Raw genomic sequence first — 72,089 nt, forward strand, 5'->3', positions numbered from 1 at the left:
TGAAATATCTGCTTCATTGGCAAATGCTTGCTAGTCAGTGTGCTAGAGAAGTGTACCAGCAAAAAAAAAGAAATTTCATGTGGGATGGACCAATTTCTACACTTGTATCACTTTCTTACACAAAGATATGAAATTACTACCTTGATCTGTTTGTTGATGTGAAGCATTGTTTATTAGTTTAAAGAAGAGACCTTAACCTGACATGCTTATTAACCCTCAGACTTTCCACTTTAACAGACCACTCTGGTATTGAGCCTCCCTGCTAAAGCAGGATCACCTAGGGTAAATCATCCAGTTTTGAATGCCTTCAGGAATGGAGGCTTCACAACCTCTCAGGACAGTCTGTAGCAATGTTCTTTAACTCTCGAAGTAAAGAACATTTTCCTTATGTTTATGTGTCTATTGGCCCTTGTCTTGTCACTGGACACCATGGAGAAGAGTCTAGCTTCACCTTCCTGACACTCTTTAGATATTTATAAGCATTAACAAAATCTTCCCTCTGTCTCCTACAGGCTAAACAGATCCAGCCTTTCCTCTGTTTGGCCATCTTCTAATAGCCCCTTCTAAGTCAACATCTAGCTCACTCTGGTGGCCTAAGAGTTCATTTGGGGGACCCAGAAGCAATAGTTTCCAAAGGAAATGCTTTTTGTTTGTTCTCAAGACAGCTTTCTACTGTTGTTTGCCAGACTTTATATCATCATTTATCTCCAAATGGACTGGTGCTACTTTTCCAGGCGGACAGTGCATATATCCTTGATGTCATGATCTAAGTAAGCTGCTGCACAGTGCGATAGTAAGAGCATCTAGTAAGCTTTGTTTAAACACAAGAGAAACTGTCAGCTGCATGCAGACATTCTGGACAGTGGAATTTTGGGCCTTTCATCACTAGTAAAGCAAATTCTGTCATTTTCTGAGGTAAACCCAAAAGGAGTTCCTCCTAAACCTGAGAACTGTCAGGCAGTTAAATTAGCTGCAGACCAGTAGGTGTGTGCAGCTAGCCAGACCTCATTCCTGTGTCTTTCTTTCTGACAATAGCAGAGGTGATGGCATTTGCTTGGTGTGAGAGAGTTGTGCTTAAAAGTTATACCTTGATATTTCTTATATACTTTATATGAAGTGAAGAATCCTGTGAAAATAATTTGCTAGATAAGATTACTCAACTCTACTGTTACTTCATTTATGGATCCCTATGAACTTTAAATAAAGGATTTAGGGTAGCTAATTGGGTGGGGCTTTGACATTCCTCAGAGGCTTCTAATTCTTGTCCTGTTGCAGAAGTCTCTAGGGAACCCCTTCTGCTGAGCTCCCTCTTCCTATTACCTCTGCTAATGGGAGTGAGACTTGTGCAAAACCACGTATGATGAACACTGGCAGGCTCCTTCAAGATGAGAGCTTTAAATTCCACATTCTATTCCTTTCGCACAGACTTCTGTCACTGGAAACCTGTTCTCACCAAGATGAAAGATGAAGAACTGCAGATAGTCTTTTCCTCCCATGCTATAGATGTTCTTTAATGATTAGCAGTAATAGTGATGTCACAGTAAACAATACTTAGAATCAGGCAGTCTTTATGACACCATTTTAGATTATTTTGAATAAAGGAATGCTGGGCTTTTTAAAAAGTATAATTTTATTGTATTTATTTATTTTATTTATTTAAAATGCTGTCTTATGGTAAGTAAATAAAATGTTGGAATTAACTCAGTGTATAGGTTCACCTGGCTGAACCAAGCAGGGAAAGTTTTACCTGCAGAAACAGTATCAGAGTATCTCTGAAATACACAAAACTGTACCCTGGGCCAAGATTCAGAGTGTGAGGCCAACATTCGAGCATGGCAGTGGAGAGGCAGGATACAAGACCCTCAAAACCCACGTGTAATGGCCAGGTAACGTTGCTCAAGAAAACTGGAATGAAACTGGAATGTTGACAATGCAGGCAATCACCTGAAGTAAAACTTTTACCACCTCCCACCTTCAAATTATTTTAAGGTTATTAATTGACTCAAGGAGATTCCAGAAACTTTAGTGCTGTCACCCTCATTTTAAAAATGAGATAAGAGAATTAGGAAAGGTAATGGCTTTCTGTATGTGATTAGTAGTGAAAAGGAGAAAAGCCAGCCCCCAAATGATAACGCAGGAGTTCTGGTCCTTCATGAGCATCATTAATTTTGTAACTATTGCTGAAAGTAAGTGTGCTATTATTATCTTTCCTCAGAAGTGCATTGTTGTTATTCTAATTAAACTAATTAATTAATTAATGATTAACTAACATAAGCATTCTTGAAATTCAAAATTTCTCATCCTTTGTGGACTTCACAGTTTGTATTACAAAATTGCTTTTCTGACACAATCAAAGCTGATAAAAATGTTACTTAATTTTATCCTACAATTTTTGTTTTTCCCTCTACAGCTTCTGCCCTAAGTAGTTTCAAGTAAAAAAGATGGTATTTCCTCCAAAACACTCACAAGACAGCTGATACTGCTCCTTTTCTTGCTAAGTAGAAACAAATCTTCTGTTTAGGGTATTAAATTTGGGTCAGGTTTGGATGCAGCACAGCCCCATCCTGCTCTGGAACAGCATGTGCCTTCCAAGTCTGGTCAGATGCACGTTGTACAACTACGCCTGAAGGCAAGTGGCAGTGGTTTACATTAAGAGCCGAACTCGGCTTAGGGCAGCAAGTTCAACAACTATGAGAATAAAGTTTCTTTCTTTAGCCATCTACACACTCCACCCTGCTTCTCAAAATTGCTGAACTATTTACAAATGTTTAAGAGAACCTTTTTGTTATTAGAAGAATGTTTACACTGCCATGCATTTCAAATGCTGGCAGAACTATACAATCAAGGCCAACCCCAAAGACAAGAGCTATGCTATATCATCAAAATATGTACTGGTTCTACTCTCCATTACCATACAAGGCAGCTCTACATTCCTGATGAGATTTTACTTTGTTACTTCCTAAGTTTTTCAGATCACTGCCAGATTTCTTGAACTTCATGGAATGATAACATGTCTTATAAATATAAACTTCAGATTATGTTTGGCAGTTTTGTATGGGAATGCCAAAATTAAGAAAACAAAAAGTACTTTGGAAAAGACTATTAAGATCATTTGCCTGTCATAATGGCTGCAATTAAAGAGTATACAGTCTCAATAAACTTCACCAGTTAGAGTGAACCAAGCCTCAAAATATTGCCATAATGTTGCTGTTACATCCACCTTACATAGGATGCTAGCTGAGGAATAGAATGCCCAAAGAATTTAGACAATGTTCCCTGACAGAGGACTGGAATTACGACGTCAGATGTTTCTGCTTTGCAGTTATAGTCTGCAGTCTACTAAACTATCTGACTCCTTGTGCCTTTAAACGGGAAGAAAATATTACATAAAAAGGATTCCAAACAGCTTATATTAATACTCTCAATGCATTATGATTAAAATGCAAGAGACCAAGAGAGTCCATTTGCTGTAAATAAGAAATTTGTAGTGGAATCTTCAGTTTTGGAGATAATTTCCCCAACATATTAAAAAAAGGAAGAAAAAAAAAGAAAGGAAAAAAAAAGAAAGAAAGAAGTGATGGAATAGATGTGAATGAATATCATATAAAGAGTTTTTGAGTGGAAAAATGTGCATTGAATTCCTGGAATGAGAGAGATGTTGTTTGTATTCTGCCCACAGTGTTCTGGCTTTCTATTCTGGAAGGTCATTAAATGTTTTCTAAGAACTGGTGAACTGTTTACCAATTTTATTGTGACTGATTATTCCTAATTTCTGTCCCAAACACACTTTCAAGTTATTGACTAAAAATACCTCCCATCTTGTTTCTAGTGAAACTTTAAGCTGTGGTGTTGTTTTTGTCCAAATTTTCTTTGATGAAGATCTGTGTCCAAATGAGACAAGTTGAGCCCCAATAATAGCTCCACTGAGTCAAATTCCTACACAATCTATATAAATGACCATAAAATGTGTCAGTACCTATAATAGCTATGAAGAAAATTTCATTTTTAGGTCCAGAATTTGAAATGTGGAATTGGTTAGAGCCCAAACAGCCAGTATGCTGAACAGAGGGTCACCCCACCAAAACATACTAGTAGGAAATGCTGAAAATGCTGAACAGGGATTTTTCAGTGTATTCTGAAGCTTGCTAGTGTCAGACAGAACTGGGAGCAGACCACACTAAACTGTTAGTTAAGGTTCTTTTGGAAAGACTCCTCAGAGTGAGTCATGTGTGGATGTGTTTTCCAAGTAGGGGGTGTGTGTGAGAGAGAGACAGAGGAGTCTCTTTTGTTGTAACCTCAGCCAAACTTGGCAGAGGGATGGAGACCTAATACCTACTAAGTTCCTACAACTTTTGAGAAATATGCTGAGCCTCAGCCTCTAAAAGACAAGAGAAATTTCACACGAGCAAATGAGACCTAATGAATTCCCTCACCTTGGGAAATGCTTTAGTCAGAGTTTATATATTAAACAGGAGGAAAACCTCGAACTGGAGTTCTCGCCTGTATGGAGTCTCTGCTGCCTAATAAAATGCAGACAAGGATAGAAGTCATAAATACATTTATAAGCGTGGTTTCCAGTTAGGCTCTCTGAAGTCTGAAAGGGATAAACTTAATATAGTACAATTAGATTGTCAATTAATCACAAAACTACTGGGAGGTAATGGTTCAAGTACTTGGGAATTTTTTTTTCCCCAACCCAGGCTCTAGCTTTACTGAGTGCTTTGGGTTTAATTAGAGAAGATACAATGGAGGAATGATCTCAGCTAGAGGGAGAAAGAGCACATTGTGAGCAGGCCATGAGATAGAACTAAAATACACCTATTGTTGGAACAAGCAGATGGGTAACTATAACTTGGCTGGAGTAGTGAGTGATATACTGATGAAGTCTGGACTAGATGACCATCCCTCAAACCCTGAGTTCATGGTTAAACAAAGTTTGCTATTATTTTGACTATTTTTGTTTAACTGTTACCAATGTATAAACACTTGGCCTGGATGCCCTTAGCTTTTGGAAAATTTAAGTGGACATTAGTGGCCTGCTTCTTTGGAAAGACAGGGATCAGCTTATACTTCTCCAAATTCCTTCTCTAGCTACCCTGCTGTTTCATTACTGATCTGATTCCTCAGAGTCAAATCTTCCTTGGTAGCATCACAAAGTTAACCTCAGGCAGCAGACTTCAGCACAGAACATCAGACCATTATTTTGCTTTTTATATTGAAATGTACAGGCACAACTGATTAGATTGCAGATATATCACAAGCATGCAGCTTCAAGAGCATAGAAAATTGTTGAAAACCAACTTTTCCTCACCACCTGCTCTCTTCTCTTTATCTCCCAACCTTGGTTATTGAAGGCTGTTCTCTTAAGTTCATGGTCTGTTTTCTACCCACAGCAATTAAACAACTTTATCAACTTCCCTTGTTTAGAGCAACTGCCCTTTATCACCTTAAGTTTTCTACCACTTCATCATTATATCCAAATTATTCCAGAGTGCCTCCATGATTCGACATTATCTTCTCTGGCTTATTTGTCTCTTACCCCCCCCCCCCCCCCCCTTACCACTCTGTTTATGTTCATCCTAAAATACCTCCCCTGTACCACCTCCTCCTATCCAAATGCATGATCATGCTGTTTTCCAGTCCAGCACAGCATTGGGCTTACAGCCTCCTCCTCAGGTTATTCCTTTCTTAATACTTTTCTTAAAACTCTTCTCTTTCAGGGCAAACCTTTCTTTTTCTTCCCTTCCCACCCCAACCCCAACACCCCACCCCCCCACCCCCCCACCCCCCTTTCTTTTCCTCCCCTGCAGAGTATTTCCCAGGGTTTCTGCTATGGTTGCAGCACGCGTGCTCAGTGTAGCACAGACGGCATCTGCTGGGTAACTGAAGAACACCACGTAGCTGCTCTAAATAGTTCAGTTATTGGCAATGCAAAAATCAAGGCTTGGTTCATGTAAACAACTCGTCCAGGGAAACCGATAAATACTCCTGATATTTTATTGTGCTGTTACATGCTTCTGACAAATGAAAAGTTAACAAATATATAAAACTCGACTAATTTCTCATAAACTGGACGCAAATCTTTCCTACAACAATGCTAGGCTTGGAGCCAAATCTGAACAATTCTGGGCTTAATCTGTAGCAGAAGCGTCCTCTCATTCAGGCCATTTGTCACTTTTTAAGGGGGGAGGCAATGGGAAAACTGTGATCTGTTTCATGTTGTTGTAATTGCTCAGAGCACCCACAAAATTCAGCATTGCTGCTGTCATGGTGGCACAGTGAAGCATGTATGTGGGCAGCAGGCCTTAGGCCAGCAGCTAGACTTAATTCCTCTCACTTTTGGGATAAAACTAGTACTCCACAGTCCTGAGAGATGAAAAGGTGTGGAGGCTTAGCAAAATATTTACTATTGGCCTATCACATCCTTTTCCACAAAGGCATTCATATATATTGATGTGAATCAGACCAGAATCTTGTAGTGCTTTGCTTGAGCTGGGAAGGAAGACCACATGGGCACTGCTTTTGTGGAGGTGATGTTTATGATGGCCTTCTACTGATGCCACAAGGCATGGGACTCTTCCTTGGTGGCAGAGCACACTCAGGACCTGTGGGTATCACACAGGAATCCTCAAATTTTTGGAGGAAGTTCCTGCCCTGGAACTGCTGCATCTTTATACTAGCTCCCTTCATCCTGTTCTTATATGATGGCTGTTGTGCCCCTCTTCCCTTGTAGAACCTACTGCTAGTTGAATTGTGGACCCTTTCCTGGACTGCCAACATCCCCTTTGCCACCTACTGCTAAACTTAAGAAAGATTGCTGATCCAAGCATTACCATTCTGCCACCTCTACCTCACATGTTTTTTTGGGGAACAGATGGTCTAGAGCTTCCAAGCACCACAAATGACTCCTGAATGCAAATAGTTTTGTGCTAATGGTCATTACTTCAACAAAATCAGATAACTTTACTTCACACCAAACTGTGTTTCATAACACTGAAGGCCTAGAATTCTGCAGGACAGGGGGAAGTTGCTCTGTTGATTGCTCGTTAGCATGTATTTTAGGAGAAACAGATGTTAGGTTTCCAGAAGTAAAGCAAACATATTAAAAGCTGATTAAAGTATGTTTTTCTCTTCTTTCTGGCTTTTCTCTTCTTTCTAGCATATGTATAATTATAATGTTTGAGATGCATCCTTGATCTCAATAAAAGTTAAAGGTTATTCCTGCTACATTTGTTACTAATTCAAAGATTCATTTATCTGTTTTCATTCCTCTAAAACTTCTGCAAAGTCTTTGCCAGCCTGGACTTTATAGACTCACAGGACACCTTTTCATTAAGTTAAAGGCAGTGTTGGATTCTGACCATATAATGTAGCAATCTCATGAAATCCAAAACTATGTCTGTATGCTAATATGTCCTCCAAAAAAACATCCTATACAGAACTGTCTCAGCCTTGACTTTACCTTTTCCCAGAGAAAGGAAGTATTTTGCCTGGAGTTCACATAAAATGTGGTTTTGTAGCAGTAATTAATGAGAAGAAACAAACAAACAAAACCTCATTCCTTGTACTGTAAGAGCTACAATGTCTTTGCCACTCTTTCTTCATCCAGACTGTCAAAACTCTGATTAATACCCAGAAGATTAGTGATGGAGCTCAGGGAGGAGGTAAATAGGTTGAGGGCCATCAGAGAATGCAAGACAAAGACAGATATTTGGACTTGTACCCTGCATCCCAAGAGAGAAATGCAGCAGGTGGGCAGGGCCTCTGCTGCAGAGAACTCTCTGTCCTCTACCTACCTGACTGAATGTGCTGGCTTGGAGGACAGGGGGCAATGACAAGAAGCTCCTGCCCAAGCACAACAGGTGTATCTGCCCAGTAACTACCCCAACTTCCCAGGTGCCCTTGCATAACACATATGACCCGTTGGGAAGAATACAAGAATGCTGTCAGAACACGCAGGGATTAAACAGGACAAGCCAAAGCCTCCTTGTAACTGAATGTGGCAAGGGATGTCAAAATCAACAGGAAAGGTTTCTTCAAGTATATTGGAGGCTAAAGGAAAACTAGAGAAAATGGGGGGCTGCTGTTGAATGAGGCAGCTGCCATGGGGACAGAGGATGCAGGGAAGACAGAGTTACTGAATGCCTTTTTGCTTCAATCTTATCTGCTCAGGTCAGCCCTTGGGAGTCCCAGACTTTGAAGATAACAGAGAAATTCTGCAGGAAGATTTTCCTTTGGCCAAAGAGGATCAAGTTAGAGATCAGTTAAATAAACTGAATATCTGCAAGTCCATGGGACCTGATGTGCTCCTGAGTGCTGAGGAGGCTGATAGAAGTTGTTGCTGGGATACTCCATCACCTTTTAAAGATTCTGGGGAACAGGTGAAGTTCCTGAGGACTGGAGGAAAGCCAGTATCATTCTAGTTTTCAAAAAGGGCAAGAAGGACCCAGGAAACTAGAGGCCAGTCAGTCTCACCTCCATCCCTGGAAAGATGACAGAACTGCTTGATCTAGGAGTCATCTCAAAGCATGTGGAAGAAAATAAGATTATCAGAAATAGTCAGCATGGATACATGAAGGGGAAGTTATGTCTGACTAGTCTGACAGCCTTCTTTGAGGGGGTAACTGGATGGATGGATGAGGGGAGGGCAGTGGACATTGTCTACCTTGACTTCAGCAAGGCTTTAGACACCATCTCCCGCAGCAACTTCATAGGCAAGCTTAGAAAGCGTGGGTTAGATGAACAGACAGAACTGGCTGAAAGAGCTCAGATGGTTGTGGTCAGTGGCACAGCCTAATTGGAGGTCTGGAACAAGTGATGTCCCCCCAGGGGTCAGTACTGGGTTCAGTCTTACTCAATATATTCATCAGTAACCTGGATGAAGGGATAGATTATACCCTTATCAAGTTTGATGATGACACAAAACTGGGAGGGGAGGCTAACATACCAGAAGGCTGTGCTGCCTGGACAGGCTAAAGAGTTGGGCAGAAAGTAACCTTATGACATTCAACAAGGGCAAGTAAGGATACTGCACCCCATGTCTCAGTACAGGCTTTGGGCTGACCTGCTGGAAACAGCTCTGTGGAGAAAGACCAGGGCAGGGAGTATTGGAGAACAGGATGACCATGAGCCAGCAATGTGCCCTTGTGGCAAAGATGACCAATAGCATCCTAGAGTGCAAGAAGAGAGTGACAAGCAGGTCACGGGAGGTTATTCTTCCCCTCTGCCCTAGTGAGGCCTCATCTGGAGTACTGTGTCCAGTTCTGGGCTCCCTGGTTCAAGGAAAGGGAATTGCTTGAGAAGGCCAGTCTTTTTTTAAGTGGTGCCCAGTGACAGGACAAGGGGTAACAGGCACAGTACTGGAACATAGGAAGCTCCATCTAAATGTGAGGAGGAATTTCTTTGAAGGTGATGGATCATTGGAAGAGGCTGCCCAGAGGGATGGTGGAATCTCCATCTCTGAAATTAAAAACCTGTTTGGTAAACCTACTCTGGCAGGGAGGTTGGACTAGGTGATCTCTAGAGGTGCCTTTCACCCCCTATCATTCTGTGAGTCTCCTGTGAAAAGGTTTAGTGCTACTGTCCCATGGCGGGGGGAGGGAACCAACCTTCCCCCCTTGCCAGCTGTCCCAGTTAGATCAGTGACGGGATGGTCTTTTTAGTGTTCTCAACTGCAACTTTGGTGCTTAAGCTGCATCCCCCACTCCTTATGTTTAAACCTTGTTAAGATGTTCAGTTGTTTAACTCTACTTGCTCTTCAGACAGCTAATAAAAACACTGCTCTAAAAATCTCAAACTTTGAGTCATAACACCCTAAATTGTCACAGTAGCCACATAAAATGCAACACAACATAAAGCTATGACAGACATAAAGTTACGTCACCAGGGCAAATTTAGTCTTTTAATCTCATGTGTTGATAGTGATAAGGCCAAACTTGCCTTCTGCTGTGAATCTTTGTCTTACTTTGGTGCTTAACATGAAGAAGTAAAATTAAATGTCACTCCAGCAGTAGCATGATAAATCGAGCTGACTGTGTCTCTTCAGGCTGTTCCTCACAGTAACTATTTCTGAGGAGTATGTTGTTATAACAAGCTTACAAGACTTTTCTACAAGCAAAGTTCCGCTTTTAAGTGTAGAACTTGAATTCTTCATCCTCGGAGTCCAACATTTTATATACAAAATATGTGTTGTTATTACTTGAGTATGCAAAATCTTAATGCTTCCAGCTTGCAGTCTTAGCTTACCAAGACAAATTGATCCAAAGGGGCCTCCATGATAAACCAGCCAAAAGAAAGGAAATACACTCAACACTTAATAGCCAATATCTTTATTATGGCAGTGACAGAATGGAATCTCCTTAGTGCTTATTTTCAAGTTCCACTGTTAACATGTTTCAGCTAACACAAAGTGTTATCTTCAGGAACATAAATTGCTTTCTAGGTCATTACAAGAGCGGTTTAACACTCCTAACCATATCCTCACTATATAGTCACACAGCAGTATCTTTGTCCTCTCTATCACCTGCACATTAACATCAACTTTCTTATGACACAATCCTTTCCAATCACTGCATAGACATAGATTAAAGTTTGGCTGTCCCATAGAGGAAACACCTAGGTGCATCCGGTTTCAGGCAACAGAGCCAAAAGGGATCAAGCAGGCAAGGGAAGAGTCTCAAAAGGCAGCTAAAGTCAAGCAAGTCAACATGCTTCAAAAGACTGTATGGACAAAGGAAGTTTCAGAAGATGGACTATTGAGGGGTTTGGCATTATATGAATTTCCTTAGCAATTCTGGCTTGACGGAATGAGTAATTCTTAACTATAGAACGGTTTGGATCCAGAGAGACCTCCAGAGGTGATCTAGTCCAAACCCCCTGCAGTACGCAGGGATATCCTCCATCAGATCAGGTTGCCCAGAGCCTGTTGAGCCTGTCCAGGGATAGAGCCTCAACTATCTCCCCAGGAAATCTGGTGTTCCATTACCCTCATGGTAAAGAACTTCCTCCTAATGCCCAACCTAAATCTCCTCTTCTCTAATTTAAAACCATTCTCCCTTGTCCTATCACTAGAGTCCTTTGTAAATAGTCCCTTTCCATCCTTCTTGTAAGCCCCCTTCAGGTACTGGAAGGCTGCCATTATACGTATTACATAGCACCTGCTCATCCTTTTAAATGAAGGTTACACAATAATGAAGTTTAACAAACAGAACTGCACCAAATGAGATTTAAGGCAAAAAGAACAACTGCCATTAGTGCAAGCAATCACACTGATGAGAAACAGAGCTATTATGCGGGGTGGCAAGGGAAGTTGTAACAACTTTTCACAATGAATTTTTTAGAAAGATCAGCTGCATCTTCTAGAATAGATGTTAGTGAGCAGGTGAGGACAGATGCATTCAAAATAAGTAAACCTCAGACATTGTTAAGACCATTAAGACATTATAGACCATTAAACAAGCCCTTAACCCACCTCCCTAAGGGCATTCTTATGGCATGTCCTGCTACATATCAATAGACCTTCTAGGAGGATCCATTCCATGATATTCCCAGGCACAGAGGTGAGGCTGAGAGATTGGTAGATGCTGGTGGTCCTCCTTGTAATGTTTCCATTCTTCCAGTCACCAGGGACTTCACCTGTCTGCCAGGACTTTTCACATACTATGGAAGGAACACTTACATGGGAAAAATACAAGTATGTTCTCTTAATGAGGCATCCTGTTTTCCCTTGGCTTGGAACCACAAATCTGGCAAGAATACAGCCCTATTGATACGATCTGAAAGACATACACTTTCCAGTACATCCTGAGGATCCCAGAGAAAATCTGTACAGGCTTTGTATCAGTGTCTTATTTTTGCTGTACTCAAAGGATCACAATGTACTTTCTCACCACATTAGCTCATCTGTGTGAATTGGAAACTTCCCGTGCTAGATCTTACAATAAAATTAGAGTCACAGTTTAGTGAACAAAAAGTAAATTCACTCAATGCTCTTGAGTTGTGTATTTGTTGGAACAAGACCCATTGTTTTGCAAATATAAATGCATCAGCAACACTGCAATATTACACAGGACAGTAAGCACTTCACCCTACAACAGGCCTTAAGATTTTTTGGAAGGAACAAAGCTAAAAAGCAGCATGGAAAAATTTCCTCTTTGCTTCCTGTTGCAGTTTAAGCTTTTTCTGCTAGCCCAAAAGCCCCAAATGTTACAGATTTAGGTTGCCTTTCCTCTCCCCTTTTCCCCAGCAAATTAGGCAGGAGGAGAAAAGAGGCGAAAATTATGAAAGAAAGAGTCTTGAATCAATTTAGAAGTAAAAGGGTAAGTTTAACAAAATATAAAAGGCATTTGAGTAAAAGGAAGGCATAAGGAAAAAATGGTAAATACAAATACATACACAGAAAGACACAGCTGGCAAAGGATTCTCTGGATGCAAGCTGAATTCTCTTTAGATACAGTACCTTAGGAATCTGGAACAGCTTGGAACAGGCCCAACCACATGGCTAACAGCAGCACGATGTCAGAAAGGCGAGGGCAGGAAAAGAGAGCAAGCCAGGCAATGGCTTCCTCTTAAATAGGGTTAGGGACAGGAAGTGAAAGTGGAGTAGACTTTGACCTGGGGACCCCTTCCCCTGGGAGAGGGACCAAGTCCCTCTGCCCACCTGGGTCAGGTTTCTTTGTCCCCTTGGGGCTAGGTTCTTTTCAGCCCACCCCTTCCTGGACTGTGTTTAACCTAGCACACCTTCCTTAATGGCAATTCAACAACAACAGAGTAGACAACTGAAGCGAGCAACGCTGATTTTTTATTTATAAATGTTACAATATAGCTACCATAAAACTTAAGAGTTGAACATAAGACTTGCATAGATTTAGTTTTTGTATTTTTTTTTTTCAGGCCCAAAGACGCTCCATTCATTGTTTTGCACACAGATATCTAACGAGTTTACTGTAGATCTGTAAGTCTTAAGAAGAAAGAACTACACATTTGGTTTATCTAGTAAGTGAAGCTAAAACACAGCTGTGACATTTATTAGACTCAAATACTGGAAGTCTTTGTGCTTTGGTTAAGAACTTGTAAAATCAAAAGCATATTTAAGTTCCTTTTACAGAATGACATTCTTGGAAATGCATGTGGTATTTTGTGCCATGTTCCTCTGATAGAAGGCACAATTTCCAAAAAGAACACTCAGTAAAAAAAACCCCAAACCACCAAGAAACACAGAAGCCAGTCCTGATAAGCGACACCCACTAACACTGGTGGATTTTATTTATTTTATTACTTTTTTTAATCTCAGCAAGACCTTCCCTTATATGACCCCCTCCTCCCCAAAATCTATAAAGTAACTTTGACATTCATAAAAATCAAAACTTTTCCAGGCACAAACAGTTCTAAGAATCATGATCCACCACAGTTTTCTACTGGTGCAACTACGTGAAGAACTAGATGTGAGAGCAGTCACTATCCCTCAAAGACCTGTGTCCATATCACACATATGAGGCAACTTTGTGTTTTTTTTAAAGATTCATTCTCCCTGCGTGCTTGAGGTCTAGCAAACAAAACTGCATGCGGCAGTAAAGCTGATCATTTTGTTTAAAGTGCTTGATGAAAGCAGGGAACCTAAACCTAAGTTAGTGAAACTGGAAGTGGAAGTGTTACATTTATCATACAGACCAAGAAAAATGGGAGCATTTTCACAAAGTCTTTTTCCATTTGTCAAGATAAAGCACGAAGATCCTTCAGAGTGAAGTGCTCCCTTAAAGTGTATATAGCTCACAACACATTTTTTTCTTACATTTCTGGGACATGAAGACACTTGACGTAAGACTCAGGAACAATATTCCAGAAAAGGAAGTTATTATTACAACTAAGAAATTAAGATTATATAGCAAGTTTTAGTAATTAAAACAACTTTGGAAAAAATGCTCATTAATACTTTCAATGATCTTAAATGCCTTTGGAATGAAGCAATGCTTGGTTCTGTGCATGTCTTAAGACATGATTTTTTTCTTACATTCAACGGAGCAAAAGACCATCCCTTCCACTGGCATGAACTTCTGGCCAATTAGACACTTGCTGCAACAGGAGCATATGAAGCATTCCTGTGTAGCATGCCAGTTGAAGCTGTTGTATGTCACACGCTGAACTTCTGGATCTATGGCATTATGACAGCCTTGGCAGATCTGTTAAAAAATGAAGTGACACTTAAATGAAGCATACACATAATTTCAAGTCCAATAAAGGCTGGAATTCTGAAGTATTATGATTGGAGAACAGAAACAGGTGTTAATAGAACCCTCTGCACTAAGCCTCCAGGTTTTGATTTTATTTAAAGCAGTTTCTGCTCAAAGTGTGCCCAAGGACAGAACACAAAATAAAGTGCACATAAGAAATTAGTTGCTAACCTAATTAGACTAAATTTCAAACAGTTATGGTAGTTAGAATTTCCCAAAGCCCAAATAATTATAAAAATTTGTCATGTCAAACAGCATAATTCTTCCTGTATTAACCCATACAATCGAAGAGATCAGTTACAAATCTTCCTGCCCATTGGCAGCTGTAAACCAATGCCAAGATTTGAAGGCTACAAGTCTAGGTTGTAATCAGTTTTAAAATGCAGTCGTCAAAAGTTATAATTTTGACCTCAAAGAAGTTGATGCTTCAGAAGTAGAGAAAAATCATAGAAGATAATTCCTCACACTTACCTCAGAAGATTATTAAATGTTAGCTAGAGATAAGAGTTGTTGCCTCCTTTAATTGTATTAACTGTACAAACAGTTTAGATGTGTGTTGGACTGAACTCCCAACTAATATCTAGTTAATGGGTAGATAAAAATGGACTGCCATCTTAAGACTTCCCAGCATAATTAGGAATCAAGAACTATCCTTTCCCAGACTTCTGTCTTTATCTTGTCAGTCACTCTCCTTTATGACTCCTGGTTAGAGATACAAAGTACTTAGACTGCAGTGGACACTGCAAGCTTTTAGCAGACCAGCTGAAATTTAATCCCACTAGCCACAACGAACTATGATTGACACAAACAAAATATTTAGTAGCATTATTCATCTTCAACTACCTTACTCCTCCTGTTACAAAATCCTGCTTCACCACTGGCAAAGTTAAAGGCACTTTCAGAACAGTCTGTCCTGTCCCCCTGCCCCACCAATGGCTTTTTTTCCAAACTCATGAGTTGCCAAAATAGTTGGCTGCTTTTTAACATTCGTTTGGTTTTTTTTTCCCCCCCCCAAAGAGGAAGATAATGATTGACTCGAGCCTAAGCTTGCACTCAATTTATATTCCTCAGACTCAGTAAGAGTTTTGAGCTCCATGTAAGTAAGTTCTCTTCCTTCATAGCACCAACATGTCTGTGAGAATCTTACCGCAGCATGGTTCTTCACATAGCAGGGTTTGCAGACTGGCTTGTCATTCACCATTACATAGATTTCTCCAGCCAAAACACAATCACAGTCAAAACAGCAGAAGTGTTTCAGATGCCAGTTTTGACCTTCTGCTTGAGTATATTCATTGCTGAATATTAGCTATTTGGAAGACACAACCAAATATTAATACAGTAAAAGAAATGCTATTTAAATGCATAAAGCTAGTCTCAGGACGTTTTGCCATTTCCAAGGAACTCCTGGTGATCCCACCTGTCTCAACAACGAAAACTAATGTCTTCACTTATTTGGCTGCTTCATTAAGAGCCCATAGATGCCAAAGACATTAAGCAGGTTGTTCTCTGCATCCTGTGCAAGGTGTAACTTTGCGAGGTGCTCCCCCTAGTGCCTTTCAGGAGGAAACGGCTGCATAATCTGGACTGCAGAACGCAATCCACGAGTACAAATTCTTCCGTGTCTCTGCAGATTGCTCAAAATACCCACCAAATCCAAAGCAAACTATAGATATTCCTGAATGTGGATCATCCACATCAGTTTAATTTCTCTGCAACTACAAACAGCTAAAACTGTGAAGGCACAAACTCCCCACACCGAAATATTTTGCTAAAAATCATATTCACGTCTCAGGAAAGCAAACTTACATACTAAAACAAAGGACTAGGATGTTTCCTACCTCATCACATCCAGCACAGCGGGGTTTCTCGCTATCACAATAATGTCTTCCACAATACAGATTGCCATTCTTCCAGAAGTAGATCATGTCTACTAAAAGTTCACTGCAGGTGCAACAGACAAAACATGCGGGGTGCCAGAGTTTATCATATCCAGCACGTTCTGCATAGACAGCTGGGTCACCTTCTTTCATGGTCAGTTTGCAGCGATAGCAGGACTGGAAAGAGGTTATTACAAAATTAAATATGACTTTGAAGTACCACCTATTACTGACATACTTAATAAGCTCCACATTATCAGACTGAAACTGAAGCATTAGAACAGAATAGAATTAACCAGGTTGGAAGAGACCTTTGAGATCATCGAGTCCAACCTAACATCCGACACTATCTAATCAACTAAACCATGGCTCTCATGATGAGAGAGTAGTGTGACTTGATTCCACAGTACAGGTTTAAGCAATTCAAGATGATGCACGTTAGCAACACAGCACTTCTGCTACTTAAATAGATTACTGTATATTGTCATACTCACATGCTTGCAACTACAGACGAGTTCTTAAAAGAACAACAAGCAATTAAAACCCAAGTTATGTTCTACATACTCAAGAGGAGAATACAATAAACCTCCCAGGCTAACCAATTAGACTGACTAGAACACACAAGAAAATGGCTATACTTATAGGTGATGAGAAGATTAAGCAGTATCTACATGACTGGTGAGGAAAAAAAACAAAAAGTGTTGTGACTATTTCAAACTCATCCTACTTAAAGTGGTATTCTAGGGATGTTAGTCACTCACAGCTGTTGTCCAGTAATCTGCAATTAATCTTAGTATGGGGATAGTGGTTATGGAAAGGGACCACAGAGACTATGAGCACAGCTACACTACAAATAATTCCAAAAATTTACAGTCAGTCTCCTGGCCTATACCTGCTCACAGAGAGGGTTTTGTGAACAAGTCAAAAAACACAGGTGGTTTATATTACCAAAACAAAAATTGCTATCTAAAGTTTAATCAGCAGTTTGGCATTTCCTGCACTCCAGTTGGTCTGTGGACTGGGTTGGACATCCTGTGGGAAGGTTTTCTCCATGATTCACATCACTACAAGGCCAGCTGTGAATGGCTTTGTGAATTGTGTGCATGTATGCATATTAAAAAAAAAATCAAAATATATATAAAATGTGTTGGCTGTAAAACATATTGATAAGATCTCCAGACTTATTTCAGACAAGCAATTTCAAAATATGCAGAGATGTCAAACGGGGAGGAAGAGCAGCATGAAAGGAGCAACTAATGAAAAGGAATATATGTAATATTTTGAATCTTCTTTCTCTTGGAGTACGAGGTCTAAAGTAAGAGTCAGTTGGAAGGTTTAGCAGCTACAGGGACCCAGATGAGGGCAAGGCGATTCATTTACCTATTGTTTGCAACATCCCCAGCCTAGGTGGTTACATAAAGAGATTTGCTTCTTCAAAAATATGCTGAATGCCCAATTTTTCTGGTTTTTTTTTTTGGCTTTCAGTCATGGTGAAATAGATTTGTTTTTAACATGAAGGGCATCATTATAGATATATTAATATACAACAACAAAGACATCCAGTTCTCCACTAATATTTCAAATCATGTTGAAAAAAACTTGCAATCCAGTCCTGTAACAAAATTTAGTTTTTCAAGAGACTATTTGCCACAGCTACAGATATACATGTTTTCAGCTTCAGTCTGAAAAACAATGTACAAGAAAACTTGCAGTGCAAAGATGCAGAACTAATTAGTAAGAAAAAGCATTGACAAGGATGGCAATTCTTCTGCAAGGTATTGAAGAGCTCATCTTTGTAATGGGTTATTTTGAACTGTTAAAGAGAAGTTGAGATAGTCTCAGCAGTAGCACTCATACCACAGAAATCAGACAAAATAGATACTTTAAAAAAAAAAAATAATCTAAATCTTCATTATTTAGCACAGGGTAAACTTAGTACCTTACAATAGATAAGCAACTCAGATGTTCATTTACAGTATTAAACACTTTTAAGTCCCTTTTAAAATCACAGTGATGACATATACATGACTTAAAAACATCATGAGATATACTCAGGTGCTCAGGTAAGAAGTTTGGAAGTGCTAAGAAGGGGTAAGGTAAAAACAAAGCACCTTTTGATACAATTGCTCAAGAGGATAGAGTGCCTCCTGCCCTTGATTTAATGCATTTCAAGCCCGTTGGCCAGCAGGGTACAATGCAAAGTATTTCTGTAGGTCTCTCTCAAGCAGTTAAGGGAAGAATTGCTGTGGTTAGACTAAAGTAACCTAGCAGGAGAGAGAGAATGACAGCAACCTATTCACGCTTTTTAACATCTTAGAGTCTTCATGACAAGGTAATAGCAAAAAATAACTGAATAATTATATTTAGAAAGTTGATAGAGGGAACCAAATGGTACAGCACATAACTGATTAAGGCAAGTGGGCATGTTCAAAGCTAAAATATGTTATTTTTATATTCCATATTAATTACACCAGAAGTAATATGCTATGTCAGTTTAAACAATAAACACCAAAATAAAGGCACACTGCACTCCTTAACACCATGGAAGCCATTTTCGACAACCATGTTAAAAACAGTAATCTCCATCTAGAACCTGTATATTACTCATACATGTAACAGCAACATTTCTGGGAATCATGGTATAGAAGTTCTACCACTCTACAGTGAAGGTCAACCTCCAGTAAACTAATTTAGCATTACTTCAGTAAGCTTATCCCTATTTTGTATTCATAATTGGTAGCAGGGACATGCACAGCAAAACCAAACAAGTTACATCAAATATTTCATTAAGGCTACAGTTTTGGAAAGAAGATGAAAATTAGGTAATTTCACATACCTAAAAAAGCCCAAACAGAATTAAAAAAAGACCTGAATATGAAAACAAGGCTAGTAAAAGCAGGCATTACAGGAGGGAAAGGTGATACTTTATCATTTCTTAGTTTCACATAATTTTAAACAAATTTTTTTTCAAGTGGGTAATTTTGGGGCTCTTCCCAGAAAGATGATAAAATAGGCTTCTAAAATTAAACTGAACTCTTTTCAACAGAAGAATGGTGCAGCAATCAGTCTGTAAAACTACAGAAGTTTCTTGATTCTTATTCTGTAAAAGCCACCCTGCTACACTATCTCCAAGCTAACATGTTTTTTGTAATAAGGATGAAAAGGTCACCTAGGAAAATATTTGCTGAAGTGCACTAACTGCAGTCAGAAACCAGGGTTCTTTGCAGACATTCACAGCGTTTTCCAGTTCCCCTTCTTTCTTTCCCTTCCCAGATTTTCCCTATTCCAAGTTAATAAACAAGGTAATAGGGGTAAAACAACCAAATAGTATAATATACCTTCTTTTTTTTTTTCCTTATACTTACATACTGAGTTGCCTTCTGGTCTGAGGACTTGTTTTCCATCACTCCTACAGCAGCTGAGGTACCTCTATCACCATTGTCCAAGTTATTCTTGTCAGGAGCTCTCGTTTCCACCTCCGCAGGGAGCTTGACATCTCCTACACCAAGCGCCTCGGTTTTGTACTTCTTTACAAATTGTTCCATCTGCTTAACTTCATTGGGGGAGAGCTCGTGGCATTTTGAAGGATCCTGATCATGAGCAGGCAGCTGCTTAGCCAACTGCTTTTTCCGGTACTGTGCGCCTTCTGAGCCAGCAACAGGCTGCTTCTCCTTTGGTAGCATCTGCATATACTGTCTAGCCTGAACCAGAAGACATTAGATATCAGATGCCAATTCAACATTTTAAGCAAATACATGACTAAAGCCATCTCTGCTGTTAATGACAGTCAAATTTGTCAAAACCATTTTTTTTTCCCCCCAATAAACATTAAGCTCCTGAAACACAGTAGAAAAGGATAAAATATAGCAGATTAATTATTTGGCTTCCTTTTAAGCCTTTTACAACACGCAGAATAGAGCTATTACTTCCTAGAGTAAGTAACAATATTTACACAGCACCTTGTCTCTTTACAGCTATATAAAACTACTGATCTACTTTTTAAAGCTGTACAGACAAAGCTGAAATAGTCTGCCTGGAGGCACACAGCCAAATAAAGAAAAAAACCTCTAGTTTTAGTAAAGCAAGGTTAAGTGTAAAAATCAGAGGGTTAACTGAATGTTAAGTAACAGTTGACTTAGATGCACAAGGTTTGACTAATTCACTGAAAATGGATATTTTGAGAGGTAGGTCAGAGATAACATGGTTCTAGCATGGATCACACAGCACTGCAGCACAGTAAATTAGCAATCAAAGTTTGAAAAGTGAAGCAAAATCCTCAGAAGGCTATCTACCATCTCATCTACTTCAGCTGAAAACATGCTAGAAGAGATTTGCTCTTTTAGATGTCAACACTGATCTTGCTCTTACCATATACAGTAAAAGCTACACACAAGACTGAGCGCTCCCCTTAAACAATGACATGAACTGTTGTGGGGTCAGTTTTGCTTGTAGTTTGGGGAAGGATGGAGGTGTTTGGGTTTGCTTCGTTTTTCTCTCTCTCCTTTTTCTTTTCTTCCCACCTTTTTTTTTTTGGTTTTGTTTACTTGTTTTTAAGCCCACACTTTATGCAACTTTTTTCAACTTTATTGGACAAAAAGAAAGAGAAAAGAAGCAGCATGCCTATCTACATGACATTTTCAGTTTTGAGGTGGACAAGACGACTACAATGGGTAAATGTATCCTTCTCGTAAGCACTACTTTCCTATTTCCCATCAATTCCTGCCTTAAACGTGCAGGAAAAAGTGAGCTGGACTTACAAGTGTCTGATTCTGAACGGGAGGAGCCCACTCGAAAGTCACAGTATTGATGGATATGTTCTTCTTGGCCGGCACTGGATTAGTCAGTATCATGACATTGCGTTTATACATGGGAATGCCATCATTCTTCAGCTTTGCAATAAGGGTTGTGTATTTCGTATCCTCAAAGAGTTTCCCCACTTTCCGATCTTCCTCATTGCTTGTGAGGATGTCATGCTCTTCCTGGCCACATTTGCAGTTACGGCATATTTTTCTGGAAGTTATGGAAATAGAAACAAAGTTACAGCCTCAGCTGAAAATCACATCTCATGCCAGCTGCATGTGTAGTAATATCACCAAGAACCCAAAATCTTGCTTTCAGTGCTATGCTTAGGGAACAGACAAGTTATTCTGCAATATGCCAAGCACCTCGTGAGGCTATTCTCCGTTTCTCCTTTTACATTGTTTACAGAGATTGTGATTTGCTAGGTATCAGTCAATGACACTAATGTATTTTGAATACGGGATTTCATTTCTTCAGTTATGCCTTGATACTGATCACACTCAAACACAATCCCATTATTACCCACATACCAGATTTACTAGAGATAGTCTCCCATCAGCTAACTTAAACTCATCAATGTGATCCCCCTTAGCAATCATTTATTTGGGCTTTCAGTTTCTCAGGCTCTTTTTGTACAGTCAAAATTCCACACACAATGCTGTTTTCTTCATATGCATTTCACTGTATGCATGACATTTGGTTATCACAGGGGTCCTACACAGCAGGAACATGTATTTCCTAGAAAGGAAAAAAATGCATACAGCCAAGTTCTGTTCAAAGTTCAGCATTTAAAAGAGAAGATGAAAGAAAAGTGAAAGGCTTATACGGACAAAGCCTTTCAAACATCCCTGAACCAAGTCAGAGGTACTCAGGCACACACTGTACAGAGAATTTTCACACATAACATCCTTAAAAGGTAGAGGGGTTTACTTACTTATATCTAAGTGGTATTCTTTCATATACAACACATTTGAACTCCTTTGAACAAGGGATATTAGATAGCCATTTATTACCTTAAGCATAATTAAACAATTCACAGATAATAAACAGAGTCTTGGATTAGACAAGCTAGTTTATTATTAATCAATGGCTTCCTCAGTTTCAGACCAAAGCAGTCAGCTACGGTATATGGAAATTCGCAAAAAGTTGAGAGCCATAAGTAATATTTTACCCCATTATTTATTCTTCATGCAATGAATAGCATAAAACTACAAAAAATCCTTCTCAGTCCTGCTTGCCAAAACCCACTGAACTCAAAGCAAGATGCAGAACAATGTTAATGAAGTATTAAAGGCAAGATACATACCTTACCTCAAGGCAGCTAAAAAGTACTTGACATGAACATGCTGTGACTATCAAAGGCCCATCATGTGGCGAGAAAGGAAGGAAGGAGGACTTGAATGTGCTTGGTCATGCAGCGTGAGGAACAGTCAGCCCCAATGATAGTACCCTACATACCTGGTGTATGTAGTGCCTATCAATTCAGCATCCAATGGATACTGCCTAGGTCACACAATTACACAGCAACCAAAAATTATGGTATCTAAAGTTGTGAAGCTTACTTCAAATAAAAATAGATATCTCTGCAATAGAAATAATACACTTTACTTCAAAACTGAGCAAAATGAGACCACTAAGTAGATTAGACTCTGCCTTGCCACATAAGAACCTGAAGACATCAGTAATTGAAGCATAGGTTGTCTGACAACTTGAATTGTGGACTCATTTCTACAACAGAAAAGCTTCATCGTATTTCAAAGCTGATACTTATCTGGACTTCTAGTAAATACTAATCACTTTGCAATCTTTCAGTTTACCAAAACATTCAAGCATGAACTAGCATTGCCCAGTGCAACAAAATCCTGCAACAGTGACAGAATCAGACCTTTCTTTTTGAAGGTTTAGTTCATTATTACATCATGAACATCATGCAGCAATGTGCCTAACAGCAGACATGCAACTTGAATTTGAAACAGTTAGTCCATTCGAATAATAGCTTAACAGATATTCTCTACACTTTGTCAGCTTAAGTCTTTAACAGGAGTAAGCCCTGGTTTTGTCCTTGCCTTTTGATAGGATGTGATCTAGTAACACTGGTGAATGAACAAACATTATCAAGTAACCTGTACAGACTAATGCAAGTCAAGTATAATCTTGTTGTTCAGAACTGTTCCGCTTGCAAAACAGAACTCAGAACATCTCATATTGTTGTACTGCCCTTGTGATTATGGTGGCAGTGTGGCAGTTTGTGCAGCTCTTCCCACTCTGTACCACATCCAGCTACAGTGAAGCAGCATCAGTGTGAAAAGATAAGACCATTCCAAGTAAGTTGTAGCAAAATTCTTCCCTAGACCTTCACACATGCTGTAAAAGCCACTTATGCCACAATATGAAATTTCTTACCTATTTTTAGCAGTATTCTCTTTGAATGCAGAATAGCTTTGAGATTGTATTTACTTCCAATGAGAACACCCTGACTCAACTGCTTTCATCATCCTCAGTCCCACCCTGAGGATTAACATATTTCAGCAGTTTCAGTGTCTGAGAAATTTTCTGTTGTATTGATAAACAGACAGTTGCAAAGTAGTAAAATCATACAGCTTCTTCTCAGGTCCTTCCTGGATCCCACTGTGAAAACCAGCACAGAACTACTGTGCTTTCTCCTTGCATTGAAAAGAATGAAATACTCACTGATGTCCTCTCACCCCAGACTTACTTCAGTTAATAATTTGACTGTATTAATTTCTAATATTACCTCCTTGCTCGTTCAAGATTAAGTGAATGACTTTTTGCATACACAGTTTTCAAGAAGCTGTTGCAGTGGCTATGTTACAAGATTACAAGTGCAGTGGCTATTGGCTAGGAAAAAAACCAGAAAGAACGTGGAGAATTCCAAATCACAACTGGTATTAGGATGTCTCACTAAGTGGAAGGAGAGTCCCTGAAGCTGTTGCCATTTCCTCTGCTCCCCAAGGCTCCCTTGGGTCTTGGCTACATGAGGATATTGGCATACTGCTAACAGTCAAAAAGACAAAAAAAAAAAAAATGTTTCCTGACCTGATTTATAATCACTTTAATAATTTCCAGTTCTAAAAGATATCAAGCTGACATTTACATGCGACTCCTGCATAAAAATGTTTACCATTTTGCTAGACCTTTTCCCACTAAGTTGCCACATCAGAGTCCTGTCCCTTAAGCAAGAGGGGATGTGGCCAATTCTTTGGCTACAATACAGCCATCTTACTGAAACTGTCCCATTTCCTCAAACTGAAGCTTCACTAATCTGTCTGATAACTGATGCTTGCTATTTAGTGTTAAAGCAAACACCTCACATGTGCCAAGAAAAACATTTGCTATTATGTACATGCATATGTATAGCCTTAGCTATCTCCTTTGGCTCTATTAAGGAGACTGGCAGTGAGAATATTTCTCTCTTCACGTGCATAGTCAAGAAACATTTTCCCTTCATTTGATGCCATGCAGGAAGATCCCTGCTGAAGGAGTACTAGGCATTCCTGTTTAAATGTTCACAGCTATCAGGAATTCAGCAAAAGAGAGAAATATTTCTCCAGTCAATTTTCAGCAGTTTCCCAGCTTTTCCCATTCACATCATGGAAGACAGAGATGAAGCTTTGAAATTGTGGAAGTTACACATTTTTCTGAAAGACAGGTAAGTAGATTGTGCCTTGCTTCCTGGTCCCAGATGGGTAGAAAGAGGGAGGAAGAAGGATATGCAGATCCCATCCTCTTTCCCAGCCTGGGAAATTCCCATGTTTGGGATTTCTATTGACAGCAAGGGTCAGAGACTTCCAGTTCTTTCTCCAAAACCAAATGTCATCAGTTCCCCTGATTTTCCCATGTTTGGATGTATGGAAAAAAGAATAATGAGTCTTCATACACTGGTTCCGCAGTGGTACCTAGTGGCAGAAGGAAGCAGTTGAAAGCACAAAGAAGCTCTCAACAACTTTCTGTTAAGTTTTAAGCCCTGTGTCCTCCACACAGAAAGATTAATTTTTCCTCATGATTCCTTCAATTATGATTTTTTTGCTATTAGTGCAGCTATAGTAAATACTTTGAACTGTGCCTCAGTATTTGCCTGACAGGCTTAGTATCAGAAAACATGAAAGTCAGCTTAAAACTCTCTATGCCTTCCAGGGATTGTATCTGTGCAGAAAAGCCAGATACTGAAAGTGGTCATTCCCAAGCTTAAGATGCTTCTCTCCAGAAGCTTTTTAGTATCTTGGCAAGCTGCGCTGGAAACAATTATCACTTTCTAGTATACACACAACCAAGATAAATCAGAACATTCCCTCCCGCTTTTAGCAATTTCTGACTCCTGTGTGAAACATTCCCAAAGAGCAAACGTATCCAAGCAGCAGGCTATTGCAGCCAGCCTGCCTTGCTAAATTTGTGGAAGCTGTTTTGCAATCTCAAAGAAGTCTAATACCTGAACTGCACAGCCCCCACCTGTTGCTGCTAAGCTTGGACAGAAGCATGATTCTGAGGGCAACTGGAAAAGCAGAAGCTATTAATACATTAAGATAAAGCAGGTAATTGTCCATTATTCAGCTACCATTGTAGACAGTGGCTCTCATTTAATTCATTTTGCATACACAGACATTATTGAGGCTTTCAGATCTTAAAGATTTACAAACAATTTTTATTAAGGCCTTTGTTTACCACCATGTCTATACTAGCCTAAATTAACAGTTCTGCACCTATATAACCATCGAAGAATTGTAGCACGAAATGCTTATAGAAGAAGGGTGTACAAACTCCATGTCAAAGCCTGCTACTAAATAGCTGCACTTGGATTTATTTTTTTTTCCATGCACTTTCCTGTCTGACTCCCCAAAGGTAGAATTGAGTTTCTTTTGTACAGAAATACAGAAGGAAATCACATCTTTGCTCTCTGAGGCACAGTGGAGGTTTCATGTATGAGACCTAAAAACTAAGTTATCTGCTGAAGCACCCCAGCTCCACCCAGAAGAGGGCGGTGTCAGGCTTAGAGATTACAGCAAGGACTGCGGCTGCCTTGCATGAAGGTGACTTTCTTCATAATGCCTGCATGGTGCTGTCCTTGGGATTTGTGGCTAAACCAGCCTTGACATCACCTGCTATTGTTGAGCATTTCTGGCACAGTGCCAAGGTTTCCTCTTTTTTTTTGATTCTGCCAGAGGAGTAAGCCAGAAGTAGGCAAGAAGCGGATTCAAATTGACCAGAGGAACACTGCATAACATCATGCTGAGTAATAAGACAGAAGTAGAAGAGAGTAGGGTTCCTGCCATCCAAAGTGGACACTACTTGGAGACTGATTGGTTATCAGTTTGTTGGTGGAAAGTGCTAAGTGATTGCCGTTCCATTCCTTTCTGTTCAAGTGGTGGATGGCCAAAATCTGTTTCATGCAAAGCATATTAATATATTTTTTCCATCGAAACCTGTTTACACAAAACTGATTTCAGAGTTTGGATGCATACCCTTACTGTTCCCAGTTGCAGCTCTGCTGGAGAAACAGCTGTGCTCTAAGCCATTCTAGAACCGCCTTAATGGTGAGCTTTTCAAGTATGACAGAGGTACCTGCCACATTTGTCTAACACCTAGATGATGCTTTTCAAACTACTTCCAGGTACCTTATTCACCTGGTCTAACTTACATAGATACAGTTTCTCAATTTATACCAGTAACTATTTAGATTGATGTATTTTTCTTACAAGCTCTTACTTTCTAGAAGAAACAGTGCTCTGATGAGCTATGTATTCAGGATGTGGCATAATGAGCGCTAACCACAGGAGCATAGTGAAATGTGTATAAAGGAAAACACAACAGAGAAACCTCCAAATATACACGGAAAAGCAGACATTTTCTTACTTGGTAGCTTGCTATTATGTGGTTAAATCATTTTAGGTATTTTTCCTTTTTGTCCAAAATTCTTCCCTGTTAAAGAATAAGCCAGGAATTATAAGGTCTAACAATGGGAACTGAGAAAAAGACAACAAAAAGGAAGACGTGAGAAAGTTAACTGGACTTGTGACCTCCACCTCTATCACACTCCCTATGAACAAGGAGCTTTCATAGGAAGTGACACAATTTCTTATCTAACTATGGATAAACTCCACTATTTATTCCTGCATTTAAAAATTCTGTTTTTATTGAATTACTAGCACATATTAACTGTAAACCATTTTATTGTACTAGTACCTCTATATGAGCCCCCTCAAGTGACCAAGTGAATATTGAAAAAAAATTAACCCTAAAATTGAGTTTAATAATTTATCTTTAGATAATCACATTCATTAGTGTATTACCTCTTCTTGTTCCATGTCATTATTTGTAGGTTATTTTATACATACTACCGATGCATAATCAAAAAGCTACATCCTCATCAACTAACAATTATTTTTATGTCCTTTCCAGGGAGTTGTGGTTTTTTTGTTGTTGTTTTTGGTTTTTTAAATCAGAATCACTAAGTTATATCTTAAAGCACACCCACTTATCAGTGTCTGCTAGCTAAACATATATAAAATACATGCATATACATAGTTTCAGTAAAAGAATACAAATTCTCTGCAGAAGTAAATTGCACAGACCACACTGTAGACTATTTACTGCTACTGTCATCAACTCTTGTTAGTTTAGGAACAGTGTATCATCCAAAGCCAAGTACTACCTACTTTATTTGAAATATTACAACTCTTTCTCCTCTGAGTCATCTGTAGATGTATAACAAGTTTCAACATCTTTTCAACAGAGATAATTCTACTGAGAATCTCAGATCAAAGTTTATGTATCTGGTCAGGAGCTGAGAAAGCTTTTTAGTACTGAGATGAAGCATACTTCTTCCCTGTCATCTCTCTTACTGTAGGGATAGAGATGTTTTTACAAACCTACTTCAACTGTTTATTAAGCTAAAGCAAACATCTCAGTAGAAGTACTAGTATTGACTTCAGTGCAGATGAAATGTTAGTAACTGAATACATACTTAAACACTGCTGTAATGCAGCTGAGAAGGCCTGGCCCTGAATGCAGACACAGCTTCCTTAAAGCACTTGAATAGTTTAATTGCAAGAGAACAAAAGCAGTTACTTACACATGTGCGTACATGAGCCAAGCTCTGCAGTGCTGAGTCAGGCTTAGAGACATCTGGTGTCACTTACCTCCAGAAATGAAGCTCAAATCCTTCACACTTATCCTTGCATTTCAAGCAGGGGGCACCAAAACCTTGTTCATGGCCCAAGCCCATCTGTGTACAGAGCAAGATGAAGAGTCAGCTTCAAGAAATATGATGCATAAACAATCTTATTGCTGCCTTTATAATCTACAACTAAAGCAAAAAATTATGCATTTGACTGAGATGGCATCAGGGCAGTATTTTGGGGTCCATTCACCTTTCTACTGTACCTAGGTAAGTGACAATGTTCACACAAGCCTGTTCAAACGGGTGAGCTAGCAAAGTTAGCATTAGCTAAAACAAAGTACCTTTCTGGTGATTTGTCACTAGCTTACACTGCAAGCTTTGTGCAAGGAATGAAGTAGACTTGCACCCCATCCTTAGGTTTATAGCTGTGAAGCCACAGCCAGCAAAGCCGTAAGACTTCAATTCAAAGGACTTAATCCATCTGTCACAACAAAGGAATTTGTAGTATATGACTTGACAAAATACAGGAGTTCAAGAAACAAACAGACCCCATATTTATATGCACTTACCTGGGCATCTGATATGAGTAAAGAAAACATCTAAGTGATACTTGGTGTGCCTGTATATTTGGAACTACTATGTTTCAGCTGGACTAATAACACCTTACTTGCCAAGGAGAAACAGGAGCAAGTAAAAGCAATGACCACAAATGAGACACAAAAGATTTCACTGAAAAGATTAAAAGGACATACATCCAATTAATAATCTCACTTACAAAATGACAGGGGTTGGAAGGGACCTCTGCAGATGACCTAGTCCAACCTCCCTGCCAGAGCAGATTCATGTAAAGCAAGTTGCACAGGACGGCCTCCTAGCAAATTTTAAATGACTCTGGAGGTGGAGACACCACCACCTCTCTGGAGAGCCTGCTCCAATGCTGCACCATCTGCAAAGAAGTTCCTCCTCATGTTTAGATGGAGCTTACTACATTCAAGTACTGTGCCTGTCATTGGGCACCACTTAAAAAAGACTGGCCCCATCCTCCTGACATCCACCCTTTAAGTATTAATAAGCATTGATAAGATTCCCCCCGCCCCCCCATCTTGTCTTGTCCAAGCTAAAAACCCCCAAGTCCCTCAGCCTTTCTTCATTAAGAGAGACATTCTAGTCCCCTAATCATCTTCATAGCCCTTTGCTGTACCCTCTAAACCCTGTCCCTCTAGAACTGGGGAGCTCAGAATTGGACACAATACTCCAAATGGAGATGAACCTCCCTTGACCTGCTTGCCACACTCTTCTTGATGCCAGGATGCCACTGACCTCCTTGGCTACAAGGTCACAGTGCTGCTCATGGCCATCCTGTTCTCCACCAGTATTCACTGGTCTTTCCTGCAGAGCTGCTTTTCAGCAGGTCAGCCCCTAGCCTGTACTAGAACATGGGGTTATTCCAGTAGTAGCAGTATCCCACATGTGCCCTTGTTGCATGTCATAGAGTTACTCTCTGCCCAACTCTCCAGCCTGTCCAGGTCACACTGGATAGCAGCACAGCCTTCTGATGTATCAGCCATCCCTCCCAGTTTTGTGTCATCAGCAAACAAGCTGTGGACAGACACAGTGGGAAGGATGGTCACTGAGAAGGAGACAGCTCACCTGCAGTTCAGCTCTTACCATGAATGGAAAGTGAGCTAGAGCTGACAAATTCCAGTACTAATCTTAGCTCTGGCAATGCTAATACAATGCCATGGTTAATTAGATGTAGTGATACAGTTGTTTTATTAAGGAGATCACAATTTACTCTGAGGAGTCGTGTAGCTATTGTTGTACATACAAGGATATAAACAGCTCAACTTCTAACTTGTTTTTGTCCAAAATGAAGGAACAGATTACCCACAAACCACCTGTTCAACAGTACACATGACAAGATGCAGGGAAGACCAAATTTTCAGATATTTTATACATTTCAAGGATCACTGCCTCCACAGTCATTAGACATCCCCAGGGAAATTACAAAACTGTTTTGTAGGTTACAGTATCTAGGAAGAAGAGATACTGTGCCAGCTGTCAAGCCACTGTTTGGAGCTACAAGAATGGACATAAAGGACATGAAATTATTTACTCCTTTCTTACATGAAAGAATAAATACAATCTTGCTGTGATCATGGTGACATCTTTATCATCCTTAAGAGCTCAAGAAGCTCACATGCTGTAAATGCAAACCCAAAGCCAGATCAACTCAATTTTTTTTCCTCCATTGGATATATAAAGCTAATGGGGTAATAAAAGTTTTTCTCCACTTGCAGATGGGTGTTTATAGGAGTCTTATCTGGAATCAAGAGCCCTGCCTTTTACACACACACACCGTACATCAGGAAACAAATGAGCACCCTTGTCAAGCTACAAATGAAGAGCACAAAATGTTGGCCAGCATATTCTCTAAAGACAAAGAGGAAGCTAAAGCAACACAAAACAATTATCTTCTTGTTTGTATGTTTTGTTCTGTTGTTTTTTAAAATCATCAAGCTGTTAACATGCACTTGCAGTACCCTAAAAAATAAACCAAAGCCCCAAATTTCCATCACCAGCCCCTCAGGAAAAAAGCCAACATTCTCTTGCTGCTACTTCAGCTGCTAATTGGCTTTCCTTGTTTAGCCCTTGGCTCTTTGCTCTTTAAAAAGAGGGGATGAAGAAGAAAGGAGGATAATGGTAAGTTTACTCATGTTACAATTAGAATGCTTAGAAACCTAGGATCAGTATTATGCAGTGCACAGGAGAAACAGTCTTAACACTTCAATAATTCCCAAAATAGAACCTGAAGTGCAAGTAAGAACATGAAAATTATTTTTCCCATTTTTAAAATGTATAATTTCTAAGCCTCTTAACAGTTTTGGTTGGGTGTGGTTTTTTGGCTAAAAGTACCTCTCCAGAAGCAAAATAAGAAGAGGCAATATGTACTATCAAAAACCTTCAACCGAAACATACTCCCTCTAGATTAAACAGACAACAACCATCAGTGTCAGCACAGATTTCTTCAAAACCACAGAATTTTACATTCCCTCCTAGTAACAAAAGAATACATCATCAAGTAAATGCTTATGCAGCCTGAGATGAACTGAATTAGGAAGTGGGATAGACTTGTTTTGAAACTTATTTCTCAATTTTCTGTGAAACAAAGAGGAGGATGATCTTTCTACATGCAACGTTTGGTCATCTTAAAGAAAATGTTTAGCTCAAAACTAAGGGCACATTGACAACCAAGCTAGATGTGATTTCAGAGAAACTATGTGTTCAATTGCCAAAAAAAAAGATGTAAGATAGCAATAGCACACAATGCATTTGAGTTTGACTCTAAAACCTCAGAGCATGTCAACTGTTCTTCCAGCTCTGTAACAGGATCTTTTTCAGTGGAAGCACCAGCCTCAGGAGTGACTGTTTATTCTTTGGCAGCCAATTCTGCTATGATTTGGGAAATTAGAGAACCTAAAGCTGAAGTGTTCTTCCCCACTGCTGCTGCCTACATCTATTCCCCATACCTTCTGAAGGACACGGCCAGCTCTCTGCTGGAGCACTCAGATTCAGAGCAGGCTGAGCACTCACTGGACTGGAAATGCACGCCCGAGAACAGGAGGGATTCCATTTTCCCCATAAATGGAGTTATGAGAGAAATGGCACAGATAGGTCAGCAGAAATACTGCCAGAAGTAAGGTTCCTTCCTGTCTACTGCCATTAATTTTCATTTTACAAGAAAAGCTGTTCAAAACCATCTAGTATTACTAACATACCCAATACAGTACATAAGATGATATAAATATGATTGAGATCATCCATTGATTGCTACTTTCAAGATTAATAGTCCCCTGAGGCAAAGAATTTTATATTGTCACAGCTAAGTGAGAATTAGTGAAAGACTGCTCCATTTCAGTTCAGACTGGAATCTAGTATCAACAATTGGCTGCCTTTTAGGAACCATATGTAGAAGCTTACTGTCATCTTAACAGCCCAAATAGTGCTATTCAAGAGTCTAATAGGTTGTTCACATGTGTAAGAGAAAAACACAGCTGCTGCTATAAAACAAATTAAATTTGGCTTATCAGAAGGCTTTAAGTTTATTGAACACAACTAGAAGTCCAACAAGTCCCGTTCTTCCCTCCTATTAAATTTAAACCCATCAGCAAATGTTGTAGTCCTGCTTTATTGCCATTTCAGAATACTAATTTCAAAATTCCTGTAAATACAGAAGATTTCAGAGACCATCTAACAACAAAACATCTACCCACATGGGATGCTACTAAAAAAAGTAGCCATGGATGCAAATAGATTATGTATGTAGAGGCAGATGTCCAGTTTAGTCGACAGGCCGATAAAAATGCAATTATATCTTGTCAGCCAGTTTTTATTATGTGGTGAATCATGGCTAAGGTTGTTAAGCTGCAACTTAACATATCTATGCCACAGTTCATAGTACTGCTGGGAAAAAAAGTGAATAAAAATGGAAGATTAACTATTAAAAAGCTAAAGTGCAACATCACAAAAAGAGTTAAAAAAAAAAATTAATCAAGATTCTTTTGAACAGCTACAGTAAAAACAAAAAGGTAAAAGTCCAAGAAGTCTTAGATGAATTAAAACATGACAGCAGTATTTTTTAAAGCTTATCTTAAAAATAATCTATAATTTTTCAAAGAAATTTAAAGTTGAAAGGGCCTTCTAGTCACCCAAAGGCTTGCAAAATGTAGGTGCAACACCTTGTCCAGATGCGGGTTCAACAGCCTGTGACATCGGACCACACCAAGGAAATTAAATTCTGTATGGTTAATCAGAGTTTCTCACATGGCTGCTTCTGCCCACTGTCTCTCAATATTACCACTGCACAATCACAGAATGACAAAATTGTCAGGGTTGGAAGGGACCTCAAGGATCATAGTTCCAACCACCCTGCCATAGGCCAGGACACTTTCCAATAGACCAGGTTGCCTAGAGCCACATCCAGCCCTAAAAACTTCCAGGGATGGGGCTTCCACCACTTCTTTGGACAACCTGTTACAGTGTTTCACCACTCTTACGGGTGAAGAACTTCCTCTTGACTAATCTAAATCTCCCCTCCTCTAGCTAGGATCCACTCCCCCTAGTCCTATCACTAGCCGACACCCCTAAAAAGTCCCTCCACAGCTTTCCTGTAGGCCCCCTCCAGATACTGGAAGGCCACAATGAGGTCTCCTCAGAGCCATCTCTTCTCCAAACTGATTAACACTCTCTGCCTGTCTTCACAGGAGATGTGCTCCAGCCCTCTGAGCATCGTAGTGGCCCTTCTCTGGACATGTTCCAGCACATCTTTCTTGTAATAGGGGTTCCAGAACTGGACACAGTACTCCAGGTGGGGTCTCAAGAGTGGTGTTGAATGGGGAAATCATCTCTCTCGATCTGCTAGCCACACTTCTCTTGATGCAGCCCAGGATACAGATGGCTTTCTGGGCTGCAAGTGTACACTGGCAGCTCATAATGACAATATTAACAATAATTAGAGTTTGATTCCATGTTTTCTACTCCCTCCCACTAAGCAGCTGGGCACAAATGATATGAACAATATCCTGACAGAGTTTCACTGGAAGTCTTAAAATAATTGAAGAGTTATCATTTAATAGTGATGAAACCCAGAATTTAAAAAAAAAAAAGCATTCGAAACTAGTTGCTCTGATCTTCCTGTCCTAAGGACCCCTGGGGAATAGCAGCAAAAAGGTGGTTAGAGAGGAAACCATAACAAATGCACGGCATTTCTACATATTTCTCCCACAAGATTTCTTTTACCTTCTCAGTCCCACCAAAACACCAGAGCTAAATTAGGGTTTGGCTGCTTTTGCTTCTTCCTGTCAAGGGGAGAGCAGGATGGACAGAAGAATAAATCAAGGAGCTGCAACAGCCTGTTTTAGTACACAAGTACTACGAATTTATTTTATTGTGATGTCTTCAACTAAATATCAAACCGCTCAGAATATAAATATTTGATAGTAGACTGCATAGCAGTGTCTTAAAAGACTAATAACTATTAAAGATATTCTAGCTGAATAGAAAACAAGTGGTGTTTATTCCCAATGTTCAGTATTATGGCAGCTAAATTTGAATGCAGCTGACAAACCATAACACTGTCTATAAACTTGCAAAACATCACCATCTGTCATCCAGTGCTGCAGGGGCATTTTCACTGTATTTGGTGTATATTGTTTTGACATCAGCACTCTTTTCCAGCTGTATCTTCTAACATTAGGTTTTCAGAAGACCTGGAAACCAACACACTCACTTATCAAGATCTTTAGCATTGCAGGCAAGTGTATGCCTTTTTTGCAGCCAGTGTTTTTAGAAACTGCAACTGGACAACCTCATACTGAAAGTGAGGCACAAAGGAAAGGTTAGGTAGACTTTAAAAGCCAAAAATACCAGAAGCACATTTATAGCAGTACCAGAGTATAGTTACATCTGGTGTAATTTGGAATTGTCATGACAGAACCCTCCTAATTGCCTTCACACTTGACCTGCTTCATTTGACTAAACTAAGAGTCCAGATAACAGGCATGACAAGCTTTCCTCCTCACAGCTCTACTCTTCCTGCAGGTCTCCAGCACCTAGAACCTTACCAACTCTGTGTGTTTATAGAAAGTATGTATTAAGATGTGGGTTTTTTCACATATACACCATGTAAACCCCATACTCTAAAATACATATGCCAAACATGCATATTCATTTAAAATATATTATAAAATATAATTTTAAAACAAAGCAGAGTATATATACTTTTACAGCTACCCTATTAGATCTGTGACCTTTCTGTTTGCTCAGCAGAAGCCATTAAATTTGCAATGCATGTTCCAGTATGTTTTCTTGAGGTAACAGAAATTTGTTTTAAGGCATATTTTACCAAGAAAGTTTCCTCCACAGTTTGTACTCACCATTATTATTAATTTGCTTAAAGGAAAAAACATTGATTCTCTTTCTTACAAACTCCTGCAGAAACAGATCTTTGTGCCTTTAATGACAGAAAACTGTAACTTTAAGTTAACTTGGTTTATAATTACACTATATTGAAGAAGTTTCATGTGCTCTTAGAAGTCATTCAGTCCTTTCATTGTATTTTACGGTCAAACACCTGGAGAATAATTTTGTTACCAAAAAAAAAAAAGTAGTTTAATTTAGCCTTGCTCCACCTTTGCCAAACTGGTATGTAGACACACTGGACAAAAAGTAAGTAGAAGTGCATTCAGAAAACAATTCACATCAATTACTCTTCTTTAAAAAAAGAAGTTTTAAAGAGGAAAAAAAATCCCACCACAACATTTGCAGGAAGCAGTTACTCAGTTTCCTTGTTAACACAACTGAAGTAGTTCCTCTCACATCTCCACACTTGTTTTCATATTTCGCCCCGCAGACAAAACTTGCCTGTGAATAAAATTGCATTTCCTTGATCTTACTATACATAAGCAGCAACAAAAAAAGCTCTATCATGAGTTTCCATGGCAGTAACACCAAAACAAACAGTGACCTCAACAGGAAGCACAGCCCAGCAGGTATTACTAAATCACACTTTGTAAAACACCAGAAGTTGACTTTGCTCCCGTACATACTTTATTCACCATTCATTTATCAAAGAGCATTACAGTTGTTGACTTAATGATGTCTAAAGCACTGTTCAGTTTTCTACTGTAACAAGTGAACAAAGTCTCACACCACAGAAAGAAGCACAGAGACCTTGAACACTGGAGTAGTTGCACCTCTGCTCCCCAAACTTCACTTCCCCTTCTTCATCACAATCAAAATCCTTTTATAAAACAAGTATTATACTGTGAAATTTTATACAGAACAGGCTCACTGCCAGATTCTTGTTTTCTGTAGTGAAGCAAGAGACCATGCTGCCAGCATGACTGAAAAGCAGGATCATGACCTACTGATTCATTTTACCAAGTTCAGAGGTGACAGACAGGGCAGGAATCCAGACTAGCAGAACTTTGTTCTAACAGTCCTCAACAAAAAGCATTAAATCCTCATTTTCCCTGTACCCTCAAAGACTTGAGAACACAGTGTATATTGTATTTGTGAGACATAGCAGCCTGTTGGTTGCACAAGTACTTTTCAAGCAGGAGCTACAGTTTTTAAGCTTCAGCTCTGTTGTGTAATCTTTTTTATATAAAAAGCTGTTTCCATGATCCTCAAATGCAGGAGCAAATCTGATTCCTACTGAGAACAAGAATGCTGCATAGTTAACCTTAAATTACTCATCTCCTTCAAAGGGAAATTTTATCAGACACAAAGGTATCAGTATTCACAGAGTAGCTAAAAAGATTGCCTTAAAACTATTTTCCCACACTATTTATTGACCAGACCTTCACCAGCCATTCTACATTTCTAAGAAGCATGGCAACCTGACTACAAAAAAAGCTACGTTATTCCATGCATATTCTCAGTGATGGAAATCCACTCTGAAATTTGTGTTTCCTGCAGAAAGTGGACATCCAGAATCCAAGATTCAAACCAACAGACACATCTAGCTACTCTAGCCATTTCTGAAGACAGCAAGATGTATTTTACAAGACATAAAAGAAAACAAACAGAAGTTAAATGAAGAGTCTGAGCTGAAATAATTATGTCCTGCACTAATTGATTCCTTACAGCCAAGAAGAGTATGTTACACAGGATTGCTGCTTTTGTCTCATGAGATGGCAAATGCATAAGCCATTCATTGCTAAAAGGACGAGTTAGAAATTGTGAGAGGTCAGACAGAAGTTCTTGCTGCTGAAGAACAGACCTTGTACTGCAGGGAAAGCAATTGCTGTCAGGTGCAGGGTGCTAGAACTGTTAAACTTGAGAGAAAAAGACCAAACCTATTATCAACAGTGAAAACAGATTTTCCTGAGCTAGCTTGAAATGTGCTTTCTCTTTGCCCAACATAGATACAAGTCTACTGGTCATATATATGTGTGTTTTGCTTTAGTACAGTACCAGCTCCCTGAAAGCCAACAGCAGCTTTCCAAAGAGACAATACAGAAGCTCCTAACTGAGCAGCACACTCCAAGTTCCGAAGAGCAAAGGAATGGCAACTTATCTGGACACAACATGGCAATGCCTGCTTTCATCTGCTCCATGTTCTTGGGGCTTTCTACCCAACATACAGGTTAGCCATTCATTAATCCTCAATGCTTACCTCCATTTGCTAGGTGGTAACTAGGTACAGCTCACTACAAACTAAAAAAAATAAATAAAAAATAATAGGTTAAGGTATCAAGCAGATTGTGTAAAAAGACTCAAGACATTTTGGTCCTTGGTGCAAGACAAAGACTGAGATGAGAACCATGATATGTAGTTAAATAACTCATTCATGTTCACAGACTAAACATCTGTCACAGATATCTCCACCTCAAGGTAAGTTTCTCTTAATGGCCAAGTAGTTTACTGGTTTTGAGAAACCTGACTTGAACCTTCCAGAATGTTCTTCCACCTTTCAAGAGAGGGGGATGTTGACAAAAAAAATAACAACATACAGGATATGGAAGGAAACAGGTTGAGAAGAGGAATTAAAAGATGGAGATTGAAGACATGCTGCTACTGCAGACACTATGTTCATTCATTCCAGTGCACAAAATCTGGAGAGGTTTTGATTAAATAGCAACAGACAAAGAAAAAATACTGAATGCACATAGGAATATTTCCCAGCTCTCCCTGCACTGACTTGTCAGAGATCCTTATCTGTTCTCTTGGGAAATGCACTTCAACCAAGTTATAGAGAGAAAGAATGTAAGGTGATGAGATGTGATAAAGGGAGGGAAGACAGAGGAAGACCTCAAGTATTTATCTCAATTTTTTTTTTCCTGTTTCTACATACTGTACAAACAGAAAACATTAAGATTCTTCACATCATAAACATCTCTCAGCAGCGTTAACACCACAGGTGTTTAGAACGCAAATTACTTTCTACAAACAGAGATTTGCTGGTATCTTTGTAGCATTAGCTTGTGTGTCAGTCTGAGCAACTTCAGAAAAGTGTTTAGGAAATTCTGAAGTTGCTGAAGCAGGAAAGTAAAAGATTACCAAAGAGTAACAAGGTAAAAATAGTCAAACTTCCAACACTTACAACCAGCAAATTACAACAGTGCAATATAAAACAGATATTCAGCAACTTCAAATTTCACTCAAAGTGAGACCAAACCATGAGCAGAGTTTTATTAGTGTTTCACAGAACATATTTATTTTCTCTTTATATGGGAAAAGTCCTGAATAGGAATGCTCCATCCTCCAAAAATTAAGCATCTCTCTCCTGGATTTCTAATAACTTTCAGTGAATAAGCATCAAGTTTAACTTTTAAATTGTACTTCTAAAAATATGAGTAAATTTACTCAAGAACCCCAAGGAGGGCAATCTTGTGCACACAATGAGCTTCTAAAGACAATGACAGTACTTGGCTACATCCATCTATACACTGATGGCCTACTGTTGATTGAGGGATGAGATGTGCAGTTTCTGCAAATCAGAACTCTGGTATGGGTAACATCACCACGACGCAACATCACTTGGAGAAAGCTTTAACTGAAGGCTAACCTGTTTCACTAGGCTTCAGCCCACAGAAAAGCAGACAAGTATACAACAGGGCATATGCATACTGTAAAACAAGTTACTACCCTTAAATATTACAGTTCAGGAGTAAAACACACATAAGTCCATACAACATGCATTTCAAATGAATAACCTTCACATATCTATGAGGGTTATGTACAGATTTAACCCATGTTCGTAAATACGGCTTGTGCCTTTATCAAATAGAATCTTAACAGATATTCTGAAGAAGCTCTTACCACAAGAAGTCTTCGTTAAAGTGCTGCATTTAATTTGCAAAAATCACTAGAAACAAAGACCTAGAGAAGTGTCCCACATGAAATCAGTTTTACATATTAAAAGAGTTTTGGAAAGAGATCTAATAATAAGTGGCTACCTATCACTTTGTTGCTTATCCTTCTTGCCAGTTTGACTCCAAACTAGTCAATATGCCTTTACAAATAAAAAGCAAACCAACCAACGAACCCCAAGTTTCTGCCTCGGGAGGATAATCCACACAAACGCTGACAACATCTGTAATGAGCTAGTCACGTCAAAGGTCAAAAATTAGATTTCAAGGTTTTTGGGGGGGGGAAGGGATAGTTGTTTTCACATGCATGGCACGGCAAGTGGCTACCTGGAGAATAAACTACAGCGTTTTGATTAGCGACGGGGGTCGAGGAGAAGTTTTTGTTCCTTTTGAGGGCGAGGCGCAGGTCATTTCGCAGGCAGCTCCTTCTGCCTCTCACCTCCCTCTCACTGCCGAGACGATGGAGCAGGAGCGGGAGGAGCAGGGCGCCACAAAGAGCGCAGCGTTACGCGGCCAACCCCAGAGCTTGCGGGGCAGTTCCAGCTGAGTCCCCACTACGGCCAGACAAGGGGAATCCGCGGCTGCCGCTCTCTAAGGAGGGGGGACGCCGGTTAGTGTGGCAGGTCACTCTGCGGGCAGCCTTCACCTTACCTTTTTCACTTTACTCTCCAGGTCCATGTTGCTGTCACCTGGCCGGGTCGGGCTCCGGAGGGGGGTGTGAGACACGTCCTGGCCGGCGATACTGGGCAGGGAGGCGTGGAATCGCAGGCGGCACCCGGCACTAGCCACCTCTCGCACCCGCCGCAGCGCTCAAACTTCCGCTGCCCTGCGGCAGTGGCTGTCGCCGAACAAAGGCCGGGCGGCAACCAATCCCCGCCCGGCTGCCAGCCGGCCCGCCAGCCAATCCGCCGCCGCACCGCCCTGCCCTGCCTGGTGCCGGCGGCGGGGCAGTTGGGCCTGCCCTAGGGGCAGGGACCGTGAGTCATCCCTGGCGGGATGGTAAGGGCGTAGGGAAGGCATTCGCTGGCGCAGCGGTTTGCTTTCGAGTACAGACGCCTGGAAACGCAGTGTCTCCCCAAGGAGAAAAAAAAAGAAGAAGAAAAAAAAAATCGAATAATCTCGAACTCTAGTGATTTATTGACATAAATAGGAGGGGGAGGCGGGAGCGGGTGGCTCCTTGCCTGAGCGAGACTGTGTCTGCATCCTAAGCGACTCCCAAGGCCAGTGCTACGCGCTCAAAAGGCTGGGTCCCAGCTTCCACCTTCCTGCTGACGGCCCAGTAGGCTGCCGGATGCTCGGGGAGTGCTGGGACAGTCTGGGACAGAAGTATGGCAGTTGGGGCAGGCAGTGTGGTAGATGGGCGGGACCCTAGTGCCCAGGGCAGGGCATTTTGTGGTACTGCCCTTCGACGCAGATTCTGCACCCTCTCACCCCTTCTACATTTGAAGGAAATTACCGTGTTTGCTCAAGTGGATTTGCTTCCACCTTAATCCACTCAACAAATTCTGATACTCCAGAAACTTGATTGTTCAGACATTGTGCGGTAGTGATTTATTTATTTTTCTGTTCATGAACTAAACAAGTCTTTCTCCTGCTGGTACTGGATGAATGTTGTGAAAAAAATCGATACTTTAATCCCAGTCTTCATATGTATGGGATCAGTTCTGGGATGTCACAGACAATACAAAATGCATTTTATGCATAATGTATATGTAATGCAAAATGACAGACTAATTAGGCATTTGCAAAATTGAATAGTTGCACAAACATATTCTTTTGTATTTCATTCTTTGAAAAAAGAAATTAATATTCAAATAGATCTTACAGCTACCATAGGTGGTGACAGTGAATAATTTGATACATATTTTGTGATTCATCTGCAGAATCTGAAATTTCATCAACTTTTCTCAAGTCTGAGGTGATACTGTTTCTTCCTCAGAGGCCGAATATGCTTCTCTTTGTCTGCCTTCCCTTGTTGGAAGATACTGGCAACAAAGTGAAAATGAGACGAGATCTCTTTTCTGTTAACAGGTAAACTGACTCTTCTGATGAGACAACCATCATGATGTATGACATGGGCCAACCATTTCCTACCAATGTATCCATTCTGTAGACCTTGGCAAAAAAGTTTGAAAGAGAGAGGATGGTCTCAAATGTTGGGAAAAATGAGAGAAATGTTCCTCTGTCTAGGACCATATAGTTTGCATACCATTTCCTCAGATTAAGATCAAAGGACTAAACAGGAGATTATTCCTGTTAAGAGAATGAATGTTCACTGTTGAATGATATAATGTAGTAGTGAAAAACGTCAGCAATTGCAGAATTGCTAGGTACCTTTGACTTTCACAGAATCACAGAATTTCAGGGGCTGGAAGGGACTTCAAAAGATCATCTAGTCCAACCCCCATGCCAGAGCAGGATCACGTACACCAGATTACACAGGAACGCATCCAGCTGAGTTTTGAATATCTCCAGAGAGGGAGACTCCACAACCTCTCTGTGCAGCCTGTTCCAGTGCTCCATCACCCTCACAGTTAAAACAATTTTCCTCATATTTTCAAGAAACTTCCTATGCCTCAGCTTCCACCCATTGCCTCCTGTCTTGTCATTGTACACCAACAAGAAGAACCTGGCTCAATCTTCTTGGGATTCACCCTTTACATATTTATAAACATTGATGAGGTCACCTCTCAGGCTCAGCTCCCTCAGTCTGACCTCTTAAGGAAGGTGTTCCACTCCCTTAATCATCCTCGTGGCTCTGCGCTGGACTCTTTCAAGTAGTTCACTGTCTTTCTTGAACTTAGGGGCCCAGAACTAGGCACAATATTCCAGATGTGGCCTCACCAGTGCAAAGTAGAGGGGGAGGAGAACTTCTCTCAACATACTGGTCACACCTCTTCTAATCCACCCCAGAATGGCATTGGCCTTCTTGGCCACAAGAGCACATTGCTGGCTCATGGTCATCCTTCCATGCACCAGGACCCCCAGGTCCTTTTCACCTTCACTGCTCTCCAGCAGGTCCATCCCCAGCCTATACTGGTGCAGAGAGTTGTTCCTTTCCAGGTGCAGGACTCTACACTTGCCCTTGTTGAACTTCATCAAATTTCTCCCTGCCCAGCTCTGCAGCCTGTCCAAGCCTCACTGAATGGCAGCACTCCACTCAGCTTGGTGTTGTCTGCAAACTTGCTGACAGTGCTCTATGTTCCTTCATCCAGGTCATCAATAAATATATTGAACAGTGCTGGTCCCAGTACTGACCCCTGAGGGACTCCACTAGACACAGGCCTCCAACTAGACTCCGTCCCACTGACCACAACTGTCTGACTTCTTTCCTTCAACCAGTCCACAACCACCTCACTACCTGATTATTGAGACCACACCGCCTCAGTTGAATTGCATGGATGCTGTGGGAGATGGTGTCAAATGCCTTACTGAAATCCACTGCTCTACCATCATCTATCCACCTGGTTATGTTCTCATAAAAGGCTATCAAGTTGGTCAAACATGGCTTCCCTTTGGTAAAGCCATGTTGACTGCTCCTGAGAATAATAGCATAAATAATAGCTTTGATCATGACATTTTAACTTTTTTGGTTTGTGTGTTGTTTTTTTTTTTTTCCCTATTAAGCTATGACACCTCTGCATTAATAATTTCTTTTGCTTGTATATTTCTTGAGCCTTCTGAGTTGGAGATGCTCTGGCTGTGATTTGTGCATTTTTAAATTGTGTGATTTAGGAGCAAAATATAATAAACTTTGAAAGCCTTCCTATCTATGAGTTTGCATATGAACCCTAAATGGAAAATGCAGACTGTAATATAAGACTTCAGCACTGCAAACCAGCTGCTGTTGGAGCGTACTTCCTCTGAGGCATGAATCAATAAAGAATGCACTTGAAGTTTCTAACATTTTTTCTCTCTCTCTCTCTTTTTTTAATTTGTCTGGCAGAAAAACCTTCCTATTCTGTGAATATGATCCAGTACAGTGCTTAAGAATTCTGAAGCTACCACTGCACAGCATTGAAGTGTGCCAGGGCACAGAGCTGGGCCTTCTCATAACAGTCTAGGAAGTATCAAATACCTATTTTATATTTTATTGGTTTTTTAAGAAGGAGAAAGACACATCTCAACATTAACTTTCCTACCACAACATTCATGGAGACAATAGGCAGGAGATGTGAAAAGGCTAATACTTTCACTACACACACTTCTGGGAACAGACAACAGAGTGCATGATCCATTAGATTGTCTTCCTGGTTTTGCAATTTATTTTTGCACTTAGATACTATAATGATGAATGAATTTATGCTAACTATTTATCTCCAAACATTAGATATGTGGATTATCTAGGTGTTTTATTATTCCATCCTCAAATGAGAGAAAGGACAGTATCATAATGACTTAGCAATACTGAAAAATGGTTTCTAATAAAGCTGTTGTTTAATAAACAGTTCTTCTGTTTAAATTCTGAAGCAAATACTTCAGACTAGCTTCCAGCTAAATTCTTCCAGTTGTGCTGTTTACCTAGTCCTTCATATGTTATAACTAATGACACTGTGTGCTTATAAGATTTTTTTTTTGCAAGCATAATCTTAAGTGTAATATAAATATAGGAGTCTGTCTTGCTTCAGAGTGTCTTAATGCACTAATTTGATTTTCAAAAACATTTCAGTTTGAGAAAGGAATAACATTTGCCTTTTTTTTGCAGCTATTTGGATAAAACAAGGGATTGTTACATGGAATATCTCATTGTAGGTCCAATAAAATAACCCAGATGGGAACTTGGGTGCCTAAATCAAAAGTTGTAAGTCTCACTGCATTATGTGCTTCCCAGCTAAGCATATACTTAGTTCTCTATTGTAGGTTAATTGTTTTACTCTCTTCTTGCTGAGATTTGAGATTCTGTGAATGTCAGTATTGACAGTGTTGCTTGGTCCATCCAGGATCCAGAGACTAAACTTCACTGTATTTGTCTTTTCAAAGAGGCTTATTGTGTTTGGAAATTTGAGATCATGTATGAAATAGAGACTGGTTTAAGTTCCTTACAAAATTCACTAACAGCTATTGCTTTTTAAAAATAATATCTAGAGAAGAGGCTCTGCCATATTTTTTCTGTAATGCTTGAGTAGATAGTGAACTTGCCCTCAAGCTGGAATGTAAAGTTGTAAGCTTCCCTCAGCTTCGTGGGGATTCAGACTGCAGCTTACATCTGTTAAGACTTTGGCCTAGCTACCAGGCTTTGGCTGCATATATAATGAGATGTTTTAACTATGCTTTTGAAGTAATGCCGCTGCACAGAAGATAAAAAGAGGACCATTGAAGTAGTAAAAATGGTATGTCTGTCTAAGTGGGCATGTGGTCCCAAGACCTGCATTAAACAGATATTGGGTAAACTTGCAGTTTTAAAAGTGAGGAGGACTTGTTACCCAAGGAACCCTTAATATAGACTACAGTCATCCTCTTTCTTCTTTTCCCTATCTGCCCTCATGAGTCTTCAGCTCTTGAAAGTGGCAAAGCAACATGGTGGGAAAATGTACTGTAGCTTTGTAATTAGGGCACTTACTGAAAAAAATCCAAGCTTCCTTCAGTCAGAAGAGGAACTTGAACCTGCGTCTTCCACCTTGTGGACAGTACTAGAAGCAGAAAGAGAAGGGGAGGAAAGAAAACAATAAAAGAAGAACTAAAAGGAATGAATGAAGTGTACTTTGTTTCTTGAAAGAACTGGGAGATATGTTTTCTATCAAGTACAGGTGATTCAGCTAAATTGAAAGGCTTACTTCTGACTGTAGTTCCTTTCTTGCTCAGTGTGCTTCATGGCTTGGAATCTGTTTTGGACTATGAAACTGACAGATCAAAAATTATCAGTTGTCCTCCCAACATCATCCAGCTTCCTTAGCAGTCATGGATACCTCCCATCAGATCCCACAGACTTATGTTCTTGGGAGGACAACTGATGATTTTTGATTGGTCTTAGTGACTGGGAGAAATGTGTAAATACTGAAGGAATGACAAATGTTACTTCAGAAAAAGAAAGAAGGAGGACTTGGGGGATCTACAGGCCAGCCAGCCTCACCTTGATCCCTGTGAAGGTGATGGAGCAGCTAATCATGGAAACCATTTCCAGGCATATATTGGACAAAAAGATAGTCAACATGATTTCACCAAGGGGAATTCATGATTGATCATCCTTATAACCTTTTATAGTTTGCTGAAAATTATGTCAGAGATCTCTTGATGTCCAGTAGACAAATTCAGAAACTGGAATTATTTGGAAATGTTATGCCAAACAGTTTTTATTTTATCATGAGAACAGGCCAGCTGTTTTCCAATGGAGACTTTCTGCAGGAATTCAAGCACTTGAAGTGTAATTCCTGATCACAGTGAGACAACATAGACAAAATACTTCAATCTCACCTAGGATTATTTACATGAGTTATAGGAGACCGGTATCTGATCCTGCCCCACCTGGCTCAGACTAGAAAAACGTAACTGTGGTGAATGCTTTGACTATGGGAGTATTTATTTCATCAAAGTGTGAAGGATATTTCCACCAAGTTTCTCACCTTGAAGATTTTTGGTTTCATTCTAATGCAAGGCAAGACGATTTTTGATATCTCAAAAAAACTATGAGATGGGAAATAATTTCCTATACAGTTCTGCTAACAAGATGTTATGAGAACTTTTTGGCTTTCTTCCTATGTAAGAGAGCTCTTGGCAAATACTCTGTGGTTCTCAGATTTTCCATTTTTAATAATTTACATGAAGATTGTATATAACATCTAGAAAGGGGTAACATAAGTGCCAGCTGGATAGAAACATAGTGACTCTTGGTATAATGTACATTTAATAAGCATAGGCTTTCAGAGATGGTGTCTAAAAGTATCAAAAGTGGTTACAGTACATGAGATCATGCTTTTATGACTACAGATGCCAAGGCACATTAATAGATAACTGAATTTTTTACGTGCCTGTTTGTAATTGCAGGTCTTTATGATACTTGCCACCCACATCTGACAAAAGGAAGTCTATTAAGTATTAGGAAATGGGCACTTACCATCAAATTTCCTGCATGCCAGACTCCTTTTATAGCCATCAAAAAGTCTTCTGGCTTGGCTCTCTACAAGCAGAATTTTTTCTCTCAAGTGGGTTAAGGATGTCATTAAGGTCATACATCTTCAAGCTGCCCCTTCAATAAAGCAGATACTCTTGTGTTTTTCTGTCACTGATCAAGCCTACTCTTAGACCAACCAAAAAGGTACCCATTTGAAATCTTGTCAAAGGACTAGCTTCACTGGGAATGATTTGACGTTTCTGGTGTTATGTATGGTATGCCTGAAGAAAAGTTAACCTTAGGACAATTACCTAAATTACAATAAGCAAACTCTCTGCTTGGGCTTGCTGCTTCTCTTTTTATTTTTTTTTCAGTCCTGGAGGATTTTCTACTGCATTGTAATCCTTCTACAAACTTAAGTGATGTCATACAATGATAGGAGTTTGATATAAATCTAGCACTTTCTGCTGCTATTTGATGCAAATTTAGACCCTAACACAACAGGTGGGAGTGCTAGTTGGGATTCATAAGTCATCCATGGAGGGTATTTCACTTCATTTATGCCTTCATTTGAAAGTGTCACGTCTGTGGCAGTTCTGGAGTCTGTCACATGCAATTTGCTTTGGCCATTGTATTCTGATGTCTGACTTGGAGGCCTTTGGTGTAGAGAATTTCTAGCTCTGAAACAAAAGAAAAGTGTGGCTCAAGAGGACTGATCTACAGGAGTAGTATTCACTAAAAGATAGGTGATATTGTTTCAAGAACATATCAAGAATCAGAGCAAACTGCATTTTCAACAAATGAAAGAGAATTTTCAAAAGCTTTTGGGAAAGTTGATTTAATTTCCTGTGACAAAGAACCTACAAAGCCAAAAGTTCAGCCACAGTTTGATGTTCACATAAACTTTTTTAGGTCTTTTCCTACAAGCACTTTGCCTATGTGTTTAGCTTTTGGGGAGAAATAAAAAGATCTCCATGTGCTTAAAAAATAATTCTGTGAAGGCATCTGTGTAGCTAAGGAACAGTTAGAGGAGACAACTGATTGTATCTAGCATCTGTTTCTGACTAAAGCAGCAGTTCTCTTTCTTCTTCTTTACCTTTCTACTGCCCTTTCTGCAGTCTCATGACCTTTCTTGCAGCCAATTCTGGTGCTTGTGTAATTCCTACAGTACCTGGTACAACCCCATAGAAGAAATGTATTTGTCTTTTCATTAATTAATTTCCAGTTAGCTTAGTGACCTGAACTGCTTGTGAAGGAGGAAATGGAACATCAGAAAGTGCAGAAGGAGAAGGTCAGGGTGGTATAACTGGAGGCAGAGAAGTTCTCATGGAAATCCACAATGAGTGGGACAGATAAAGAGAGAAGTCATTGCAGAAGTAGAAGTGGTAGGGCTATTAAAGACAGCCACAACACAGCTTTACTACAAAATGGTGTCCAGAGAAGATTAGGGATTGGGCCTTTTAGATGGAACAGGCAGAGGCACGCATGGGTAGCTGATAGTTCAGGAGACACACCACTATTCATGTTTTCTATATTTGTGCATACTAGAGTTAAAAAAATGAATCTGTACATTCTAAAGATTATTGGCAGGCCCTGAAGTACAGATTCTGGCTTGTTCAATGGGCAGTAGTAAAATAAGGACAATATATAAGCTAAGAACTGAAAAACAAATTGTTCACTGGTCAGCGTTCAGTTCTAATGAACAATGAGTGTATTGCTGCCTCAAGGCTGGTTTTATTAATTATGGTCCATGAATGCTGAAGAGATCAGAAGCTATTGAAATGATACCCTATTTTATGCTTTCACTTCATTGCCCATATGGTATACTCCTTTACTGTTAAGGACTAAAGGATTCACAAGACATTAATAGAAAGAAACAATATGAACAACATGGTTCATCAAATTAGGGATTTTCATTTTTTTTTTCTATGTATGCTTTCTCTTACGCTTTACTGCTGTTGTTTTATTTCCATTTTCTTCCCACTCCCTTATATGGGGTGAGTGAAGTCCATGTTTTGCCTTCCTTTCTCAAAAAAAGTATTTTAATGTAGCTTGATAGCATCTTGTATTTATCTGTTACTATGGGAATATATACAAAAAGGTACACAGAGAGTCCTCAGTGAACATTCCTACATACATGTCTACCTCTCAATGCTGTTTTCTTTCATTTCTTTCTTTGCTCATTTTTCAGTGCATGACAAAATATAGTACCAATAGCCAAGGCTAATCACCACTTCCCAGTACAGGGTCTATTTTCAGTTTGTTATAACTTTGTCAAACATCAATCATTTCAGATGAAAGCTTTTTACCCTCACATCCTATCTATCATAATTGTTTTTTAAATTTTCTTTTTATTGTTCAAGGCCAGGGTGCATGAGGCCTTGAGAAACCTGATCTAGTGTGAGGTGTCCCTGCCCATGGCAGGGGGGTTGGAACTACATGATCTTTAAGGTCCCTTCCAACCTAAACCATTCTATGAATCTATGAATTGTTGTTTCTTTGATGTTTTAGAGGAGAGAAAGATACTGATTTATTGTTGGTGCCTGGTAACTAAGGTGTTTCCTAAAATGTGAATTATGGATGATATTTTGCCTTCTTTTGTCAGAGTTAAAAAAATTTCAGGACTGTTTCACTGGAAATTTTACTGACAGCTAGAGACTCATTTTGGAGGCATTTTGAACAGAAGTTAATGGCTACATCCAGCAAACAAGCTGAGTGGATATACTGGCCTCCTCTTGAATAGTTTTGTGGTTAGGGCCTTCAGCTGTAGAAATATGAGATCCTTGTCTAATAGTGTTTTTTTTTCATCCTGAATCTCCCACATGAATGCTGTAACCTCTGAGGTACAGAAACATTTTGTCTCACCAAGTAAGTACTTAAAATACTTTGTGCTGAGCAAAGCAGCTTTGACAAGAAACACTCTTTTTCTGATGTATTCCTTTCTGTGCAGAATCTCTGCTGTGAAGGAATAAAACCCTGCTCATGGGTAATAAGTCTCATATTTCTAATCTGTGCAATGAATACTTGAATTTTTGCAGAAAGTAAGTCTGGGTTTTCCCTTTTCATGTTTTGTAAAGAATAGTTGAATTTAATTCTACCTTTGCCATGTTATAAACTTCTGAGAAAATTTGTTCTCAGAAAACGCCACAATTTGGTAGTGAGTTTGGAATTTGTCAATACTATGTAGCTCAGCAGTCATTCACCCTAGTCTCCTGAAATAGTTACATGACTTCAGATAATGTAACTGCGAGTAAAAATATCAGAAAAAAAATGAGCTAACTTTCTATAAGTCTTACTGATTTATTTTTTGAACAATACTTTTCTATATCACAATAATAACTCTTAAGCTCATAAGACATTTGGAAAAAAAATTAAGTCAGCAATCTAAGAACTTCCCATCCAGCAAGGGAGTAATTTCATAAATACCTAGAAGTAGATACATTGGTCTGCAGCAATCAAATAGAGACTTATTTCCAACATTTCACAATTTCCTGATGTTATTTAAGTCAAATAACATATATCTTATTTATTTCTCCTGGTCTGTCTTATCTTTCCTGTTGAGGGGACATGTTTAAATAAGAGAATTCACTTAAGGTTTTGATCCACTCAGATTATTAAGAGATGTTTTTCTGTCATCACTGTGCTTTGACTCATATGGCCAGCTACATCAAATAAAATCAAATTGCAGTCTTGTTTTATCAAGTGATGCTGTGCTTTTAAAGATCTGCTCAGCATTGCAAATAAAGATTCTGCTCCTTCTGGCAGAAGAATGCTGCATTTTCCTTTGATTTCAATTTACAATTCAAATCATGTCTTCAAAACAGGGTTATCAAACATCAGGTCTATGCAGGGTTCCTAAAACATCTAATACAAGTTGGCAGTCATTTATCACACGTTATTAAACAGTTTTCAAAAATCACAATGTTGTCACTGTAATTAGAAGCCTCTTTATATTGTGCTACATAAGTGCCTTCTTAATCTGAAAAGAAAGTTATTAATAGAACAGTCTTAATTGCTATAATTATATTAAAAGTAGTCTTGTTGTGAAGTCTGTGGATGCTCTAATTCCTTTACAGGCCTTCGCATCTTTGGATACTCATTATAAAATGTCAGTGATTTTAAATTAGCTTGCAGAGATAATTACGATTTAGATTGTAAACCCCATTTTAGTATAGCATAGCATGACTATATCTTCTACTTTGCAATTTCAATAAAACTCAATGTATTCAGCCTCCTGACAGGATAGAGAGCAGCATCAACCCTCTATAATCTAGGAGGAACCAGTTAAGGACCTGTTAATGCTGCCTGGACACTCACAAGTCTATAGAGCTGGATGAGATTCACCCAAGAGTGCTGCAGGAGCTGCAAATCAGCTTGCCAAGCTGCTCTCCATCATCTATGAGCAGTCCTGGTTAACAGGGGAGGTGCCAGACAATCTGAGTCTTTTCTGTGTGATACCCACCTACAAAAAGGGTCAAAAAGAAGATCCAAGGAGCTACAGGCCTGTCAGCGTGACCTCAGTACCAGGGAAGATTAAGGAGTGGTTCTTCTTGGGTGCAGGATAACAGAGAGATCAGGCCCAGTCAAAGGATTTGTGAAAACCAGGTCCCTGCGACTACCTGAAAGGAGGTTGTGGTGAGGCTGGTGTTGGTCTCTTCTCCCAAGTAACTAACAATAGGACAAGAGGAAATGGATTTAAGTTGTACCAGGAGGGGTTAGATTAGCTTTTAGGAAAAACTTCTTTACTGAGAGAATGGTGAGACATTGTTACAGGCTGCCCAGGGAGGTGGAGGAGTTGCCATCCCTGGAGGTGTTCAAGAAGCATGTATATGTGGTGCTTCAGGACATGGCTTAATGGTCACGGTAATAGGGTTACAGTTGGACTCAATGATCTTAAAGGTCTCTTCCACCCTTAGTGATTCTGTGATTCTACTCCTTCACACACTTTCATGTGAAAGGAAATGCCCTTTCCTTCTCTCCTCTGCCTGTCTTTGCTTCAGAGCTTGTGCTTACCTATCAGTGAGATCCTATCATTTGAGTTGTCCCACCACTGTGCAACTGTTCCAATGATGTCATAATTCTTCACCAGCATGCAGAACTCTTACTCCTTACAAGCTGTGTGCAACTGTGTATGGTAGGAACTCTTACCCTCTTTAATCCTTCCAAAGTGCTCTTTTGTTCCCACTACTTTCCTCTTGTGCCAACAATTACTAATCTCTGTTCTCTCACTTATTGGCAGACTTTTACACCATTTCAGTGAGGTGCATTTCCAGGTTGGCCACCTTTTCCAAATGGACCTTGTCTTTTACTAGGAGTCCTCATTCCTGAAACAAGGACCCATGTTTGTCATAAGAACCTTTTCTGTGTGAATCTATGTTTAAGCTCTATGGATGTGGATTAAGAAATTATAACCAGAAAACAGCAATCTGAAGAGAGGAATAGTACATGCTGAAAAGCAGCATGTGAAGATCTTCCAGGATATTCACAGATCAGTGTTTCTTTAGAATCCACAAGAACTAATGAACTCGGGACATGAAGAACATGTTGAATCTGTACTTGGCCATTAGCTTATGCTAACATCAGCAATGGGTTGTGTAGCTCAGACCACATCAAGAAGCAGTGGTGGCTGCGGTGTGCAGATGAATACTACGGGATTGCCATATGCAGCTGGTGAAACAAAGGACCATTGAAAGGACTATTCTGAATATCTATGTACAAGTCACTCATGTATCAGTACGATCCTTTGCATCTGAGTAAGCAGCCTTTTAACTGTTGGTCCAGCTAGTAACTCTGCATGTGCTTAAGTGAACTGTGAGAGAATGCTCTGGGTGAATAGTTATCTGCTGTTAATAACAAGTGACGAATATTGGCTGTGATTTGCATCTTCCTCTGAAATGATCCACTATGAAGGTAAAAAGGAATTTACAACATGCTTATACAAGCTAAAGTACTACCTGTGACACCAGCCCCACAGCCAGCTGTTAACTCAGAGTATATTGAATTCTACCAGGCCTTTCTCATTCACCTGTAGGACTGAGGAAAATTCCCCTTGGACTCCCATGTCTTTTGTCTTTGCCTCTTGTGCTCTCTAGACCCTTTAGATTTTTTCCAGGTCTCCTTTGGTTCCTGTGTAGCTAAGCAATGAGAAATAATAGTCTGAGGGTATCAGGGCAGCAGTTTCTCTGCAATGTCCTGGATCAGGTCAACAGAAAGCCTCCCATAATAGCAGCTCCATCCCCTACATAAGGGTATCTCCAACCATTTTGCACCACCATTTCATCTTGGTGGTAATGCATATTTCAGGCTCCAGAGTCTTCCTGGTAGAGTTTGTGTTCTCAGGGCATGTAAGTTTGTATCTGGAGGCAGAGGAGGACATACTCTGTTGGTGCCAGGAATCATAAAATTTTAGGTTCCCCCACTGTGAGAGACTCCATCCACCATGGTGTAATGGGTTGGGGCAGATCCCCTCCCCACCACAGGCAGAAATAACGACTCAGACAAACGGATTGCAAAAGTGATGAAAGTTTAAATGGAAAGCGGTGAATGTTACAGAAAACCCAAAGCGCAGTGACAAAGAAAGATCCCATCCCCACCTGAGGGTGCATGCAAAACCCCCAGGGCTCCTTCTTCCCCCTCCCTCTGCTGGGCTAGTCTCAGCTGGCCAGGCCTGAGACTGCCCATCCCCCTGTGGCCTTGGGCCTAGCCAGGCCCAAAGCCAGCAGACATCTCCCCCAGTTACCGGCTGGCGGAGGAGGAAGAAAAGAGACAGTGCTAGACTCCACACTGGATCTTATAGTGGTGCAAAGAATTATGGTAGGAAATACACAATTTCCTGTGTCCATCCCTCTGGGCTGGACTTCTGGACACAGGAAGTGAATGCACCAGGGGGGCACCCAGCTCAAACTACAACACATGGTCTGAAGCATAGTCTCATGCCATGCTTACTCCATATTGTGGCTCAGGCTCTTCCCACTGCAAGGTATCTGAGAAGACCCTGCAGTCTCTTCCTTCTCTGTAATGGTGTGCAGTCATTTACCTCACCCCACAACCCCTTTACCTGGCAACCTTGACAGAGCACACCTCTCACAGATGAGGTCACTGTTAACCCCAGCCCAGTGACTCCCTGCAGCCTATCACATAGCCACAACATGGCCACCTGCCCTCCAGACTGCCATTATGGTTGAGGTCTTTTATATGCCAGGGTGCTTTCTGCAGCTGGTGACGGGGACTGCTGCACAGTTCCATACCACTTGGAGCAGGTTTTTTAAAGCCATCTCTAAACAAGCACTTCTACTAATCTCCAAACTCTTTTTTTTTTTTTTTTTTGCATTCCTATCTAGTAGCTAAATACTGTCCTCACTGTGGATGAGCAGTAGATTGCTTCCTAATCAGTAGGAAGGTAGCGACTAGAATCTACAAGAAACAGCATTCTGAAGAAAAAGAATAAACAGAACAAACCCCAGAGCAGAACAAGAAAATAAAAGAGCTACCAAGGGGAGGTGTATGTGATGTGACAGAAGTACTGCTGCTAACAAGTGCCTGCTTTTACCACAGATCATTGCTCAGCAGAAATCCATCCAGTCATCATTACTGTTCATGTATAAACACAGATTGTAGGGTAAGCTATAACTTCTTGTATTCTCATTATTAAGCAAGAACTTTTCATCACTCATTTTCAGATATGTAGGGGTTAAATGTAGGAGTCAAATGAAGGAGTCACAGCTAGTCACTCTGCACTTCCTTTGTAGTCTGTGGGAAGTGGATGATTCATCTGGCTTACTTAGACAACAGCCTTTGGATGATGTGATCTATCCTTTAGAGACAGCAATCCTTTTTTATATTTGGTGTTTAGTTAATCACACTGTCTTGTCAGGTCACACCTAGCTTCCTTGAGGCTCAATTTCACAAAATCATGGGATCACAAAATCACGGGATCACAAAATCACAGAACAACTGAGCATAGAAGGGCCTCTAGATATTTGTTAGAGCAAAGCAAAAGCATCAGGAGGACTGTGAATTAGCATCTTCACTGGGATTGATCATTAAATAAAGTTCCAAGAAATGTTTTTTAGCTTGCTATCTCAGATATTATTAGGCATACAACTTTCTTTTAGAGTTTTTTTATCAAAAGCAAGATTATTTGTAGAAACTTAGAAAAAAGCAACCTTGAAAGTACCTTTGGGTTGTAGAAACCCAACCAAACTGTTCAGCCAAATTACTCATAGAACCCAAAGATAACCTGGATACTGAGTCACTAGTTTTTTTATTTATCTAAATATGGACATAATGCAAAGGAGTTGAGTCAGTAGGTTTCATCTTACACAGATTACTTTGATTTCTTTGCCTTTTCTTCAATCAATTCTGTTTGCCCTCTTAATCTACCAAATTTTAATCAATGAATCAGTAAGTGATCACAATACTGCAGTATTTTGCCCTTTTATAAGACTAAGGGATCGAAGTTCCATTTGACTTTGACAAAGTAATGGAGTAAAACTGAGATTTAACCCAAACAAATAGGCATTGGCTAGTAATTTGCAATTAATCGTTGGTCTCTAAAGCTTCCCAGCTCATCAGTCTAAATTTTATAAGGTGACAGCTTATGGTTTTCATCACCCAAGGCTGCTGCTTTGCTTTTGAAAGTTGCAGGCTTCTTTCCAGTGAAATACTACCCCTTTGGACTTCTTTTTCTGTATTAGTTTGGGCTGATCAAACTTGGAGGTTGCCCCACACCTTCTGGCTCCTAGTTTCAGTGGTTTATCACTTCTGCTGGTCTGATCTTGCTGTGAACTTCATTGCATTCTTAAGCCATCAGGAAACCTAAACAGGGATAATATTCTGCTGGTTTACCTATTTGGATTAATTCATTCTGCCAGCATTGGCATCAAGGGATGGGAGGAAACAAGTGACCAGAGAGAACTGTGACAACCTGACTTAGGCAAATGCTGTCATAGCAGCATCCTTGGTTGTAGTTTGAGATCGCGACTGACTCCACCAAAGCAGACCCCACCTCTTTAGCTATGTCCTTGTGTTAGTGTGAGTGGATCACAGCGATCTTACTGATTTTGTAGCTCTGAAGACAATGTAGGTGACTGTAATGGGTTGGGGCAGACCCCCTCCCCACCACACGCAGAAATAACGACTCAGACAAACTGCAAAAGTAGTGGAGAGTTTAAATAGAGAACAGTGAGTGTGCACAAAAGGAAACATAGTGACAAGAAAGGAACCTAAGTAAACCCAGAAAGACCCCCAACCCCACCTGAGGGTGCACCCAAAACCCCCAGGGCTCCTCCTTCCCCCCCCTACTATTAGGCTGGTCTCAGCTGGCCAGACCTGAGCCTGCCCATCCCCCCGTGGCCTTGGGCCCAATCAGGCCCATGGCGGGAGATCTCTCCCCCAGTTACCGAGTCTCGGAGAGGGAAGGAAAGAGGAAGTGCCAGACCCCACTGCAAAATTTATAGTGGTGCAAGGGATTATGGTAGAAATACCTAATTTCCTGTGTCCACCCACTGGGATGGACTTCTGGACACAGGAAACACCCCTGTAGCAGAGGGCACCCAGCCCAAACTATGACAGTGACACAACTCAGCAGGTATGTCAGCAAAACAGAATGAAAGGTTGCAGGTGTTAACTTCTTACAACAGTGAGATAGCCAGTTCTGGTAGGGCTGTTCTCTGTTCTAAAAGCATACCAAGCATTTCAGTTGAAATTACATACAAATAAAACCCTCCAAGATGTGTCTTGCTTAAAAAGATCCATTTTCCTAGGAGTTCAGTTTCTGCAAATAAACTTGAGGTTATTGTAGCTCACATGGAGAAAAGGGAGAGGTGTGAAAGAATTGCTGATGTAAGAAGCAGCAGTATGAATGGTCCATGTTTTCCATTGCCCAAGAAGGCAATCCTAAGAACTGTTTCTAGCTCTGAAGGAAGAGAGTATCTGTATGACGTCAGAGAATTTATTCCTGTTGTTAATTTGTGTATTTTTAATAAGTGGTGAATGAAGATATCTTTCCCATGTGATGATTTTATTCCATGTATAAATATCTTTGCATTCAATATATAAAACATTTCAGAATCAGAGCACTGTATTTTATTTTTTATGGTTTCATTAAACCATTCCCAAAATATGTATGTGTTAAAGCAGGAATGTGTTCCAGATGCCCAAAGAATTATTGTTTGTTACTTAGAGAAGACATTTTGCAACTTGGTTTGCTTTGCATCCGGAGTCAAAGTTAGTTGAGCTTTTGAACAAAGTCCAAATAAGAAAGTATAGTGCTAACTAAAGGTCACAGTTATTTCATGTAAAAGCTCTGCTAATAAATCTTGAGTAAACCAGCTCAATTTTCTGACGAGTTTAGCACACAGCTGATATCCTATTAATTTAATGAGTATGATCTTACAGAATCAGGAAAGCATAAAAGCAGATGGCTCACAGTAATGTATGAGATGCAGATAAAAAAAATTGCTTTTTGAAGGTCAAAGGAATATCCTGACAATGGATATTTCTATATCAACCTAGTGTGCACTGACCTCTTTTTTATCAGCTGACAAAATGCAACATTTGGTGATTGTTTATGGAAGCAGAAAGGGGGAAAACAGTCTCTACTGAACCATACAAGAACTCAGGTACAGGAGGCCTAGCAATAGGAAACACCTGTGAGAAAGTCAGGAAACGGCAAATTCAGTCCTCATCACTCCTTCACAGACAAAGAAGAGTTGATGGTTGTTCAATCTGTAGCTGTAGATCCTGCAGACTATCAGGCAGCATGATCTAGTTCAGGTCTAGTTCCACAGGCTGCTGTCTTGGTGTTATGGATCTTCACAAGTGGCTCATTCATTAGTTTGTTGATGAAGCCAAGGAAGGCTCTGACAGCTTAGATATGCAAGTCTTCATTTTTGTTGTGCTTTACAAGATGAACAGCTTTTAACAGATTGATTTGCAGAACTCCAGGCTGAGATTGTCAGGATAGCACACATAAAAATAATCTTTATTTAGAAGCTAAAGAAACAAGTTCTCACTGTTAAATATAGACTCCAGAAATGTGATTAGACTTGTGTATATTATCACCAAAATTAAAATGGATGCTGTGTACACTTAACCATGGGATTTGTTTGTGTGTGTGAGTAGCAAATATACAGTGGGCAAGCATTTGTATGGAATCAGAAAGTGTGGTGAAACTATGGTAATATTTGTTCAGTATAAATTCAGTGAATTAAATGCTTTGCAGAATACATAGAATACATAGAATAAACCAGGTTGGAAGAGATCATCGCGTCCAACCCATCAACCAATCCAACACCACTTAAACAACTAACCCATGGCACCAAGCACCCCATCAAGTCTTCTCCTGAAAACCTCCAATGACAGCGACTCCACCACCTCCCCAGGCAAGTACCTGGCTATGTGTATAATGAGGTTAGAAATGCACATGTGGAGAATCCATCTGGGATTCCTGCAAGGTCAGGAGTGTAGCCACAACTTTGTGCCTTGCAGTCTTTGAAAGATGTTCAGTACCACTCACTCTTCCTGGACACATTTTCAGTGCAAAAAGACTAAATATATCTGGGGAAACCCAGATTTGTTTCTAGCATCAAGCAGATTTGAAAAACAGGACAGGACTTGTATATCAGACATGTACAGACTTGTTGGCACTGCAGATAGCATGTTGCAGTTGTAGAGTTGTAGAACCAATGAGAATATTTCATATACCATACAGCTTGTTTAGTTGGAATCATAGAATTGTTTCAGTTGGAAAAGACCTCTGCGATCAAGTCCAGCCGTCAGACAGTTCTGACAGTGCAACTCTCTAGTGCACAGATGGAGAAATTTCTTAGCTGTAAAAACGACTGTGAAAAGGAACATATTCTCTATTCTGCTTGCAAATAGACACTTTCTGGAGATACTGTTAAAATGGCATGGAGGTCAGTAACATGAGAACTAGAGAAAGGGATTTTATTGCAGTGAACCATTGCATAAGCTATGTTGTTAGTTATGCTCATTCAATAGCCAGAGCACTGAGATCAGCTGATTTGCCATGAAAAGAAGTTACCAGTCAGTTCACAGTGGGGCACGTTCTGTCCTTTCATTGTTTGAGGCTTGTTTGTTGTTTTGTTTTTACCCTGAGGATGCAAATGGCTTTTGGTTTTAATCTATGAAAGCATTTGATGTTCCTGATGAGAAATAATGCTTTTTAAGTTAGAGGAATACATATACTACTAATGTACTATTTTGTTTTTTAAATGTTAATTGGGTGATGAGGGGCCCTTTTGAAGAACATAAAAAGTATCAGCTGTTCAAAATAGAAGACAGAAAGTTAACTCTCTCAACTAAAAGGAAGTTTGCTGCCACCTTATGGGTTTGTGAAGTATTTCTCGCAAATGAATGCAGCACTGTTGTTAATAGTTCTTAAAGTTCTTTTCCTTAGTGTATAGATGAACTTGTGAGAGCCTAGCCTGTCACTAGTCCAATTTTAATTTTTTTAATTGAACTTTAATTTAAAAAATAAAACCTGATACATCTTATGCTTTATGTAACTGCCTCATTTGGTGCTTTATAGGTCACTATTTGCACTAGACATTAGCATATCACCCCAAATGCATATTTTTATATTTTATAAATTGAAGCTTTTATATATATATTTAATCTATTACGTTGTCTATTAGTTTTAAATCCCTATTGATGGCCCAGATGCTTTCTACAAGCTGTACTGCTTTACATTTAGAGGCTTGCCTGACTGATGGCAGAAGGAGTTTCCTTCTATGTCAGTTGAGGATATGTAGGTCTTGCCTTGTACTCCAGAGCACCACATGCAGGGAATGCTCTTCTGTCTGGCCCGGAGTCAAGACTGTGTAAAACTCTTTTTAATCTTAAACCCAAATATTCATATTAAATAATAAGGATTTTCCATACCTTTTAATGTATAAATGACTAGTCCAGAAGAAATTGTGAGACAAGCTCAGGCTTAAAATTGTGGACTTTTTAAGTCTAAGGGAAGAAAGATCAACTACAAGCAGAATTTTATTATTATATTTTGTAAACGTCCTCCAAACATGGCATTGTTTGGGACAGCTATATGGAAGTGTGGAGCTAAATTTGGCATAGACTTTCTTTCATAGAGATATTTCTGATCTTAAGAAATTCAATGTTTTCTTAGCATAAACCAGAAATTTTGTAAATGTCTTGGACAAAGTGGTTCCAGAATAGGAAATATTCATGTTTAGTGCATTCACCTTGTAAAGAAAGGAAAGAAATCCACCTTCAATATATTTTCTTCTTTGTTTATGCAAACAGACAGAGCTTCTGAGAAACAGACCAACTCAGTGTTATTCAAGAGCTTCGTGTTTGTATCTCTCACCTGGGGTGGCAGAATACTGGAAAGGAGAGCAGTATTGCAGTTCACACTGAAATTCCATGGAAGTTGAAACAGGGATTTTACTGAATTTAAAAATTGTTTTAATTTCTGCAAAAAAGAATTATTTAGTGAGTCAGAATTTTCTGTTAGGCTGTTTTCCTTGGGAAGCTCTCACTTGGCTTTACTTACAAATAGATCAGAGGTACCGTTGGGCTTTTCTACAAATCTGAAAGAAAATGGGCAGATTGGCTTGTAAATTGCAGGTGACACTTTTCACTTCAAAACCTGTTACTTTCACTGAAACCTTAATGACATACTTTCTCTGGCTTGAAATGGTTCAATAGAGCACATTTCAGAAACACTGTGTAGGTGGCAACTTTGATAAAGGCATATAAACAATTAAGAAAATGAAAGCATCTAATTTTCCTGTGTTAATGATTGTAGAATGTGCGTGTTCCCTCTAGTGGCTGACTGTGGGTTGGAGATGGCTACAGATGGGGCTTGGAGCAAAGCACACTGCAGCCGAGATTTCTTCTAAAACATCTTTTGGTACCTAACGCCTACTCCCTGTGTGAGCTCCCCACTGAAGCCAGAACCTTAAGGCACAGCAGTTTGTGCCTGTTGAAGACACCCAGAGAGGTGAAAGGATCATGGGCCTCATGCTAGTTATAGAAATATATTCTCCTTAATGCCCTTCCATGTCTTTATCTGGCTACTCAGGTAAAGGAAGATTCAGTGAGGTAGGTGTTTTGAATGTAGCTATACTTGTATGAATTACAGGCACCAGCTTGAGGCTTTTTTCCCTAAGGAATTTAAAAGTATGTGTGTCATGATAAGTCTCATCAGTAATACTGCAAACTAGAATAGGACAATGTGTATGTCACTGTATAGCTCTCACCCCAACAATCTCTCCTTTTGACTTTATGTTCCTGTTCTAGCACAACATGCAGTTATTTATCACAAAGAAAAAGCTTTTCATTTGTGATGTAGTTTATAATTTGTCTTTAAACATTTCCATCTTAATACATTACTAAAGATCAAGTTGCCTGTGAACAAAATGACTAAATCTTCCCTTACAGTTTGATTCCTTCTTTTCCTAGACTTGGATAATTTGTGCATTCAGGTAGCAGGCAATCAGTGCAAGGTACATTGCCATCTTTTTTTTTGAAGTGGTACATATGGGGCATATTTTGATCAAGGAAACCTACGCAGGACATCAAGCTTAGGATTTCATTGCAGAAATTAGATTTTCGTCTTTGACAGAAAAAGTGAGACAACCAGTTTGCCTATGGCAAGCATATTATCAGAGTGGACTGGTAATGCTCAGCTATCACCCTTTATTACCTAACTAGAGAATCACTAGGAAATGCTGGAGGAGTGCCTCCCTGATCTGGGTTCTCCTCTGCCTGTCTCCTGCCTGAGGACACAGCCTGTAGTGGTACCCAGCCTGTAATATCTATATTGAGTTTCTGTGTTCTTACAGATGTTTTGGGAGGTAGAGAAGCCATCAATACCTTGCTCTTTTCCTTTTCTTGGCAATCATATTCTTTTTAATTTATCTGTTTCCATCTCCATAATTGCTGTCATTATCATGGGTTTGACCCAGCATTTTAAAACAGACAAATCTCTTTCTCCATAAATTGCTAATGAAATCAGTGTCAAAAAATGTTCTATCACCTATGTTGGTTCTCTGCAAGGAGGAATGTCAGTTCAAGCTGTATATCTAGGGTTTTTCAATAATTGTAAATACAGAACAAAGAATTTTACTGCCATCTACTGATTTTAATTTAATTTTTGTATGAAGCTATAAACTCAGAAGATGGGGGTTTTTTTTGGTATGATCAGATGACACAATGACTCAGCAGTTAAACTCTGGCATCTGCTGCAACAGCACCTCCTGGGAGTTTCTAACAAGAACTAGATTGTTATCAGTTTATAAATTAGTCATATTGAATAAAGAGGAAGTAACTAGTGAGTAGAGTAGGGAAGCATAGAAAAATTTCCTGTAACAAAATGGATAGTAACTAAAATGCCAGTAATATTTCCTTCTTCCTATTTTAGCATGACTGTCAAGACAACCAAAAATTCTGGAGAAAGAGACAAAGTGGTCAGAAGCTTTACTGTTAGAAAATGCTCTAGAATAGCATATCATGGCAGCCCTTATGTACTATTATAGGCTAGAAAGTCTGATTCTTCTCTGAAAGCTGAGGTTATATTTTGCTACTGATGCTGAATGGAGCATTGAACACAAAGAAGGGATATATTAATTAGAAAGAAGGCTTTTATTAAGCAGCATTAACGGTAACTTACCAATTTCTGCTATTTGCTGTCAGCACACTTCAGCTTGCATGAGAGCTCTTAGGGTATGAGGATTTAATTTGCAGTGAGGTTAAAATACAGAAAAGTAAGATTTTTTTTGAGGGGATACTACTTTGAGGTTCCCTCACAAGAGTGTGCAAACCAAATGGCACACTGAGGTGCAGCCTTTGTATGTGTGGGTGGGGGAAGGGTATCTAGTTAGGGAATTTCAGGTGAAGCAATATAATGAAACTGTAGGAGTATAGAGCAGGGTAACGTGGGTGGAAATTGAGGGTTGATAATCCTGCATTTGATCAGACTATTTTGTACCTATCTTTAAGATGGGAATGTAGTCTTCAGTGCATTCTCAGAATGGGTGGGAGGAACCCAGGTAGTTCCCCTACAATCACAGGGCACCAGCCTGGCTCCTGAGTGGCCAGTGGAAGGGCTGTGGTTTTGGCCTGTTGATGGCAATGCAAAGACTTTTTAAACTGCATTTTTTGCATTTCAGTAGCAAAACTCAGAAACAGCAAACAGGTTATAGTGCAGAATTTAAAAAACAGTTGTGAGGTGAGGGTTGCTAATCCATGTTTTAAATTGTCAGTAGATGTTAAGAATGTCAAAATCTCAATGTTGATCTTATTTAGTGGAAGAGGAGCTGCGTTTGTGCAGAAGATTTCCGGGACAGACATATTACTTCTTCTGAGCGTGCATTAAGAAGTTCAGAAGTTAAAAAGCTAGAGGTTCCAAAGAGATGGTGGGCTTCTGCATCTACATATCCAGAAATTTTCTGATGTGGTGACATATTTCACAAGTACAAATTAGCCGTGATCATACTACAGCTGATGTTTCTAAGAAGCCCGTGTACTTCAGGAATATCCCGATTTGACTGAATCTTAGAACTTAGATTCACTTGAAGTTCATCTTAGAACCATAAGCAAAAGAAGAAAAAAAATACTGAAATTTTTTGAAAAGAGATCTCTTATGGAAAAAGAGAATGTGCCTAAGGCAAAACCATATGCATGAGAACTTTGGAAAAGACTTTCTCAAACTCAGAAAATTAACACTTAGGCCTCCCTCAAGTATAGTACTTTCTCCATTTAGAGATGTCATTTTTGTGAACAGTAAATACAACATTAATGCAGAAATGAGATTTATCATAAAGAGTTTATGTCATGAAAGCACCTGATTTGGTCAGGAAAACATCTAAAGCTCATATAGATGAAAAATATATTTCAACACCAAATGCAATAGAAGAAAAAATGGATTCAGAGACATTTTCAGAGCAAGGAATATTTTGTGTGTCCTGAATGCTAATAATGAAATACCAAATAATATTTGCAGAATCTAAACATCATAATGCTTGTTAAGTACACTCACAACTTTACTGAAAAATCTAGAAAATATTATAGTCTACAAAATGTAACAGAAATTATGTATTGATTTTCTGGAACCCTTAAAGGGAAGGAGGAGAGAAATCATACCCATCATTTAAGATAATGTTAAAATATTTACATAGATTTGTGGGGGGTTTTTCCTAAATGCAGTTGGCCTTATAAAGAAGTAGTCAGCAGTTGTTTTCATTTAGCTTTTGTTATTCTTTAAACTAAAGACATATATTTGAATTTTTATCATATGCAGTGCTGGATACTTGCTAAAAGATACTGTGCTATTTTTCATGGCCTTTCAATATCATTGTGTTAGATGAACTGTGTGGCATGTTAAGGGTTTAGAAATAGTTATTATTTCTAATTATAAAGTAATATCCTGAATTTTGTCTGAGAAGCTGACTGGTCAGAATAGTTATGCTTTTACATTTGTCACAGCTCATTTCTGTGCATTTTTTGTTTGTTTGTTTTGTTTAATAAATGAGAAACGAGTTTTCTGTGAAAAAGAGGAAGTGACTGGTTTATATAGCATGACCTTGTCTAAGAGGAGATGCAGTCTCTCATTTACGACTGAAGGAGAACATGTTCTTAGTCTGAAAAGACAACACAGCAAATACATGCAGCAAATTATGTGCCTGCAGCATTACTGAAGGTAACGTTTTCAGAATATTTATTCAGGAATTAGAAACAAGAAGGTAGATATTACTTATGGAAATATATTACTTAGTAACAAAAAAGGAAATCAAAGGATGCAACTTCACTGCGGTGAGCTCTGAGAACTAAAATATTCTTAATTATGCATTTGTATTAGAGTGATAACCAGAGATGTTCTGAACATGCTAGAGATCATTTTATTGGACAAAGAGGAACAGACATCTTATTGCCCTAAAATGCTTTGTGTCATAGTTTAAAGGGCTAATGAAATGGGAAAACTAACATGTTACAGGAAAGAGTAACACTAATACCAATATGTTTGTCTGTTGTATGAAGATGCTGTGAAATTCATTGTTAGGTGTGAAATTTTGCACCTAATATACTAGGTACTTTGATGTTATTACATGGATATTGTGGTGTTTTGCAAGTTCAGTGCCTAATGCTTAGACATAGGTCTGGTTTTGGATGTTTGGCCAAGACTGATAGCTTGGCAGTGTTCAAGCTCTGCTGCTGTCCTTGGGGCCATGCTTTTCCAGTTGAGCTTTTCTGGAAGAAAGACTTCCAGTCATGTTAAACCCCATGTGTGAAGGTGGAAGAATAGTTTAGTGGCCTTGACCCCTTTTCTCTTGGCTTTTTGTTGTGCTTTTATGAAGGACAGCAGCAAATCTGGTGTGGAACTTTGAAAGATGTAGCATCTTATGTAACTGATGGTTTCACACTCAATTAGACTTGCACGCTGGCTTCCTCTCACCTCTCAATTGCAAGAAGTATTGGACGTAAACTTGCATCATTGTTGCTGATTTTTATGAGAAGTTTTAGAATGGCACAGTGACAGATTCAGAACTTTATTTTCTAATTGGAGTAGCTGGCCTGGATGCAAGGTAGTAGGAAAGTAACATCCTCTCTGACACACTGTCAGGGGTTTCTCAAGCCAAGAAAAAGGAAGCTAGATGAAAGAGAGAGAAAAAAAAATATAATGAAATGACAGTGTGTTCTTCAAAATCTCTGACAATGAAGAGGTAACCAGGTTCTGAATCTTCCATGTCTTCTTTGGTCAATTTATATTTAAAACCCATTGTATATAAAACCCCTCCAGAAGTAATAAAACAACTGATGTTTTATTGTCATTTAGATTCTGGAAATTTGAGAGAGGCAAGAAGCTTATTCATGTGCTACTGACCCCCAAGTATCTTTAGAGCTGCATGTTACATGAAAATAGGCGTGTTTAGCAGTTTATCACAAAATGCTAGAATCACTCTCAAAAATCCAAGATGGTTTTCTTTCTAATAGCAGTCATTTCTGTAATATTTTCCCAAGCACTTGGACTTTTTTTGGTCAATTTATAGTCATAATTAATAGAAAAAAAAGTTACCTTTTCAAGTCATCTGCAGACCATTATATTTTTTCTGACATACCTAAGATTTAGTTATTTTATTACTTTAGTCTGCTAAATTTTATTACTTTTTTCTGCTAAAAATATATCAGTGATTGTTTCAGGCCATGAATCCTTGAAAGCAAATTTCTTCCAAAATAAAGCCACAAAAAGAGAAGCATGTGTTTATATTTACTTACTTAAAAGAAACAATAAAGGAATATTAAAAAATAGTACCCTTCTAGAATATGTTTATTTGTATTGCATGAGTGACACCACTTAAATAAGTGGACATACTTAAGAAGTAGACCACAATTGAACATGAGCAAAGACATGAAAATCATGCCCTGAATGTATGGAAAATATGCAGTGTCCTGTAATGGCTCAGTTTTAGGTAATGGCTCTGCGTACATGGAAGAATGGGTGTTTAGTTATTTTCTCATGCATTTTAGCAGTACAGGATGACAATGGCGAAATGTCCCACAACTATATTTGGACCATACTTCCTTCTTTCAAATGTCACTTTGTATTTTTGGATATGAATAAAGGGGGTTCTATATTCTTTCAACGTATTGCAAAACATATGATGTGTAAACAGGAGACCATGCATGCCCTTTTAAAAATTGATCTTAAATGTAGTTATGCTTCTTCAGCAGCTCTTTCTGTGAAAATGGCATCCAAGGGCTTGGCCTTCCCATGGAGGAGATGTGCAAGCCTTGTTACCCAACTTGTGATGCAGACTGAGTATCTGGAGGAGGCATCTATAGGCAATATATAGGTGTGCATGCAGAGAATACATATACACAACTACATATGTGTATATAATGCTGGATGCCTAGCTCCCTATGACTTTGAAAGTAGTTTTGGGAGGAAAGTATCATGAATTTTCTTTTTCTTTGTTTATCCACAATGATCAGGATTTTTCTCCTTATGGTGTAAGACAGAAGGAGAGCTATGCATTTACCTAAAAAACTCCCTGTTCTTTTAAGTAGAAGAGATTATCATAGGGCTGGATGCTGAAAAAAAAAATAATCTAATTTTAAAATGAAATTTGCTGTAGCTTTAAGAAGCTCTTCTATTTTAATGTATTTTAATTTCCTTGCTGTTGTTATTTGAACTAATTTCTTGCATCTTGCCCACATTTTTGTCAGTAACTTTTTCTGTAAGACTTTCTCTATTCCATATCTGAATGTCTTGCTATAGTTTTGGGGTCTTTGTGACCCTTTTCTCTCTTAATACAGAAAGTTTCTCTGTTAGCCTTACATATCTGAAAATATGTTAAAATAATGGGATGTCATGTTCCTAGTAAGACTAAGGCTTTTGGATGATAAAAGGACAAGGCAGAAAACTGAAGACAAAAAGTAGCAACAGTTAGAAGAAAAAAGTGTTTATTAGATAGAAAGCTGCTGGCTGACTTAATAGAATAGTATTGTGATGAACTATGAACATACACACGAGATGTTTATCTTAGATGTTGCAGATTTTTATGCTACCAATTATTTATTTTAGACTTTGTTTTCATTAATATATAAGTGATTTCTTTTCTTATGTAAAGTATTTAGCCTTTCTGATGGAATACAAGCTTTTTGTATTTTGCTGAATCATTATAAATATTCTCAAAGACTGTTTGCTAGCTCCCGTGCATGTTGTATGTGCCTCGTACCCAGTGGTGATTTTACAATGCTGTGAATGTTCTAAACCCGGTGGAATACTATTTATTGATCAAGTATCACACTCTTGTTAGTAATTGAGAAATCATTCATGCCAGTTTTGTTTTATTGCTTAAGGGCACTGTCTTGTGGCTTTTTTTCAGTCTGCCACTTTCACATTTTAGAATGTTAGAAATCACTGTCTTGTGTTTGTCTAAATACTCCCATTGGCTATTTTGAAATTAATATGCCCATCATTAAGTTTCTAGTTTTGTAAATTCTCCTGCTCCATTGTTTTCTCTGGCTTGCTATCTGGCTTCCCCCCCCACCGCCCCCACCCATTCTTACCACATTATTTCTGGTGCCACCCAGTACGTTGAATAGTTGTGGGGGTTTTTCCCCTTCTTCTGAACAGTCCTACTGAAAATAAGAGTGAACGTGATTACTGACTTCTCAGAAATTACTAAGTTTTCTCCCCTCATAAATATGCCTGGTTTGCTGCTATGAGTTTTTCTGTCACTTCCAATGTATCACCTGCCTGTGTTGTAGAATCAGAGAGAGGTGACAAAGGTGTCACTTTTTTTTTGGTATCCTGGTTCTGACCCATTCATTGGAAGCTGCAGATACCACAGTAGAACTCCTTAATTTTTACCTTTTCCCATTCTAAGTTTTAGGGAAAAACGGATAAAGATAATATCCTACCTCAAAAGTATGTAGAGAAGCCTCTGAGGGAGGTAAAATCCCCTCTTGGAATGGCTGTGCCAACATAATGGCTCCTGGAACAGGTCTGAGAATATCACAGTATCACAGTAACTAAGGTTGGATATGATCCCATGTTGACAAAAATTCATTTTCAGTGTTTTATGTTGACAAAAAGTGAAACCAGAGTGAAAGCACTGATCTAAGACATTTGAAATATTACATTTATGGGGTAAAAAGTTGTGCATATTATTTGTCATTGGGGGCACATGAGTGTCATGTGAATGAGAGTGACTCAGAGCTGTATTAATTTCCTCTGTTGAATAAAATATCATCACATTTAATAGTATTAGGTGCCAGACTGTTTTTGGTAAACTTAGCTTATTTATTCTATGTTGTGGTGTGTTAATGTAGATTCATGTTAGACAGCAAGTATCATTTATGGATGAGAAATATTGCTTTGGAGGTCTGCAGGCCCTGATAATTAGGATTGCAATACAAAAACGTCTTACAGGGATACTGCTAAAATCTGTGAAATGCAATATAATATGACCATAATAAGAACTTAAAACTAATTTGAGAGATGTCTAAAACCACACTTGGGGAGGGTGTTGTGGACATTTTACCTGGGGAAACAGCAGCCCTCCAACATAAGCCCACACATCTTCTATTTGCTGTGCAGTAAGCCCCTAAAGGAAATAGAGCTCCAGGTTTTCCCAGCTATCAAAGTATAAAACCACAAAGTAGCAACAGTCCCATGTCTCAGCACTGAAACATAGCTCTGCCTGATTACTATCACATAACATCTCAGACAATTGCTGGGAAAGCAGAATAGTAAAATATTAACCATGAAGCCTTTTAGCATGCACAGAATTCTGTTTACTACTGGAAAGTGTCTACTGAACTCTGCAGAGTATAAAGTAGCCAGCATTACGATCATAAAATAAAATGAAAATTAAAATTACATTTATTTACTTTTACAACAGACCATATAGATTAAAATGCACTGCTACAGATGTATTTCAGTGACTGTTCAAAAACTGTTTATAACAAGGAAACTCTCCAAGGATGAGGTTCATCTCAAGATTAAGAGAAGTTGGTTTGGGCCTATATGTAGAAATTCTTTGTTAGGTATCTTAAGATTCCATTTACACTCAGTGGATGTCAAGACAGTAATCAAAGAGCAATTGAGTTCACTTTGGAGCAGCTGGTCAGTTGAATCACTTTCCACACAGCTTTGACTGCATTGACCAGATCTCCATTGAGATTAAGGGGCTTGAGATGGTTCGCAGATAGACACACAGGTGTCTGAATCCCCAAACAAATCCCACCTCTTTTAAGGAATGTGAAGCATGATATTATGACACTGAGTACAGCAGAATTTCATTCCATTCCAACTTGTTTCCACTAAGATTCAGCCTGGTCCTCACCTTGGAAGAGCACCTTAAATGCTGTATGATGATTAGAGTATGCAATTGTTGTTCTTCACCACTTCGTGTGCATGACAGGATATATTAGATTGTGAGATCATATGCTATTATTTTTTTCCCTCAGGACCCTGTTTTATTCAGTGCAGAAGTCTGTTGATACATGTGATGAAGGGAGAATTTCAGGCACAGTACAAGAGAACACTGCACACTTGTTTAAGATCTACTTCCACAGTTCTCATGATTTACAGAATCTTGTTCTGGAGTATTTAGCGTGTTCTTTGCCACTGTATTCCTCAATGATTACTTCTCTCTCTCTGTATCTTTCTCTCCACTTCTCATTACTTTTTGTAGGCAAGTGATATTTCCCCCCCTCTTTATTCCTAATTCAGGTCATCCTGAGAAACTCCTTACATATAGAAACTGGATACCTCCATTCAGATAAAACATTATAAAAAGCCAGATAGTAAGGAACTAATCTACGAGGCATTCTCAAACTATGTGTAATATGCTCAGAAGTCACTGATTTCAATTAAAAAGTACACTAATTATGTTTTGAGGAGCATGAAGAAAGGTTTTGGCAGTGATTTCTTGTATTATTACAGTGCTCTAATAACTGTGAAACAAGGCTTTTGGGGACCTCCTCTGTCTGCTGAGGTTGAAACCTACGACTCACATCTTCCCAAGAGATTGACCTAACCACACCACAATTTTTCATCCTGTGTATTAAAGCTAGGCCACAGCTCAGTGAGGAGTTCCTGGTACAGAGAGCAAGTAATGGGTAGTTTGATGTCATAGCCCACTGGTAGGGCTCTGATGAGGTCTCTGAAGCCTAGTCCTAGCTACTGTCCTTCCATCATTTATAAATGGCTCATTTGGCTCATACTCCAAAGAACTTCAGTAGCTTCTTCTGTATTAGAATGATTTAATAGAGAGTTTTTTAATCTCTTTTTCAAGTAAATGAATACAAAGTTATATAAATAGGTTTTAAATTACTGTCTCTATCACACACAGTTGTGGAGGACATGAAATCTCCTGGGAGTTTGATCGGTGTTAATTAAATTGAAAAAAAAATTTCATAAGGTCTAAAGCATGCTTAATGAATTAACACAGAGGCCCCGTTGAGCAAAAGCCTTTTAAACTCCAGTGAAACAAATCATCTCACATTTTATTATTATCCACTTAACAAATTTAATCTGTCACTTTATATCATGTGAAACCACCGTTTTTCATAAATGCTAATTAAAACCATTAAAAATGGAAATCATCTTCTAAAGGGCTTAGGCAAAGTGTGAATATTGATGCAAAGAGATAGGCTTGTTTGTCCTTATGAATGAAAGAGAGTACTTCTGTTATAAAAAACTGTACTTGAGAAGTCTGCTGGGAGTAAGTAGAGATGCCTAAATAAATTTGAGACAGAGAGAGGCTTCAAAAAGCATCACTTAAAGGACACCAGTATTTCTATTTTGTTTACAGAGTGCCATGAGTTTTGAGAAATGCCATCACACTTGAACTACAAAAGGCCAGAGAAAGGAAAATAAACTACAACATAAAATAAAACACTTCCTGATTTGAATCGTTAGAATCCATACATATTGGGGCCAATTTAGTGATCATCTATAACTTGAACCATGAGCTATTAAATGTATAGCAACAGTGATATTTACAGCAAAACAACAGAACTGAGCCTGCTAGGATGCTCAGAGCATCTGAGTGAGTAACCCTCCTATCAAGGAGCAGGAAGTGAGGGAATTCACATGCACTACATCCCTTTTTTAACAACTGGGTTTATTCTGAGGATTTTTTTCCAATCATGCACATGCACATGACTGATACCAGATTTTTCTGCTGTTAGGTCCATTCAGTAGGTTGATGCATGAAAAATTCAGTTTAAAAATCTGCTTAAAGTCCATGTAATCAGCATTTAAATCTTATTTTCTTTACAAATCCATCTGACCTTTTCTGTTTGTCTTGCATTTTGTCTTTGGGGACTGGTTGTAAGGACTCCTAGAGGATTACTGGCAGTTTCTCTTCACTGCTACTAATTCCCAGGGATATTATAATCTCCCTTTAAAAAATAATTTAAAAAATGTGTAAAATGAACATCTTTTATAGGTGTGCTCCTAGACTGTAATGATTTCATACAGGGTCTGAGGCCTGCCTCAGGTCTGAATGGTTTGGTGGCTTTTATGTGAGAAAAGAGAATATATTCAGAAGAAGCTCATACTCAGCAAGATAACAGAGCTGTTAAAATCACATTTTTATGAGAAATTTATCTTTCTTTTTTTTTTTTTTTAAGTTAACCAATTAAAATTAATATTTTATCCATAAATTAAAATTCCGAATGCTTCATCTTCCCCAGCACTTAAGCACATACTTAAGAGTGAGAGTTCAAGTTAACACAATAACTTGAACAACTTTATTCTGGACAACTGATGAAGAATCTTCCTGAATCTGGGCTTATTATTTCTATGATAAGACTATGGTCTGTTCTGGAATAAAGATTACATGTGGCATGAGGAGTGTAGTTTAAGGCCATCTATCAGGTTGTGCCAATGTGGGAAATTCACAGTCAGTGAGGGTGAATATTTCTGACTGCCACCATATAAGAAAAAAATCCTCATACAGGATCCTATAGCTATATATTTATGTCAGGATGTGTTAGTGTAACTATACTTACTACAGTGTTAGATGTATATGGGGTCTTCACTTAGGGTAATTTGGATGGTGTTTTGGGGTTTTTTGAGAATGATACTTAGTGGGGTTTTTTATTTCTATTTTTTGAGCAATGAAGTTGTGAGATGGTGGAGGTTCTTGGAAGCAATGTATCCCCTTTTCCCAAACATCTCATATTTTGCAGAGACACAGATGCAGGAGGCAACACTAACCTTTTCCAGGAGAGAAGACTGTGTAGTGTTTCCAGTCTTTTTTCGGCTCAGTGGATCAGCTACTTAGTAAAACTTATAAATCATGGTATGACTCCTTTTGAGGCTCCTTGGGAATTCTCTACAATTTCCCTAAACACTAGAGTGGGGTGACATAGCAGATACTTAGGGAGAAGCTTTTGGTAAGCAGAACTGAAAGTCATTCTGTGTAATTTTCATCAAAGAAATGTTAAGCACTCAGTCTAAACTTGTTGTCTAGACTTCCTCTAGAGAGAAAGAGAGAAGGGAAGAGGTAGAAAAGTTAAGGTTAACCCTCTAAAGTTTTAAATAGAAAGAAAATGAATCATTTTCTATGTCTCCAGTAAGGAACCTAGAGGGTGAGCTTAGACCACACATGAACTTTA

At 39.2% G+C, this 72,089-nt stretch overlaps 1 protein-coding gene across 1 annotated transcript; it reads right to left on the minus strand.

The window, feature by feature from the left end:
* Nucleotides 1-13,515: 13,515 nt before the first annotated feature.
* On the minus strand, nucleotides 13,516-39,693 carry TES (testin LIM domain protein). The gene is made up of 7 exons (XM_054178261.1): nucleotides 39,569-39,693; nucleotides 28,060-28,145; nucleotides 20,863-21,115; nucleotides 19,471-19,806; nucleotides 16,067-16,282; nucleotides 15,376-15,534; nucleotides 13,516-14,177 (listed from the first exon to the last, which is right to left on the minus strand). Exons 1-7 carry the CDS (start codon nucleotides 39,593-39,595, stop codon nucleotides 13,986-13,988), a joined length of 1,269 nt encoding a protein of 422 aa, XP_054034236.1. The 5' UTR covers nucleotides 39,596-39,693; the 3' UTR covers nucleotides 13,516-13,985.
* Between the last annotated feature and the right edge of the window lie 32,396 nt (nucleotides 39,694-72,089).

This window comes from Dryobates pubescens, chromosome Z (genome assembly GCF_014839835.1).
Source record: "Dryobates pubescens isolate bDryPub1 chromosome Z, bDryPub1.pri, whole genome shotgun sequence".
NCBI lineage: Eukaryota > Metazoa > Chordata > Aves > Piciformes > Picidae > Dryobates > Dryobates pubescens.

What these genes read in the sequence shown, in the direction of transcription:
- TES (XM_054178261.1), bottom strand. Translation starts at nt 39,595, where the DNA reads ATGGACCTGGAGAGTAAAGTGAAAAAG. An exon ending in TTTGAGCTTCATTTCTGGAG is followed by an intron (nt 21,116 to 28,059) that starts GTAAGTGACACC and finishes CATAACTTCCAG; the next exon opens with AAAAATATGCCGTAACTGCA. An exon ending in ATGTGAAGAACCATGCTGCG is followed by an intron (nt 14,178 to 15,375) that starts GTAAGATTCTCA and finishes ATTTTTTAACAG; the next exon opens with ATCTGCCAAGGCTGTCATAA.